Source organism: Tasmannia lanceolata, unplaced genomic scaffold, assembly GCF_043159265.1.
Source record: "Tasmannia lanceolata isolate RefF3 unplaced genomic scaffold, GAP_Taslan_0.1 ptg000048l, whole genome shotgun sequence".
In the NCBI taxonomy this organism is placed as follows: Eukaryota; Viridiplantae; Streptophyta; class Magnoliopsida; order Canellales; family Winteraceae; genus Tasmannia; species Tasmannia lanceolata.
The window spans coordinates 3,053,562-3,125,650 of NW_027518725.1; the positions used below are offsets into that span (position 1 = coordinate 3,053,562).

The 72,089-nt window shown below is 38.0% G+C and overlaps 3 protein-coding genes across 4 annotated transcripts; 2 read left to right on the plus strand and 1 right to left on the minus strand.

The window, feature by feature from the left end:
• Positions 1-7,428: 7,428 nt before the first annotated feature.
• On the minus strand, positions 7,429-13,122 carry LOC143864213 (uncharacterized). 2 transcript variants are annotated; one of them, XM_077375102.1, is made up of 3 exons: positions 12,687-13,122; positions 12,034-12,210; positions 7,429-7,529 (listed from the first exon to the last, which is right to left on the minus strand). In XM_077375102.1, the coding sequence occupies exons 1-3, from the start codon at positions 12,831-12,833 to the stop codon at positions 7,524-7,526; spliced, it is 330 nt and encodes a 109-aa protein (XP_077231217.1). In that variant the 5' UTR covers positions 12,834-13,122; the 3' UTR covers positions 7,429-7,523. The 2 variants fall into 2 exon arrangements, with proteins under 2 accessions (XP_077231217.1, XP_077231216.1); XM_077375101.1 differs by lacking the exon at positions 7,429-7,529 and adding an exon at positions 10,297-11,143.
• Positions 13,123-30,900: 17,778 nt separating this feature from the next.
• Positions 30,901-49,438, plus strand: LOC143864291 (serine/threonine-protein kinase STY46-like). The gene is made up of 17 exons (XM_077375205.1): positions 30,901-30,942; positions 31,540-31,694; positions 32,615-32,729; positions 33,187-33,290; positions 33,440-33,559; positions 38,868-38,922; positions 39,269-39,379; positions 40,390-40,440; positions 40,735-40,910; positions 41,378-41,485; positions 41,830-41,903; positions 42,049-42,224; positions 43,886-43,981; positions 44,738-44,818; positions 44,963-45,016; positions 49,041-49,175; positions 49,267-49,438. The coding sequence occupies exons 1-17, from the start codon at positions 30,901-30,903 to the stop codon at positions 49,342-49,344; spliced, it is 1,731 nt and encodes a 576-aa protein (XP_077231320.1). The 3' UTR covers positions 49,345-49,438.
• A 15,727-nt stretch (positions 49,439-65,165) lies between these two features.
• On the plus strand, positions 65,166-71,987 carry LOC143864334 (thiol-disulfide oxidoreductase LTO1-like). Its single transcript, XM_077375256.1, has 7 exons — positions 65,166-65,370; positions 65,443-65,680; positions 66,285-66,541; positions 66,630-66,742; positions 68,948-69,095; positions 70,771-70,908; positions 71,574-71,987. The coding sequence occupies exons 1-7, from the start codon at positions 65,275-65,277 to the stop codon at positions 71,649-71,651; spliced, it is 1,068 nt and encodes a 355-aa protein (XP_077231371.1). The 5' UTR covers positions 65,166-65,274; the 3' UTR covers positions 71,652-71,987.
• Positions 71,988-72,089: the final 102 nt, after the last annotated feature.

Below are 72,089 nucleotides of genomic sequence, written 5' to 3' on the forward strand. Positions count from 1 at the left end.
TAGAGAAAATTTAACACTTATGAGACGATTCTAAGTTCTAACCCTCCAATTTGTGGCCGCTAAATGGACGGTGAGAAAATAATAAAGCAAATTCCGTATTTATCAGGAAAACCTCTACAAATTAAAGGGTTAGAGTCCTCCTCCAATGAAGTGAATTTTGCTGAATTTTGAAACTCTCAAAGCGAGAAAAAAAGAAATAAGAAAAATGTCTCTATGGTAAGAAAAAAGTTGAAAATTGAAAATAAGTATATATGGATTTGAAAAATGGAAAATGAATATTCACCATGCCTTGAAGGACTAAACAAAATTGTAGAGACATGCCATTTCACGATGAAATCAGTTATTTTATTAATTGGACGATATTTCCATAAGGGTGAATGATATTTACTAACGGGGGTGAAAGATATTTCCTAGAGAGAGAAAGAGAGGCTATTAATGATGTGGCCTGTCTTTCTGGTTTGGTAGTCGAGAGTTATAAATGTAGTTGCAGACCTCAACCTTCTTAAATTCAAGCAAAAGACATTCTCCCTGCCCATTCCCCCCCTCTCTCTCTCTCTTGTAGCATTTGTGTTTCCCACCTTCTCCTTCTATTTTAACTGTCATTCTCTTCTCCTAAATCGCTTTGTTTCATCTCATTTTTCTCTTGTATATAACCATGATGGGTCTTTCCTATTATGCACTGACCTTCATCTTCTGATAAATCACAAAATTTCCTTCGTGGGTCTTTTTGGAGCTCTAACCATGAAGTTTGGAAAGAAGAAAGAAAAGATTATCCTCCTATTGAAATAGTCGCTGTGATGTTGGCCCGATTCATTCAGAGCACACTTACATAGAAAAAAAAGCAGAAGAAAAAGGAGTGTATTTTGATTGAGCCGTGCCAATATCTTAGTACTATTTCATTCCTCATCTGTATCTCATTCCCATGCACAAACACCAGGTTTGTGTTTTTCATTCCCATTAAAGAATGCAGGTATGAACTATCAAAATGTATAGGGGAAATAATATCAGCACAACCATGTTTCAATAATTGCACAAACCTAGCTTGTATTTTCTTTTTTAATTGGCTTGTGAGAGGTTTTTGGGAACTGTTATAACATTGCACAGCTCTTTAAATACCAAAAAAAAAAAATGAATTAGTGAAAATATCAAACCATGGTAGTGCTGATATCATTTTCCAATGTGTATTAATGCTTTATTACATCTACTTATATAGCATTTCCATCCTTCTTACATGTCTTATTCTTAGTTTCTTTCTTTAATAGATTTCACTCTACATTTTGATAATGATACGTATTCCATAATTCCTTTTGAGGGAAATGACTTTTGATAATTGTACTAACTCATCTCGTCTTTTATTATTTAATGAGCTGCAAAAAAGATATTATGGTTCACAAAAAGTGCTAACTAAGTAACCAATAGCAAAGGAAAAGACACGCTGAGTTTGTACAACTATTAAAAGATGGCAGTTACCAGCAGCCTTTATTGGTTTTCTTTCTTTATTTCCTCGCTTTCTCCGCCTGATTCGATCAAAGCTCAAAGATTTAAAAATGTTTTCAATGAGAGACCTTTTTTTTTTTTTTCCTTGGATTTCTGTTTGATTGGTTGGTGGGCTGAATGAATGTGGGAAATGGGAGGGTGGTTTTAATTTTTAATGAGACAAGAAATAATCGTTGGGCGTAGTAAAAACCAAAAGGAATAGAAACTGTAGCCATTTATTAAAGTAGATACTAGATAAATGGCCTTGAAGGGTACCACTGCGGCTATTAAATTTGTAGTCAGACAAAGATTGGTTCATTTAAATATGGGTTTTGCTAACAGTGCCGTTAAGGTGAGATGGCAACCCCTCTTTTCTCACGTTCATTAAATGCCCGCTACTTTTGTCAACTTCAAGAAAAGATTGAAGCTTTAGAGGGTGTCTATATCAAAAACAGCTTTCTATTATTAGCATAGTTAAATAGTAAGAATAGTTGCTTTGATATTGACACTCCTCAAAAGCCTCTCTTTTCTAACCCCTGCCTATTAAAGAGAGGAGTGCCCATATCAAAACAAAAGTAGGTCTCCCATATATATAGCTGGATCATATTCTACAGGAGTTTTCTACCGGAGTGAAAGGTGAGTCCAGGGACGGAGCCAGGGACGGAGCCAGGGGGGTCGAGTGGAGGGGGGCACTTGACCCCCCCTCCCCCTCGATTTTTGCCGAAATTTTTTCTGCATTTAGGGTTTGGATAGGTCCAATTTAGGAAGCTGGATTTTTGTTCCCTTTTTCCTGAATGAAAAGTTAGCGGCTTAGTGGGAGGGCTTTTGGTCCCAATAGACCTGGCAAACGGGTGGGTCGGGTCAGGTCATGCGGGTGCGGGTCATGCGGGTCAAAATGACCCGCATTCCTACGGTTCAGCAACCAGGTGACCCATACCCAGTGCGGGTGGGTCGGGTCGCCCCGCGGATTACCTGCATGTGTTTTCTAAACAGAGTTTTTATTGGGCAGTGATAAATTCACCCCCTTCTATGTATGAATTCACCCCCTAATTTTCAAAATGGAAGGTACAGCCTACACCATAGGATGATCCAAACCGTCCATTGATGGGCCACAACGTATATAGATCGTGCCCCAAAAATATTGCCATAGGATGATCTCAATCGTTCGATCTATAGAAGTTTCCATATTTTCAGTCCCTCTTTAGATCAGAGGGTTAGAATCATCCTATCCTAATGATTTTTTGGGCACAACCTATTTACATTATGGCCCATCAAATGCACGGTTTGGATCATCCTATTGTGTGGGCTGTACCTTCCAATCATTCATTTTGAAAAATAGGGAGTGCATTCATGCATAGTAGATTAGTAATGCTCATGAGTTGTTGGAAGTTGGGAGTCCTCAAAAAGTGAGATGCTGTTAGAAGGGCTGATTTGCAAATACAAGTGCACTATTCCAGCTCAAAAAGTGAGATGATCTTAGCCCTTGATCTCATTTTCTATTTTAAAATAAGAAATGTTAAAAAAATCCAAAAAATTGCGGGTGCCCGTGGGTTGACCCGACCCGACCCGTGTTTTTGCGGGTTGGGTCACCCGCGGATCGGTTTTGGCGGGTCACTAAAACCCCGACCCGTGCCCGCAAATTTGCGGGTGGGTTGGGTCGACCCGTGGGCACAGGTCGCGTTTGCTAGTTCTAGGTCCCAATGTCCCATTCGTTCTACAAAATAAGAGGATGAGGTTTTTGTGCCTAAACAAGAAGTTTCCAGTTTCAAATACAGGGGATGACATATTCAACCCTTTTATTACTTGGGACAACCCACTTTAGTGTAAACGATGAGTCATAAATGCACTGGACGGGGCTGTAAAAAGTAAAAAAATGGTCCAAAAATCTATCGTCATTATTTTCCATTTTTTCTAGTTGTGATGGGCTGATGGGTGGCAGTACAAACTCGTAATTTTCAAAATGTACGATGCGGCCCACTCCATAGGATGATCCAAACCGTTCATTTATTGGGCCACAACGTAAATAGGTTGCGCCCCAAAAATCATTTCTGTAGGATGATCATATCCCTCCGATCCATAGCAAACTTCAATAGATTGAAGGTTCAGGATCATCCTATGGATCGGAGGGTTATGATCAGCCTATGGACATGATTTTTGGGGCACAACCTATTTACATTGTGGCCCAACAAATGGATGGTTTGGAACATCCTATTGAATGGGCCAAACCCTACATTTAGAAAAATACGGGTGTGTATAGCCACCCATCACATGATTTCTCTTCCACCCCTTTCCCTGAATTTCCACCCTTTTGTTTGTCTTTTCCTAAACTAACTTTATTATAGGTAGGCGTAAGAAAAGAGAGGCTTTTGAGGAGTGTCGATATCAAAGCAACTATTCTTACTATTTAACTATGCTAATAATAGAAAGCTGTTTTTGGTAGAGACACCCCTCTGAAGCTTCAATCTTTTCTTGATGTTGACAAAAGTAGCGGGCATTTAATGAAACGTGAGAAAAGAGGGGCTGGCATCCAAAAACGAGTAAAAAAAGAGCTTTTAAGCCTCCGAGTGCCCTAAAAACCCTTATTATTTTTCTCTCTTGAAAACAGCTATACGAACTCGCTCTGACTAGCTGACTCGGTTAGGCACACTTGGTTGTCCAATTTTTACCCCATTTTATTTTCCGGAATCAGGATTGCCGGAATGAGAAATCAGAATGGGCATCATATTCCGATTCCTAGATCTTTCGTACAATGAAGGAGGGAGAGATTCCCAGGTAAAAATGGATTACTTGACTGCCCATGAAATAAATATACTGTAGCGTTTTTATTATATGAAGTTATGTCCATAAGGATTAAACAAAGATAAATTTTTTCTTAGTTATCAATGTATATTCCATACCTCATCTGACATGCCGTCCAATCCGAACCGTTGAATCCAACCTAACAGGAGTCGTCTGATGGTTAAGATTACTTGATTGAAAATTTTCAGGTTAAAACCATCAAAGATGCACATTTTTAGTGGTGCAATATGGGAAATTTCCTCATGAAAGATGTGGGTATCTTGGTATTAAATTAGGGGTCTCAGAAGCATCTGTGACATTGAATACGAGTGCTGAGATTCTGATTTTAGTCATTAATGGCTGAGATTCTATAGTCTTAAACGAGGTGGGAAATTAAATTAAATTAGACTGTCATTGGGGAGTTAATGGTAAGGTGAAGGCAAAGGAATATCCGGCAAGAGAGAGAGAGAGAGAGAGAGAGAGAGCTTTTTTATTTGACAATTACACTAACTCATCTTGTCTTCTATGATTTAAACAGCTGTCAAAGGCTAATACAGTTCTCAAAAAGCTATTAGAAGCCAATTTAAAAAGAAAAGACAAGCTGAGATCGTGTAATTATTAAAACATGGCAGTGCATTGCCTATCCTTTTCTTTTCTTTTTTGCATTTCAAAAAACTATGTACATTGTTATTAATAGAAGCCATTTATTAAAGCCCTGTTCTCTCAATGAGCTATGAAAGAACACTATTTTTGTAGTTCCTAAGATGCCCTCAGAGCTTATTTTCGGTGTCAAATTAGTTTTTTTTTTTAGAAATAAACATTAGTTTAGATAATTAAACATTTTTTTACATCCAATATTAGATTCACATTCGAGGGAGATTTCAAGGTGGGTTTTGAAAGTCATTATTTTCCTTGATTTCAAGAATTTCATCAACTAAAAGTACTCAAATTAAGAAGGGGAAGCTAAAAAGGAAAAGAGCAAAAAGAAAAGGAGAAAACAAACTCGAAGTAGAGACAATCTCTCTCTAAAGAATGAATTAAACATAGTTTTTCTATTTCAATACATGGAAATAAATATGGGAAAGGTGTGCGTACTCGGTCGAGTAGATAAGCTTATCTACTCGGTCGGGTTAAAAACAGTGGGGGCCCACATTTTTGGGGTGATCCAAACCATTCATTTGAAAGGCCCTTACCTAGATAGGGTGTCCACAAAAAATCAGCCCCATAGGATCATCCTAACCCATGCAACAGTGGAGGAAAAAATGGGGAAAAATGGACAAACACAGCTTGTCCACAAATCTGCCCATTTTTTCCTCCACTGTTAGATGGGTTAGGATGATCCTATGTGGCTGATTTTTTGTGGACACCCTATCTAGGTAAGGGCCTGTAATTATGAAAAAATTGTTATAAGTTTCTCATATTAGTGGCCTTGCATTGGGTAATTCTTAGATTGGCAAGTACACACTATCTCATATTAGTGGCCTATGGTGTGGGTTGTACAGTAACATTAAGTCCCAAATGTAGGCCCCACCTATATTTTTCAAAATGAAGCGTATGGTTCACAACATAGGATAATCCAAACTGTCCATTTGATGGGCCACAACGTAAATAGGTTATGCCCCCAAAATCATTTTCCATATTGATGATAAGATAACAAAACATAGCTAAGATACAATCACTTCAAATCAACAAGATTCAGTCCTTACAAAGAAGATATCTCCCCATCACCAGGAAACAATAGTCCGATCATTTGTACAAGGCATCGATTTTGCTTGGAAACTTGTGTCTGTGTGCCCATAGTGAGATGACAATGTCACAACCCCTGCATCCCAATTTCCATAAAATAACCATACTGTCATTTGAACATGACACCAGAATGTCACCATCTTCATTGAAGCACACGGAGTACACAAATCCTGTTTGTATGTCTAGCTTCTTGTAGATGTGAAGTCGTCGCACAAGATCCTGAACCATAAAAGGATAATCAAAATTGAAGGGCAGAACATTAGACAATCCTAGTAGGGCTGTTAAAGTGTGAGGATGGATTTAAAATTAGGTTTAGGCATTGGACATGCTGAAACAGAAATTTTGGCCGAAATTGGGTAATAAATAAAAACAAATTTCATTATTGTATCAAAATTTTGTAAACAAACTTAAAAAATCACATTTTCCCGAAATTTCAGCTGAAGTTTGGTACTCTGGCAGAAATTTCGGGTTACGGTGATTTCGGTTTTGGTCCAAACCGAAATCCAAAATTTCAGCCGAAATTTTGTAAATTTCATTATTGTACTGAAATGTTGGCCGGAATTTTGTAAACAAACTTATAAATCACATCGTTCCGAAATTTCGCCGAAATTTGGTACTCTGGCCGGAATTTCAGGTTTGAGTGATTTTGGTTTCAGTCCCAACCAAAATCCGAAATTTCAGTATTTCAGCCGAAATTTAAAACCATGAGTGTAAGGCAAACAACTCAATTGGCTCATGCCTCAAAGAGGAGCAGAACTTTTACTAATCAGAACATTTAGCAGCAAATGTATCATGCTGGAAGGCAACAATTTATTATAACTGTATACATGATACAACATTCGGGGACAAGGCGTTCCACAGGTGTTTTATTGATCTTACTTGGCAGTTTCTTAAAGTAAGAAAGCCAGACAATCCCTAAATACAATAGAGTACATCTCTTCCATGATGTCTAGGGAAGTGCTACTCATACCACATCGGCATCTCTGATACAATTAGGGTAAACACTATGTACCGTTAGTGTGCTGAGAACCACTAAAAGTGTAATCTTTAAAGGCTTAGGCAAGGAGTTCATTAATGAGACATCTCCAAAAGAAAACAAAATAATATACACACACTAGATGTTGCTTTTTTTAGTTGGGATATCATATCAGCACAACGATGTTTTGATATTTGCACTAACCCAACTTGTCTTTTTATTATTTAAAGAGCTTCTATCAAAACATGTAACGACCCGATTTTCGTGACCGGATCGCTACGAGCAAACACCTGTCAAAATACTTATAATTTTTTTTTTCTAAACCATATCGGAAAATTAAACAACCATCATTCTTATTCCATTACCAAAATGTTTCCTTACAATAACTTAGACCTTACAATAAATTATTCAGCCAAATAAAGTCCAAACTAGTCCATCTAAAATAAAACCAAGACATCGAAGAAGGTATCGTCATCTCAATTATTTTCCCCCATCGCTCTACGCTCCTACACGTCCTCATGCGCAAACGCACTCTCGTTAGCATCCTCTAGTCCTGGAGAGAAAAATAGGGTCAGCGGAATAATAGAAACTAAACAAACATGAAGATCCAAATCGAATAATGGATCAAGATCAATATTTATAAAACAGCTAAAATAAGTTGACCAATTAAACAAAATGATGTTTTACAAGAACTTATATAACATAATAAGAGAAACTATTTTAAATCACAACATGTACTTACAACAAAAATGAAAAAATCAACTACAATATAAGAGAGCACAAACCCATTCATTCTTCTCATTATAAAATTTTATTTAACCCAGGTCACTCCGGCTCCCATTTAGCCTGTTGCCCATGCCGATACGGCCGATTCCGCGTGGACTTATTAAGGTAGATCGTACCGCCTAGGGACTCTTGGTCTTCGTAGGATTCTGACATCAACAAGGGGTTGCACGGTTCTCCCAAGTTGTATAATATATCAGGGATGACTCAATGGTCTCACATGACCCTCCCCTATTCTTCTTTAAATATTTTTCTTTTATATTACTATATGTCTTTCCACTACCTTCATACGATTGAAAACAAGAATAAATAACTTACAGCCTTAAATTTACAAATTCAATTTTTATTCTAAACATCAGCGATAAGAAATCATAACTCATTTGACAAGATAAAATTTAGAAAGATAGCACAATTAAAATACATCACCGTTTCCATTGCAAGATTTGAAGGATCATATAAGTATAGTTTAGCTATCACCTGCCTTTGTAAACCTGGAGTATGAGAATTCAAAAGATCTTTAAATGGTAATGAGGAGTAGAAGTCCTGTAACCAAGAAGTCATTCACTTGCTAAGTATTTTGTTTATTACTCCATTCTTTTTTTTTATACCATCCATCCGATCATTGTAATCTTTTTCGGATCCACTATTAAGAGCTGTAGAAAGAGAGAAAATTTGTTCGGGTGAAGCATCATTCTGAGAGGATAAGAGGATCTTTACGATTTTCAGGACAGAGGTATTTCTCTTATAATTTTGATTTATTTATCTTGAGTTTTGAGCTAGTTTACCTGTTTGATGTAATTTCGTTGAGAAAGTTTATTTTGTACTGATTTGTTTGATTCTCCTCTATGATTTTTTTTTTGAGGATTATCTGATTCAAATATTTACAAGAAGATACGTAATACCTTTTTTGTTCTTATTGATAGCATTATGTGTATTTTTTGGGCCCAGTGTGTTTTTGGTAGTGTTTGGATTCGGGTATGGTCCCACATTGTTTGGATGATCCAAAGCGCTCATTTGATTGGCCCACATTGTTTGGATGATCCAAAGCGTTCATTTGATGGGCCCTGACATAGATAGGGTGTGCCCAAAAAATCAACTCCATCAGATCATCCTAACCCTTCAATCTGTGGACGAACCCTCAACTGAGGGGGCCTTCCTTATACAAATTGAAACCACAGGGAGGGGGGGTCTACTTGTAACTTTTAAAACATTAGAGGTTAAGTTGAATGTGTCAGAAACCACAGGGGGTCTAAGTGTATTTTTCCCTTTATTTAATTCTGAATATTTAAAGAAAAGGTCTGGATTTAGAATTAGGTTCATTTGTTCATGTGATTTGTTCGAATGTTCAAGTTTTATTTTTTCATTTGATCTACTGTTTTGAACATTTTGATTATGCAAATTATTTGATTAGTATAACTGAGGTAATGTAAATAAAGGTTTGAGTTATATAGTTTTTGCTAATAGGTTCTAGTCCTTTTTTTTTTAAAACACACACACACACACGAGAAATACAATTTATATGAATTGTGTTCATTTCATGAGTAGATACATTTCAAATGGTTGGGGTGTTTATTGAAAATTTTATCATGATTATGAAGTGTTGAAACCTGAACATGCAGCTTAAGTCAATGTTTATCTAGGATTTTTTCCAATCAAGTTCATACAGATTTTATAGCAGATGAATTTCAGGTTGTATAAAGTTTTAGTTTTAGTTTTTTTTTTTTTTTTTTTCTAGATCAAAGAATTTTAAGAAGTAGCCGTTTACTGTCATAATTCTGTTTAGTCTTAGGACTGTTATTTTACATCTGGAGTCTGTAAAGAGTTTTGTAGTACTAGAAACAGGAATAAAACATGGTGAAAATCGTATCAGCTAGATGTTTTAATATCTCATTACAGTAGGTGTTTAGGTTCTAGGCTGCGTTGTTGGTTATCCATTTATTAGTTTGAATGATAAGGATAGGGTAAGCAAATTTCACCACTGACCACAGGCATGTAGAAATTTTACAAATGTATAATAATGCCAAACATCACCAAGGCTTATTTTTCTCATTAAATATCCTTTTTGGGGATTGAGCATAGTAGATTTAGGGAAGGAATATCTGTTGATCCTTTGATTAAGTATAATAAGGATTTATATCATATTTCCAATCATCTTAGGTGAAATTATATGGAACTATCTGATAAGGATAGGGTAAGACCAACCCACTTAATTCAAGAGGGCGATTGTACCGCATTCGTGTGATGATAAAATGATGCGAGATGACTACTAGACCGTTTGTTTGATAGGTGTAACTATATGCCACTTGTTTATAGATGCGCCATACCTTTTACTTTTCTTTCCATAGGGCATTGTTTTTGGAATTCTTTCATATCTTTCTGAAACTACATAAGGTTCTTCATTAAGTTCATTCTCTTATGAAATCCAATTTCAATTTTGAAACTTGTGCTCTTGCGAATCAATTTCACAAGCAAATTTGGAAGATGAATTCAATGGTGTTGGAGGATCTTCTGCCTTTTCTACACTGAGTCACCAAGAATCAAAATTCAGTTTCCTAAGAGATGTATGCATTCAAAAGTAAGTATGTGCTACACCTCTAGCTCTTGCTATAGGGGAATACTTGGTTCTTAACAAAAATACTCTTCATACATAGGAACTTGATAAAGGTAGAAAAATATGTTCAAACACCCTCCCAGCTTCCTGTTTTGTTTCTCCTTAGGCAGCATCTATGTCCAGCTACACCTCTAGCTCTTGCTATAGGGGAATACTTGGTTCTTAACAAAAATACTCTTCATACATAGGAACTTGATAAAGGTAGAAAAATATGTTCAAATACCCTCCCAGCTTCCTGTTTTGTTTCTCCTTAGGCAGCATCTATGTCCAGTTGCGTTTGAAGATTGTCAATATGTCTTTGATATTCCAGCCTTTTGTCTTGTAGTTTGGCGTGGCAGGGATATCAGCGGCCTTATTTCCCTTCCGTGGTATCCATCTGATTTTCCTCTTTTTAAACTTGTTCAACAAATCATATATGAGATTGACGTATTTAATAACCACTGGATTCTTTGATTTCTGTTCTGTTATCTAATCAATTGCTGCTTGAGAGTCTGTCTGTATTTCTATTGCTTCAACTCTTTCTTCGAGAGCTAGTTTAAGACCGTGGTATATAGCACGTAGCTCTAATATAGCGATGTTCTTTTCGTCTTTAGTAATCGTCGTGTCGTTTTTATACCATTTTGTCACGCTGCCTTGAATTTACCCTCGTGGTCTCGTAACAGACCTCAAAGTGATCCGTATCTGTTTTTGTCCCCCAAAGAAGCATCTGTATTCAATGTTACCATATCCCAGTCAGGCTTTTGCCATTTACTTCTTCTGTACCATATGTCTTTCTGCAGCACAAATAGAAGAAAAAACTTAGTATAAATAACAAGAACATCACCAGTAAGAAATTCAAAACCCACTAATCATTAACTACTTAAACAAAACATATAAATTCAATACTACCATTTTCAGATATGTTCCCAAATCATGCAATCCCACGTATGTGGTAACACAGTATATAGGTTTACTTATGTTTCTAGTTTTAATATCACATGATTCTAGTATATATATATATATATATATATAGCAGAAGAGAAAAGAAGCGAATTTTTTAATTTTTTTGAAAATTCTATGAGAATTACACATCATTTTTTTGACTTTTTTTTTAACAAATGCACCCATTCAACCCACAGATTTTCAATCCTACCCCCTCCTTTATGCTTTTTAACAAAGGCACCCACTAAAGCCACATAATTTCAATCTTACCCCCCACCTTTATAGTTTTTTAATAAAAAATCTATATGGTGATCTTAACCATCCGATTTAAGAGGAATTATGGAAACCTCTATAGAATGGAGGGCTAGGATCAGCCTAGGATCAAAATATACCGCATGATGCATGAATTTAGGCTGCCTTCTATCACTGATTCAATGCACCCCAAAAGGACACTAGATAAAAACTTTCCCTGCAAATTCACTAAATCCTCTAAGTGTGGCAACTGATCAAATATAATATCCCATATCCTAGGAAGAGTTCGATCTTCATAGGGGTATAAAGCATTGGAATAAGAGACAATATCCTTGTAAAATATATTTTTCTCAAAGACCCTCACAGTATCAATAATTAGTGAGTGGATCATGTCAATACAACTTATCGCATAGCAAATATAATGGAACAATTATTTGTAAGGCAAAAAACATATAAAGTAAATTAATATAAAGCAAAGACAGATAATTACCTTATTTGCAGGATGCATCTTCTTAGTTACATGAGAGGGTAAGTCATTATAGCAGAATGAGATGCCAAAAGCAAGAATTCCATCAAATTTTTGTCTATGTAAGATCCCTTCAGTAGCCTTGTGACTAGTACTTGATTTAGGAAACGACACCTTACATGGCGTTCTGTTGTCAGGAAACTGTAAAGAAAATTAAAAAAAAATAAATTTAATTAAGGAGTTAATTAAAGAAGTCAAGTACTACAAATATCAACATCATGGTAAGTGGGTGTAAAATGATCATCCAATAAACAAAGGAAACAAATTACTACAAATATCAAACTGATCATCATGTAAACAAGAGATGATGCATTCAAAGTAAGACAAGCAATGAGGCCTTCCTTCAAACTGAGTGGCTGATCCGTATTCAAAGTAAGTGAATTTGTAGTGAAGAAAATCATTACCATTAACACAAACATCATCAAGAACTTGAAGGCATGTTCTAACAAATTGAAAGTAGGAAAACAGGATTCCAGTGAACTCAACTTGATAATAGAAATCAAAACCGATTCATGACAGAACACCGATCATGAAGAAAACAAACCCCCGCCCCCCCGAATCATAAGTTACACAGATTAAGGCAAAAATATAATCAAAAGAGGTACAAAGGAGATTACCTGAGTTCCGGCAAAATTGGATGATGGAGGTGGCTCGGATCTGACGGAATACGGTGGTGAAGATGCCAGGCCCAAAATGGAGGTGGCGAATGGCCGGATCTGATGACCAAAGAACAGATCTACTGGTTGGAGATGCTGACGCCGCATGTTAAAGATGAATGCCGGAGAAGAGGGTTTTGTGTAGGGAAACGAATGGTGGATGTAGGAATGGTAGTAAGGATGGAGGGTGAAATCCGAATGGGGTAATGGGGGTCTTGGGTTTTGGTGGTGGAGTTTAGAGATTAGAAGAAGAAGATGATAGTCATGAAGCTTGAGAACCGATCGGAGCACCGGTAAACTCGCAGGAGAAGAAAATCAGCCTCCCTCTCTATTCTCTTGTTCTCTCTATTCTATCCTTCAACTAACAGAAAACCCTAACTCTCTAAAACCCTAAAAATAAGAGCCTTCACCCTAATCGCATCTTCTTTCATATAAGAGGAGTGTGCTGATATCAGTACCCCTAGCTTTGGTAATTGCACCCCTATTTTTAATCATAACTTGCTTCGCAAGCAACGCGTACCCCGCCCCCCGGTCTAGTCTAATTCACCCCCTTTTTGGCTTGGATAAAGAAAATGAAAAAAGCTAGGGGCCTAGAATTTTGTGTATATAGACCAACAAGTGAGTGGTCTAGATCTTTTAATTAAGTGGGCCTCACTCTACTTTTTTCATATTTATCCTCTATAAAATATAGACTAAGAGCGATTTTTTTTCATTTCCATGGAATTTTTTCCATTGAAAAGTTAATTTAACAGCTCATTTTCCATAGTAAAACAAATTCCCCCTTTTCAAGGAAATTTGCAAATCTATTATTAGACTTTGAGATTTTTGTATGGAATATTATTTTTCATGGAAAATTTTAAACCTCCTGCATTAGTGAGCCCCACCATTTTACACCTCTTTGTTTTGATGGCATGTTGCCCATCATTTTACACCAATTCATAGCATGGTTGGGGCCTACCATTTTACACTCGTGTGGAGCTCATCATCTCCATTGAAAACCGTACATTAATTAAGGTGGGGTCCACCATCTACACGGTATTAATTCGAAGGCAGCTGACCTTAATGGGACCACAACCTAAATGACATAGGATGCAGATTCCGATTCCTTATTCCAACAATCCAAACGCCCCTTAAAATTCCCGATTCCGACTCCTGATTCCAACAATCCAGAGTTATTCTGTCATTTCCCCTTATACGAAAAAGGCCGACTTCAGTGTCCCTCATTGGCAAAGTGCCAAACTCAGATAACAGCTTCCTTCTATTATTATTATTATTATTATTATTTTATTTTTTTATGACGCAGGGTGTCTCCACCCCCTCAGGAGTTGGACTATTCCCATACGGATGCACGCAGCGGCCCACAAACCACGTGCATCAGGGTGAGCCCGGGTGGGATTCGAACACTCATCTCTGGGGAGCAAACCCGTGACTTATGCCTAAGAGCCAGATCTGGAAATAAATAAATGAGCTTTACCATAAATTCGGGTCACGTTCGGGCTGATTCCAATTCATTTCGTAACAAATGCTCGACCCAAATTGTACCCCTAAATAGGACAATCACATCGATACAATCTCGCGCACTAGATTTGATGATCCAACAGTCCCATATAATACAATGCAAATGAGGTGATGGTTGACAAATATGGCCTTACCAACTTTCCTAATTTTTCGTACTTCTTCAAGGCCATGTTTGGCAACAATGAAAAAAAATATATTCCATGGAATATTTGTGGGACCAATTGTGAGAGATAGGAGGGAGACCGGAGAGACTTAAGATGGTGGGAGTGAGGGGAGCATGCAAAGCTCCTTAAAATCAGGAAAGCAAAAACCACTCCTAAAGACGCATCTTCTATTCCCTACTTCCTAAGGATATTTGATGCCATATTGCCATCTCTCCTCCCGCCCACTCAATTCTCTCCCTCTCCTTCCATCAAAGCCCCTCGCACACAGTTCAACTCACGAATATTCCAAAGGGATGATCTGTCATGGTTGCCAAGCATGGCCTAAAGTAAATTTGGCCAAACGCCTAAATGGCGTATGATTATGGAACTAACAAGGAATCGGAGCTCTGGATGAGTGTGCTCAACCATCTCACACAGATTAATAGCAACTTACATTCCCAAATTGAAATAGGTAGCACATAATAATCAAGACAACTAGAATTTTCATCAACTAGAATTTTCATAATGATCAAAACGTTTAAAATTAATTCATCAATAGAATTCAAATTATTAAATTAAAAATTCCAACAATCGGTTTTAATCAAATGCAAATCAACTAACAACACAAGGAAATCAAAACTCAATAAAAATCTATCAAACAAATCATATATATCTAATAATTAACATCTCACTACAATCCAATAAGTGTTTAACACGATATAAGGTTCACGAGGTTGATAGGTTTGGGGTATGAAGCTGGGGAATAAGATTTGAAAGATTAGGGTTAAGGTTGACGGGAAAAGTCAAGAGAAATATGGGAGGCTAACAAGAATATAAATAATGGATTTGTATCAGGGATGACGTGCTGGGCCTGGGGTGCCGCCGTCTTGCTGCAGGTGGTCTCCAAGAGGGGAAGAGGGATGGCTAAAATATAGAAGCGACTGATCTGTGTGTGTGAGAGAGAGAGAGAGAGAGAGAGAGAGAGAGAGAGAGAGAGAGAGAGAGAGAAGGACCGAGATCAATAAAAAGGAAAGACACGAGTAGAAAGGGGAACGGTTCATGAACCGAATTGAGAGGGAAGCAGTTTAAGAATACAACCAAGAGGGAAGGGGTTTATGAACCTAACCAGAGGGGGGAAGGGGTTTATGAACCCAACCCGAGGGGGGAGCAATTTATAAACCCAACCGAGGTGTGAAAATAAAAGTACAGGGAGAAAAGGAGAAAAGAGAGAAATGTTGTTCCAAAGAAAGAGGGGAGTGTCAGAAAATAATGTAAGGGAGGAAGATGGTGATGTGGGTAGTGGAAGGTGAGGGGAGAACGAGAGAAATAGGAAAAGATATAGCGAGCTGGGAGTGACAGAGAAGAAAGAAGGGTGGAAAGGAAATATATTAGAGGGAGGAAATATGGAGATAGATTGGGTGTAAGGAGAGGGAGAGAAGGGAATCAATTGGTGGGGGAAAGAGAGGGGAGGGTTCTCTTTCCCATTTTCAGATTGGGGCTTTGGTGAGGGTTCATGGATATTTATATGGAGGGCTCAGTTATTTAAGTGGTGCTCCCCCCCTTCTCTCTTTCGCCACAAGAAAAAGCCACCACCACCAAATACTTAACCAATAGGTTAAAAGAAAATGTATTAAAAAAGCTTTAGGTGGATTTTAGGGGTTTCGCCAATAGGAGACAAGAAATAACTGGGACGGTGCAAAACGTATATAAAATATCGGTTTAAAAGGAAGTGGGCAATGGAAAAGGAGATAAGGCCGTAGGTCATAGGCTGATGTAGACATCCCCCATATCTAGGCTAAATAAAATGCAAATAAAAAATTTATAGTGCACGAGGCTCCCGCCATTGCAGGGTCTGGGAAGAGCTAGATGCACGCAGCCTTACCCTTGCTTTCACAGAGAGGCTGTTTCCGTTTGTCAAACATGTCAAAGAAAGTTATTCGCATCCATCTATCACAAATCCAAAGACCAATTAAATGGAAATGCAAACTCAAAATTTATATAATGTGTCATAGCAAATGGTGATAATAACTTGTATGGAGCCGTCAAGGTATGCATAAGTGATTCATTGTAATATGCTAAAAATTAGAAAGATAAATATTACTCAAAAAGTTCAAAAGATCATTTAATCGTACCTTTACGACTAGTCCAAACATTTGAAGCACATCCACGATAATATCTGACATTTTCTCCCCTAGAAAAGAAAATTTTAAAAATTAAAAGAGTACGAGGGAACTCATTCTTAATCTGAAAGTGAGGTAACACACCACCTATCCTCTTTCAAGAAAATTAAATACCACTAAAAAGTGAAATATATAGCATACCCTGCATGACCATGACTCGAGAAACTTCTTCCATGTTCAACCCTTGCTCACCAGCATTATGAATGGCAGTGTGAACAGTCTTGAAGAGCTCAGGATAGAAGGAAACCTCTTGTTACCGACCGGAAAGTGTTGAGGACAAGATTTCACCATAACTAGTAATAGCTTCCCATAGGGAAGCATTCGAGGCCCTTCCGACTAAAATACTACCAACATTATGACATCTGTTCAAATTGTTAGGAAAAGATGGACTAACACTGGTTGCCATGTTCAAATTGTTCGGAAGAGATGGACTAGCATCGGTTAGCATGTCAGTACCAAAGCTATATTGATCAGACTTATCATACAAACAAGAACTCAAATCTTTCTCTTTATTTGTAAACAATTCCACAGCCTCAACTCTCGACATTGTTGCACTACTTATTGATACCATAATACCAGGAAAACCTTTCTCTCGACGAGAACAAAACCCACCATCACTTGCCCAATTAGGTTTGGGCTTCTTAACCTTCTCGACACCAAATGATTTCACTTTATCAGCCTTACGCTTTAAATTACTCTCTACAGTCTCTCCGACACCTTCATTTGGCAAGCATGGTGAAATAAAAAGTTCTCGAGAAGAAACTAGAGCAAACAGATGCAAAATTTCACCACATTGTAAATCTACACTCAGATTAATCCCATCCTCCATTAGATCTTTTTCCCTTTTACGAAGCCAATTTGCAAAGCTAGCAGCCCTCTTCCCAGTGTTAATCGGAAAGGGAGAAGACGAAACACTATGCCAGAATTGTTGAGAAAGCACAAAAGGTTGACTGCCATACCCGGTAACCTGCACATTGTAGAAGTGTTATATATACCAAAAAAAATAGAGAAAAATATCATAGACTAGCATGAGAAGAGATTAGGGATTTCATAGGCAAGACACATGTATCTCACCCAATACAAGTCAGCAGTGCTCAATCCAGACAGAAATGCACATATGTAGCCATGCATTCACACATCGACAAGGATAGAGTAATTAAATAATTTAAATATGATGAAGTCAAGCTGATGCATATGATTAAGTCAAGCTGAGACAGATTGGACCTTTCTGAGTGAAACGCAGTGATAAAAACTTGAATCAAGGGTGAGACTATACCATGAATTTCTTCTCCTTGAGATGGTTAAAAGCTGCACGCAGATCATGCTCAGAATAGCGGCGTAGAGTTTCTGCGAGCAACGTTGACACCTCAGGTGAGGTACTGAAGAGCACCACCTTCAGGAGCTCCACAGCACTGGAAGCTGCTACCGACTCAAATACTTTCCGATCAACATGGGTGTCTTCATTATCTAGAAGCTTGAAAAACTTTCCACGAAAGCGATGAGAACTTGACCTCCTTCCACCGGAGCCTTTATGCCGCCTTTCAACATGGTTATGCATTCCTTCAATGGGATTGGATGTTGAAACTAGTCCAGTTCCTTCTTAGGGACTCTGAAAGTGAGAAGATTTGTGATGTAGGCCGGGGATAGGCAATTGAAATAAAATTCCATGGAAAATAAATAAATGCCCTAATTCTAAATAACATGGAAAATAAAATCCCTAAAACTAAATAACATGCAAATAAAATGCCTAAAAACTAAATAACATGGAAATAAATCCCTAGAAATCCTAATAGGCAAATATGTCACTTATTAGCCCTACAATCCGCATCAATTTGTTTTCAGCTACGGAAAAAGAGAGTTTAACATCATAAGCAAAATTTATAACTTACACATGATTGTGCATCCAAATTTCTCCCATCATATTGGGGAAGATCTGGCCACTCTTTTTCCTGTCTTGATACAACTCTCTTAGAAGTCTCTAACCTAGCCATCCTTTTACATCGAAACACCTCATCCACAGCCAGCTTAACATTTTCATTTTCAAAATCATCCCAACGATATTCCTCAGAATCTGGCTCTATACTATTTTCAAGAACATCGAAACTTTTGGCAAGCTTTTCCTCAAGAGACAACTCTTGAACAATTGGACCAACAATATCACAACTCATTTGTTTCTTCTTCTGTACATTATCCAGGTTCTTAGCATATCGTTCACCAAGGAAGTTACAAAGTTTCAGTACTGCTCTTCTAACATTTAAAATACGATTCAATATAGCCATTCTTTTCTTGCAAGTTTCTAGAGGTGCAGGAAGGTGAGGAACTGAGGCCCAATCAGCATGGTTATATTTTGCCCCAAGGGCTGTACGGTGTCTTGCATATTGGATAACCAACTGTCCTCATCGATGTTCTAGTTAGTTTAATGTTATTTCCTTCTTTTATTGAACCAATAGATGGTAAAAGCTCTATCTGTTTGTGGGAATGGAATTTAGGTCAAGTTATATTAATATCTGTATTATTTCAAGTAATGTTGGTGTGCTGTGCAGGAAGCCCTGTATAATGTAGCCCGGGCATATCATCATGTTGGCCTTGTTACTCTGGCAGTTTTATATTATGAAAAGGTCCTTGCAGTTCGTGAGAAGGATTATCCCATCCCAAAGCTTCCTAATGAAGATTCAAGTGTTCCAGAAAGTCAGAACCCAGGATACTGCAGCCTTCACAGGGAGGCTGCATACAATCTACACTTAATCTACAAAAAGAGCGGAGCTATTGATCTTGCTAGGCAGATCTTGAAAGATTACTGCAATCCTTGAGGATACCCAGTTTTAGCAATTAAAGTTATGTTCCAAACATATGAATGACTTAGTTCTATGCTTTTGTTTCCCGTGATAAAATTATGGAAGTATCTTATTGTTGGTGAGACCAACAGAAATATAGAGCTGCTCTTTAACAAACCCTAAATTTGGGAATCTACTTGAAACTTTCCTTTTTTTACCAGGCAGATTCATTCATTCCATAGCATCACATTGAATAAGAAAAACCTGTAAAAAGCCCAAGTGATCAAGCCTTGATGCCTAGGGGATTAACAGTAGGTAGGGGAAGCACAAATTGGACATGACAGTGTGAAAGTAAGGCACATGGAACAGAAGTCATCAATTAGCTATGACATATGGTGGACTTAAATCTCTGCGTCTTGCAACGTAAAATACCTAAGTTGCATCAGTACGGGTACGAGTCTTTGAATCCAACATGGGTCTCAGGTGTCGAATTCGGCAAACCTCAAGAAGAACTATTCGTGGATTCACCAAATTTTTTTTTAAAAAAATGGCTGGATTCACCAAATTACTTAAATCAATTTTCAGATTCTAACTTTTTTACATAATAATATGGTTATAACCGTCTAATATATTGAAAATTTTATAAGTTAACTTGATATAATATTGTATTTGCATTAAGAAACTGACTATTAGGATGGGTAAAACTCTAAACATTCGATTTAAAGTTGTGGTAGTGGTATACTGAAAATTATATAAAAAAAGTTCTAGATGTGTCTCAGAGAATTATGAAGTATTGGAATCGGAGATGGTAATTGATGTGAAGGCCGGCCTTGCTGCCTTGCCTTGCCCCAGAGATGTGAATGTGATAATTCATGTCTTAGAGAATCATGAAGGACATGGTGTCTTGCCTCAACCCCCAAAGAAAAAAAATTAAAAAAATCAACTGAATCGAATACGGAGAACGTCCAACGAATCGCATATCATAGCTCCCCTAGCACATCTTGGAGATCCTTCCATGTCCAAAACGTATTTTTTTCGTCTCAAAACCATGGTTTTAAATATCGTCCAAAACTGACATGAAAAGACCGAAAATATTTCTGTTTCCATCCCCACCGAAACCGAAACGACCGAAATGCATAACTAAATTCATGTGTAATGGTGGTATGCTATATTAGTATGTATTACATAATATTTATATGAATTGCATGCAAAATGTGGTGCATGTATTATTTATAAATATCCATATGAATTACATGTGAAATTTGGTGTGAATATACCTGATGACTTAACTTTAGAGATTTTTGCTATGAATATTTGTTGTTTTCTACAATCTTTGAAATCAGTCACTATTTTAAGCTAAACCATAAAAACCTGACCCGAGCCGAATTGACCTGAGAAACTATGTCAGGTAGGGTCGGGTTTATGAATCTCGAGGTTTCTCATAAGAAGCTCGACCTGACCTGACCCGAGATAATTCCTCTGGTGGGGTAGGGTTCTAGAAAACCTGACCTGCTCGACCCAAGTTACAACCCTATAATGCTAGAAATGTCTTTTGAGAATCATGAAGTATTGGAATCGAAGATGTGTCTGACGCTGGTGCTGTCTGTTTAGAAGGATCCATATAACATGGTAAAATAATACATATAGCTGTGACACAAAACATTCAATATTTTCTCTATATATTATGTCGCATCAGTACATTTTGAGTGGGTCCTCTACCATTGGGAGGATCAAAACTTAAAATGACCTTGAGGAACCATGATCCCTCCACAACTGAATGATCAGCTTCTCTTGTGATAATCTGGTTGGTAATAACGAAAAAAGTTTTGTAGGAAATACGTAGATGAATCTATTCTACCCTTGGGGCATATTTACATTATATAAAGTGCCCATGAGAAGTTACCCAAATACAAAAACAAAATATTTGGTAAAAACAGGGCCATAGCTATTGGTTTTCTTTAACACTTCCCCTCAAAACTGGTGCTGAAGAAATCCTTGGACATCAAGGGAAATTAATGTTGTCTTGTCATTGTGTTGGTGAAAAAACTGCTAAACTGTGTTCTCAGAATGGAGATGGTAGGGGTCGATTATGAGATCACACTTTTGGAAATATTGAGTTTCTACATAGTCTTGCCTTAAGTGGGTTACCTTAAAGTTAAGCTGTTCCTTTATAATCCCAAAATCTGTATTCCCTGTTTGGATTACTGGAAAGCATTTCTTGAGGTAATTTTTTTTCCTAGGAAAATTTTTATTTTCATAATTTAGGGGAAAATGATAAATTTTGGGTACATCATTATAAGTTGAAGGTCCCTGTAAATAAAACTTGAACTGCGGTGGTTCAAGTTCCTTTTTCATGTGTAACCAAACAATGGAAAACCATGCAATTTTGGAAAAAAAAAAAAATCTTCTCCAATCCCTCGATCCAAATGCTCCTGAGTTTTATTTAAAAATTCTTAACAAAGTGAGAATGCTCCCAACCATTGGATTGAAAGATATCAAACAAAATGAAGAGAAACCAGAAGCCCAGATTACTGCATTGGTAGAATCCCCTTCAACAATTAGAGGTCGTTGATTATTGTCAAAGTCCCACCGCAATCTGAATAGAAGAGCTCTGATTTCCACTTCATTAACATCACAAATACCAGCTGGTCCAGAAAAAGTGACAACCATCGAAGAACTAGAATTTTTGTTAATGCCCTCTATATCAGCTTTCCCTGGATTACCAAGGAGCACCCGTCAAAGTTAAGAGCCACCCCAGTGGAGGTGGGGCCCATTTTGGTTTGAGTTTGGTTCTGATTGCTCTGTTCCAAATGACTGACCACCAATTCCTTACAAGATCATCGATCCCATAGGTGATTTGTTTCTTAGCTTTTGTCCAAGAAACTAGTTCAATTTTAATGTCCGAGGCCAGGCAACAAGAAGTATTTGTGACAGAGCAATATCTTATAATACTCTATGCTCTGCCTATTAAACACCTTATAGATATACGTTTTCTTTAACTAGTAAATATCCTATAAATTTAATTTTCTTAGCAATATATGCACATTCTTTTGCATGAATAATACTCATAAATTGGGATATGCCGTTTACTTGTTCATTTATAGTTAACGTTGCATACTTGCATGAACTTACCATTGTAAGTAGAAACTAAATGAGATCATTAAAATGCTTAAGAGCTCTGAAAGTATTCGACAATTGTCCATAAAAATCACTAAGAGAGCTCTATAAAAACCAGACAGCATTCAAAGACATCATTCAATTTACAGGACAAGGGTCTTGTTGAGACTAATTAGAATTACAGGGTGGGAGCTCGCTCGCTTGCCCGAAATGACAGTGAGCAAATTGTTTCCTAAGGAGTCACTGAGATGCTTCGCAAGGTTTTCTACCGGAACTTCGCCTGTAACATAAGCCTGGATGAAGAAACCCAGCATGGAGAACATAGCTAGTCTTTCATTCTTAATCTCCTTCACTTTCAGCAATGCTGCCTGATCTGGGTCGTTCGCCAGTCCCAACGGATCGAAGGGCCCACTTGGATGAAGCTTGTTTTCCAAATTCTACCTAAAAAAAAAAAAAACCACACAATCAAAGCTTTGTAACTGCCATTGATATTGTTATTGTTGCTGCTACTGTTATTTTATTTGTAATTATATAATTGATTTATGTTGAATTCGTGTTGAGCTTTTACCATATAATTGGATCGGGTTCGAGTTCATTCCCGCACATTTTTTTAGCAAAAGCTCAACCGAACCTGACAAAAGTTGCACCCTATGTTCTGTGATTGCATTTGTTTTTTGTCAAATATCTCTGTTTAGTTTTCCTATTTCAATCGAACCCTAGATCTTCAGTTTTCACAATAATTTGGGTGAGTACCCAGTTGTATTTTGGGTACAAAACGTTTGTAAATTGAGGCTTTTCATAATTCAGTTTATACACAAATTGCACCAAAGTAGCAAGTGGGTTTGATATATGAACTGATCATGCTTCACAAACATGTTCAAATGCATCAACCCAAGGTTTTAAATCAGAAATATTCTCAACTAACAATTATTGCGTGTTTTGTCGGCCGATATGATCAATAATTTCGGGATGTATCAGCTGATGTAACTAATAAATTAGTGATCTAAACCGTAGATCTAGTGGATCCTATTCTAGAGATGTAATAGGCAAAATATCCTAGTATTATTATCAATATTAAAAAGAAAAAAAGGAAAATGTGGAAAGATGCATTCCAATCACAGTAAAACTGCTGCAAAATTCCATGAAAAAATAAACATTAGTTGTAATGGGTAAAACTCTAAATTCTCCGGGAAGTCTACTTGTATGGCAATTAAACTGGTGGGCTAGTATCATCTTTTCTTGAATATTTTAGAGCTCTGAGCTAGCTATCCACGATGATTGGGGTACCACTAAAAGAACTGTCTAGATCGTGCTTATGTTTGGTCTCTTCTATTGCATTTCTCAAAGTAGTCGAGTTTTACATGGGCCTTGGGATTAGGAAAGTCAAAAGCGTATAATTGCCATTTAGTCCTCTTCCAGCCCTCAGTGGTAGTGAAGTGACAATCTTGGCCCATACGGTTCTCTACCTCGAAGACTCCCATCATCATCTATGAAGTTGTAAGCTTCAATCCATACTAGCCCCTGAATTTTTTTTCCATGTAAATTTTTTTTTCCAATAGATTCAGATGGCCCGTAGGTGGAAGGTTAGCATTTTTCTCTAAACTTGTTGCAGACCCGTGCGATGCAAGGGGCGACAAAAGAAATAAAGTACCATTGCAAATTGATGGTTAGTTAAAAGGAGGATTCAAACCTCCGTTCTAAAGCTGCCGCTTAGGCGCTGGGCGCAGAAAAAACTCACCGTCTAGGCCCTGGGCATTTAAAAAAGCGGTCTTACCGCCTGGGCGTTATTAGGCTGCCGCCCAGGCCCTGGGCATTTTTTACTTTTTGTTATTATTTAATGTTTAGTGCTTATGTATAAAATGGTTTCGATTGTTATGTATTTAAGTATTTGTATTTTATATAAAAAAATGCAAGATATTATGAAAATATATTAATATCTAAAAAAAAACTGAAAAACACCTTAAAACGCCTAGGAGCCGCATGGGCGGCCTGGACGCTGGGAGGTCAGTCAGCCGCCCAGCTCCGCCCAGCGCTTTTTAGAACATTGATTCAAACTATTGAAAATAGAGAAATTAATCACTCTAAATAAAGTTGAATAGGGTTGGTTAAAGTTTTGTCTTTTCAAGAGTTAAAAAATGTAGGGAATTTTAAAAATATTTTTCCTTTCCTAACTTTTACAAAAAATCTTGCAATCCAAACATGGGCGAAAGGAAACTTACCGTCCATGAACCATCCTCCATCAGAGGATATATAAACTTCGGTTATAATGAGATTCAAATCTAAAAATAAATAAAAATGAACAACTTCTAAACGGATTCCAATTTTATTGGCACTATCAACCTGTGTTAGAAAATGGAAAACAAAATAGAAATCAGTGTTAATTCAAAAAGAAAGAGATGGCAGTAAAAACAAAAAATCCGATGAAAAGGGGGATAGAAAAAGGAATCAAACAGAGCATACCCTTATGATTGTTGCATTCTTGGATGCTTCATTATCAATGAAAAACAGAAAAGATAGAAAGGGAAAAAGATGAGATTCTTGTTTTCTTTAAGAGAGTTTATGATAGATCAATACCGAAAATTACACCATACCTTGGGGGATTCATCCTTCTAATAAACTTTTCATAATCATCATCCATATCCCAAACTTCACAAATCTGTCCATTTTTGCTTCCACAGTTTGAAGGGTTGGAATGATCCAATGGAGCTGATTTTTTGGGCACACCCTATCTAGCGTAGCCGAAAGCGCGAAGAACGAGTCGAGGTTGATCAATGTCAACACCGATAAGAATAAACCTTCGAATCCACGAAGGGCGCTAGTCGAATCTACGAAGAGCTATTCTTCGAATTCACGAAGAACAAGATAAATATAACTTCTCTACCAAGAAAGAAGAATTTCTTTATTTCATAAAACAAACATGAACTGTGCAACAACCCTTGCACATAGGTTTTCTTAAAACACTAACTTCTTCTCCAAGTAAAACTCTACTTTCTAAATCAACTGCTACCACCTGAAGTCCTAAAAAACAATAAATAACTAAGTTTCTTAATTTAACCAGACTCAAATAGAAATTGCTTTGAATTAAAAATATGCTGCTTCCTTTCTTTTCCCAATTTTAGAAAGAGATGTTAGATACTTTTGGGAGATTTGGAAGTTTTCAAAACTCCTTGCCTTGCAACCCACGTCATTCCCCCCACTTGAGGAGAACTTGACCTCGAGTTCATGTTCATTGGCAATGCCGTCATAGCATCTCCAACTTCTAAGACCTTACAACGCCGATGCTTTTCTTTTTTAACATTGTACTTAGCTGTAGGCGGAGTAGGGCTCTTTTGTTTCCTTTTGGTGCCATCACGAATCACTTTCTTCTTGGATTTGGCAAAGGATTCTTTTATTGTCAAACATGATTGCCCCTCCACTTGAGAAGCCTTGGTGTCCTTCGTATCCGCCAATGGTTGAAGTGCATAACTCTTGTTGTTTTGACGAACAACAAAAACATTATCTCTCCCCGTATGAATTGAAGCCCTGTCAAATTGCCAAGGCCTCCCCAACAAAAGATGACATGTATCCATATTGATAACATCACATAAAATTTCATCCTTGTAAGCACCAATTTCAAAAGGAATACAACAACGTTCAGTTACCTTCTTTTCGTTACCCTTTGAAATCCAACCGAGCTTGTAGGGAATATGGTGGTTTTCTGTCTTTAACTTCAGTTTCTTCACCATGACCTTTGATGCGTAATTCTCCATGCTACCTCCATCAATGATGACGTTGCAAATCCTTTCTTTGACCATACACTTCCATCTGAAGAGGTTGTTGTGTTGTGTAAATTCCTCTACTTTCGAGGTGCACATAACACGATTCATCACCAAGAATCGTCCTGGAGCACAAGTAGTAGGAATGGGATCTTCTGTATTTTGTTCCTCTTTATGCTCTTCTTCATCTTCTTCATGTCCGTCACCAACGACTAGATTTGTAGTATGCTGACCACGTTTGGGACACTCGTTGGATTTATGACCCACTTGGTTGCACTTGTAGCATATGATCCGCTGTTCGAATTGTGACTCGTACGGATCCCGTCGTAAATTTTAGGTCGTTGTCGAAGTAATATGAACATCTCCGCATCCTCTTCCTCGTGTCGGGAATGCTTGGGTAGACTTGTTTATCCCAATAGGAAGATCTAAAACCGCCTTCTCTTTCGCCATCGGAATCGTCATTTGTGATGTCTCTACAACGGTTTGACTCTCATATAAATCCATACGGGCCGAACGGTTAAGCATAGTCTCAACTTGTTCTGCCATCTTTACTGCCTCAGACAGTTCCAAATTAGGTGGAGGGCGATTTGATCATAGATTGCCTGATGAAGACCTCCTTTGTAGCGTGCCACTCGTTGTGTCTCAGTCTCCAAAATATCGTTTCTAGACGATAGCCGGTAGAACTCTTCCGTATAATCTCGAACCAATCTACCACCTTGATGACAATTCTGGTACTGTTGAAAGAGCACCTGATCATAATCAATGGGAAGAAATCTCTCACGAAGGATTTGACGCATCCGTGCCCACGTCCGGATTGGTCGCTTTCCCATCCTCGTACAAGAGAGTTGAAGTTACTCCCACCATAACGAAGCACCTCCCTTAAGCTTGATCGCCACAAACTTTGTTTTCTTTTCCTCGGGAATTTCCATATAGTAAAAAAATCTTTCGACCGCAGCGAGCCAGTCAAGAAAATCTTCGATGTGTAGCTGGCCGTTAAACTCAGGCAAATCCACCTTAATACGATATTTGTGATCACGAGCCGTAGCTTGCGGAACACGACCACGAGCATGTCTTGAATGGATGATTTCTTTGAATTCCTCCTCGCTAGAATAATCGTCGTCTTGAAAATACGTATCTCTAGGCCCGGAGCAGGGAACTTGTGGTAGAGCTTGAGCGTGTCGTCGCCGATCACCGTCGTCGATTTGGGGTTGCTCGCGCTTAACAGGATTTAACCGTGTCAATTGCTCCGCTATTTGATTAATGGTAGCTTGTAGAGAATTGAACATTTCTACCGTCACAGTTTCTTGATTTTCTTGTTCTCCGTGGGAAGCATAGAAAGTAGCGTGGCTTTGATACTACCTGACATAGCTGGAAGCACAAAGAACGAGTCAAGGTTGATCAATGTCAACACCAATCAGAATAAACCTTCGAATCCACGAATGACGCTCGTCGAATCCACGAAGAGCTATTATTCGAATCCACGAAGAACAAGTTAAATAACTTCTCTACCAAGAAAGAAGAATTTCTTTATTTCATAAAACAAACATGAACTGTGCAACAACCCTTGCACATAGGTTTTTATAAAACACTAACTTCTTCTCCAAGTAAAACTCTACTTTCTAAATCAACTACTACCACCTAAAGTCCTAAAAAGCAATAAATAACTAAGTTCCTTAATTTAACCAGACTCAAATAGAAATTGCTTTGAATTAAAAATATGCTGCTTCCTTTCTTTTCCCAATTTTAGAAAGAGACGTTAGATACTTTTGGGAGATTTGGAAGTTTCCCAAACTCCTTGCCTTGCAACCCACGTCACTATCTATGTGCGGGTCCATCAAATATCTATGTGCGGGTCCATCAAATGATTGGTTTGATCACCCAAACAATGTGGGCCCACTGTATTTTAAGCCGATGGAGTAGCTAAGTTAGCTACTCGTACGTGTAGCTACACTTTTCTCATGAAATTTACCTGTTTTAATGGAAATATCATCCCTTATGAAGTTCGAGTCTCGAATGATGCCAGAAAAAAGTACAAATATTAACACCCCTATTGAAGAGAGGGTTGTGAATATCAAAGAGAGGGTTGCGATTTTCATTAAAGTTAATAATGCAAAGGGTCTCCGGATAAGATTTTTTATAGATTTTCAAATAATATTCGTGCATGGGTTATTCCGATTCTAGGCTACTAGCGGCGACTTTTCACCACATACAACGTATCCTAGCTGACAATCGCATCGCTCAATGCACACCCACTCTTCGGCCTCTCGAAGAGCCGTTTTTCCCACGTAGGACGCCTCTGACTACGTGGCATACTAACCGATCTCCACGTCACCATTTAGCCCTTAATTTAATCTTGAGTAAGGGATATATCCGATTGTGATCCGAATCTTCTTCTTAAAATGCGCAAAATGGGATATATCCGATTATGATCCGAATCTTCTACTTAAAATGCGTTTACTATGGCGAACTGCCCTCCAAAATCAGCGCCAAAAGATGACTGGCCGTTTTTTTAAGAAGGATGATAAATTCGCACCTCTTTAGGATATTCGCACCCTTTAAAACAGTGAGGTCTGACAATTAACGTGGAGAATATCTTTTTTCCGTCTTAAAAAAGATATTTTCATATAACCTTTTTCATAGGAAATTGATATTTCCGCTCCCTTTTAGACAAATCCACTCCAAATATCAACTCCCCTATGCTTTGGATATTTCCTCTCCACTTTTAGACCAATCCACTCCAACTTGGAGTGGATTAGTCTAAAAGTGGAGCAGAAATATCAGCTCCCTTTTTATATGGTGTAAGCCCTTATATTATGGTTTACCATTCGAAAAGTATTTTAAGGACCAGACCATAGGATGATCCAAACCGTCCGTGTGATTGAACGCGACGTAAATAGTTTGTCCACCAAAAACCATTTCTGTAGGATGATCCTATCCCAACCCTCCGAGGAAATGATTTTTTGGGGGACAACCTATTTATGCTGGGGGCCCATCACATGGACGGTTTGGATCGTCCTATAGTGTGGTCTGTACAATATTTTTCGAAAAAGACAGTACTACATAAAAACTCATATATCAAATTACACTAGAGTGGGCCACACTTTGCCATCACCGTCCAATAGGAAAGGTCGATGTTCATCTGCGAACCGCATTGGATGGTGTTGCAAAGTGGGGTCCTACTATGTCTGATCAATGTGATTAGAGGCTGATGGGGAGATGATCCAAAGTCCCATAAGCTAAACTAATAACATCAGCTTGGTGGTTTCCATGAATTTCCTTTTCAAAATTCTCATGAAAATTTGATCGGTTGTACCCTCAAACAGTAATCACATGTTTCAACTGATTCTCAACCATAAGGGGTTGCATCAATGAAAAAGCACATTCTTCTCATGAACTTTGACCTGCCCATGTAGACATATGACCCTCTCTTTGTATTTTCAAAAGAGGGTGGAAATATCATTTATAGGTCATGCGAATCACAATCACCGACCGCAAATCCACAATTGACAAAGACCGAGACCACGTCCATAGAAGGATAAAGCAAGTGGGGCCCACTTAAATTTTCCATTGAACCGTTAATTTTACTTAGGTCTTGACAACAAGTGGGACCCACTTGATTTCACATGGAGACATCCATGTTTTAAGATCAAAGCAAGTGGGACCCACTCATTTGCGTGTTCCTAAGTGGGACCCACTTAGATCTAACTCCTCCATTCCACCCAAAAAAATCATAGCAAGTGGGGCCTTCTAGAGGTGTCAAACATTGAATCGGATCCACCAATGTCTTGGTCACGATCCGTTCGGATTTATTTCAAGGTACTTACAAAATACCCCTAATGAATAGAGATAAATGTACACAATTTTAAAGGTATTTTCGTCCGTTGGCAAACCTAGGAAAGAACGAAAATAATTTTGGACCTTAGGATATGGATCTAATGGACATAATTTGGATCCGATTGTTGTGCCCAGATTCTGTAGGATAACGTTCGGATCCAGCCATAGAGAGTGCTTGTATTTTGGGTAAGCCTATTTTTCAAAAGGTACTGTACGGCCACACCATAGGATGATCCAAACCGTCCATTTGTTGGGCTACCACGTAATAGGATGTGGCCAAAAAATCACTCCCTTAGAAAGATCCTAGCCTTCCGATCTACAAAGGAACTGCATTTTAAGGAAATCTCTATAGATGGGGGTTGGGATGATCCTATAGAAATAATTTTTGGGGAACAACCTATCTACTTTATGGCCCATCAAATGGACGGATTGGATCATCCTATGGTGTGGGCCGTGCAGTGGGATGTAAGGAGCTTAGACTGATAACTCGTAATATTCTTCTAACAGCCCTTTAAATACTAGGAGACAAAAAATGGAGCCCAGAAATCATTTCCCAAATCTCGTATTTGGTAAAATCCACGTCGGAGAGAGGAACTGGTGGCTTCTATTTTGATATCTACACACCCTGTTTTCTATTTTCATTCTTTATTATTTCCTCCCTTTCTCATGCAAAAGTAAACAATAGAAAGAGGAGTTCTTATCAGGCATAGAAGAACACAAGAAAATAGAGAATTCTTGATTCCCATTTCATCTTCGTCTTTGGTTTTGTCGCTGGTTACTATAGTTTCGGATCCGACACAAAACCCTTTTTTTTTTGTTCTGGTTTGAAGGCTTTTGTTGTTTTTTTTACGGTAATGGCAATGGAGGATAACGAGAGTAGTAGTAGCAGAGCGGTGGTGAGATGATTAATATTTAATTAATAGAATTTATTTAGATTAGTTATGCTCTGTTTATTGCACGATCATTTTGATGCCTTACATATTTACGGTCGTGCACATAAATGTGTGGCGCAGTTATGTACCTGGACCGAATCTCGGGTTGGTGCGTGACAGGCCGTCCAGTATTTTTTGAAAAAATACTGGACTATAAGAGCTTTAGACCGTATAAAAACTCGTATAGGGTAAAATGACTAAAATCCACGTCGGAGAGGGGAACTGGTGGCTTCTATTTTGATATGTACACCACCTGGTTTCTATTTTCATTCCTTTTTATATCCTCCATTTCTCATGCAAAAGAAAGCAATAGAAAGAGGAGTTCTTATAGAGTTATAGAGGGGTAGAAGAAGAAGAAAATAGAGAATTCTTGGGTTTCACGTGAGTCGTGAGGGATTCTCGTCTCTTATTCTTCGTGCTTCGGATCCGAGACAAAACCCTTTTTATTGTTTCTGGTTTGAAGGTTTTTGTTGTTTTTTTTGTACGGTAATGGCGATGAAGAATAACGAGAGTAGTAGTAGCAGAGTGGTGGATTCTTCTACGAAGAATCCACATAGTCAGAGGGATTCCTCTCCGACGAATCCATGTCAGCAGAGGCAAAAGCTCGAGGTCTATAACGAGGTTCTTCTTCGTCTCAGAGAAAATGGCAATGAAGAGGCCAATCTTCCCGGATTCGATGATGAGCTTTGGGCCAATTTTAATCGGCTCCCTACCAGGTCTACAAACCCTTCTCTCTCTCTCTCTCTCTCTCTCTCTCTCTCTCTCTCTCTCATTCTTCTTCTTTTTATTCGTGTTTTATTTCTGCCATTTTTATAGTTTGATTTGTGGATTGATCAATATGGGTTGATTATGGGATGGATGATTTGAATTAGTACTTTGTTTCATTCTTTTTCCTTTTTTTTTTCTGTTTGATTCTCTCGCTGTCTCTACATTTTTTCTAGACTGAAAGTTGATGGTAGCATGGATAGACTATGGAGGATTTTTCTGTTAGGTACCTAACCAATACGCCCAAAGCTCTAGAGACCTGTTGGAACACGTTAGGCCCTTGAAACCTGACCCATAGAAGGCTGGGTTAGTCCCATACCTAGTCCCATACCAATAGGCCAAAAAGCTCTATCATAGTTTTCACTCTGGCCTTTTTTTACCACCACAAGTCCTTACGCGGCGGCCCACTCCGTGGCAACCTCATTCTGGTGGCATTCTTTCTGGCTTTTTACCAACTAGTCCTTTCCACAAGTCACCTTTTCTGTAACTTGAACACGAGATTTTGTGGCCGCTCTGATACCAAATGTTAGGTACCTAACCAATACACCAAAAACTTCATAGCTGTTGAACTTGAAACGCATTAGGCTGGGCCTTTTAAACCTGTCCCATACCAGGCTGGGTCCTACCTAGTCCCATACCTAGGCAGGCCCCCACTCAGGACCATAGCAATTTTCTTTTGGATGCTGTTTACTCATTTAATGTGTTTATATGCTTGCATTTGTTCTTTTAATTACATGGCAAAAATCCCCCCATGTTTCTGCTTGTATAATTTTGTTTTTTTTTCAATGTAGCATGTGTTTGTGTAGAAAGACCCTCTTTTTTGGGTAATATTTAGTGGTTTGTTTTAGTCTTCGGTTGTTGGTCTCTGTAGATATGCATTGGATGTGAATGTGGAGAGGGCGGAAGAGGTTCTCACGCACAAGAGATTACTTCAACTGGCTTATGACCCAGCAAAAAGACCAGCATTTGACGTTCATGTAGTTCAGGTGATTGATTTATAGCGAATTCATATATACTTTTTAATGAATTGTTGTGTCATTCGATGATTTAACATTTCGTTGGTTGTACAGTGACTGAGGAACTGTGTTTTTGGTTGATTATTTTGATTTCTTTTGGGTTATTGGAATGGAAATTGCGTGATTGTGGTTTCGGAAATGTACTGTGTCTAATTCGCCTGATAATTAATGGTGCTGTTTATTTATTGTTCATTACATCTGCAAGCTTGGTGATTTCTAAATGTATGACTTGGTGTTTATATGATATCAATCGGATACCAAGCTTGTTAGTGGCTTTCAGATTCTTTATCATTTTCACACATTGTGTAATGCCAAATTCCTTACATTGGTATATTGTAGGATATTAAGTTAGATGAATAGCCTATTTGATCCTTGAAAACTATTTTCTTTTGTTAAGTGAAAGGAGCCGGCAAATTCTTTTATGCAGGTTTCTCCAGTCAGTGATGTAAATCAACTTGATTCTTCTCCATCAGACTCTCCAAGAAAAGAAAATGGTCAAAATTCTTCAAGTTACCTTAGCAAACAGAGGTAGTTAGTTTTATTTGACTTCTATTTGTATAATGGCCTTTCCCGTACAAATTATTCATTAGTTACATTTCTGTGATTTGTGATATTGTTTTAGTACTGCCCTAAATTTCATTAATTATGCTTTTTCTTTTATGTTATCATTTGTTCTTCAGCATCCTCCCTTCCACCGCCTTTGGTTCATCTCCTAATCTGGAAGCCCTTGCTCTTGAAGACAACAAACCACATGTTCAGGATGGAGAGAGTGGTGTAAATGGCAATCCATTCTTTGCTAGGTAATTTCTGCAAGAAATTGACATGGTTGCAAGTGGAAAGGATTGAGTGGTTGTTTAGGTTAATTGTTTTTGTAACAAGAGGAGCATTAAGTGGAACACGCAGATTCCTAATCAAATGTCACTAATCTGCATGGTATACCTCATGTTTTCTGCAAACACGGTTTTTATTGTCATTATATATATGAGGAATTATAGATGCAAGGGTGCCCTTGCATAAAGAGCCGGAAAAAGGGCCCTTGATTGGATCCACGTCATTTTCGGTTCCTTTTTAAAATAGGTTGAAAAGGTAAATTTGGTTGCACTTAATGACATGGATCCAATCAAGGGCCCTTTTCCAGCTCTTTATGCAAGGGCGCCCTTGCATCTCTCTCTCTCTCTCTCTCTCTCTCTCTCTCTCTCTCTCTCTCTCTGATTATAAATACATATATGTACGCACATATATACACATGCTCATAGTTCTAAATGTAGGTCAAAACTGTTATGAAATGTTTGCCATATTCTGTTTCCTTCCCCAATCGAAACAAATTCCTTCAGTTGACATGTATAGAATTTTCGTCATGCTAACCAAAACACTACCATCTTAGTATGTAAATTACAAAACTTCGGTGCGCATGCCAAAATTTCGACTAAAATGCACGGAAAAGCTCAAATTTTCACATTTTTGCTTTGTAAGTGCTCATTTTATTTTATTTTTGCTTGTTTCTTCAATCATGATGCAAATGCATCAACTAATTATTGATTTGATATTTTGATGCATTTGTACATGAATTATTGCATGAATTTTCATTTTTCATGGATTTATGGTCTTGAAAATTGGAAAAAAATATATTTTTGAATAAAGACTGATCATATATGCATGTTAGCTTCTAATTTTATTATATGTGAGTTCTTGTCCGATCTACCGATTGATGGAGTCATATTTTTTTTGTTTAAAAACTTATTTATTTATTATTATAAAATCTTTTTAAAATAGGAAGAACTATGTGTTGATGTTTTCTCTTTGGAACCTGTTCTGAGATGGAGCGTGAGGACAAGAAAAATTTCTCTTTAATTCTAAGGGAATGGAAAACCACTCGAAATGCCGTGGAGGTGTAATCTCTTCCCTCATTGCTTCAGTGTTTAATGTGAGTGGAGAAAACTGTTGATTCTTCTTTCCAATCTCTTTCTGTGATGAGAAATGTGAAACTAACCTTGGGTAAAGAATTCAACATGAAAAGATCTCGGTGTTGTTAACACCATTCTTGGTACGAAAGTAAGTTTTTGAAAGGCAAGGAATCGCCCTTGGCCTAGCCCATTATATGAAAAAAAAAATACTTTCCTTATGGGGATGCAGTGAGTGCAAACCGATTGAGACACCATTTTGATTATACCAAGAAGCTAATCTCTAAGGCAAAGACAGTGTGTGGATCAGTTAGATTATTCTAAACTGATTGGTAGTATCATGTTTGTTATGTGTTGCACTGGACCAGACATAGCCTTTATAGTTGGCATGCTGAGTCATTTGACTAGCACTCCTGGCCATGAGCATAGAAATGCCCTTATGAGGCTGATGAGATACCTTTCGTGTACTCAAGAGTATGCTCTGAACTATGGTGGCCATCTACTTATTGTGGAAGTTTATTCTGATGTATCATGGTGCTCAAAATCAGATGACAGCAAATTTATTGTTATTGTGTTGAAGTCGAATTGGAACTTTATGCCCTAACTTCAGCTATAGATGAAAGCTAAGGGATAAAGAATCTGATTATGGTTATGGCATTCCACTGACCCGATTAAAGATTAGTTATTTAGTGGGTTAAGGATTAGTTCCTTATGTGTGTTATGTGATAATCAAGCTACAACAATGGTTGTGAAGAACTTACTCTTTAATGGTAAGAGGAGACATCTTAGGCTGCGACAGGCCATATGCTGAATTATCTCAAGAACACGGGATTATCACTTTGATTGATACGAAATCGAAGGATAATAGGCCGAAGCTCTCACAACAGGGATTGACCAAAGATCGAATATTCAAAATTGTGGGGGAGATGGGGTTAAAGACCGTGTAGACATGTCTTAACCTACATCCATGTTATTTTAAAATTTTCAAATCTCTCTCTGTTTTGGCTAAGATAGGCACTTGATATGTTTCGATTATGTTTACAGTTGTTGTATGTCATTCCACATTTGATGACATGTCATTTTTTGGGAAATGTTGTACATTCCAAACTTGATGATACAGCTTAACTCAAATATGGATAAGATGACTGTAACATTCCAAAAAAGAAACATGAAATGGTTCTTTGCAAAAGAAACTATTTGGTTTTGTTCTTTATTGAAACTTGACAATTAGGAATGGTTATTTGCAAAAGAAGCTGTTTAGGTCTTGTTCTTTATTGAAACTTGGCAATGATGCTTATGGTGAGAGTGATACTGATACTTTTTCAGTCATTTTGGAATTGTACTAAGTTCTTCTTCAGGTAGAACTAGATACTTTCTTGAATTATGGAATTGTACTAAGTTCCTCTTCAGGTAGAACTAGATACTTTAGTGTTTTACACAAATGATTGGATTCATTTTTATGAAATCCATATTTGGTAATTCACAGGGATTGGCGAAAAAGGAAGAGCTTGTCTTGATTTGGACTTTGATGAAGATGACTTACTTAAATCTTCTAAAGTCATAAAGACTATGCTTTTATTTCAGTATGTATAGAGTTCACTTTTTTGTGGAACTTTATTTTGGATCTCGATGAGAATCATACCCCATGAATGAATTCCTCTAAGATCAGTGGGGTTCACTTATATGTGAAACTACCTTTTGGTTGAGTTTAGCTTGTTGTATATCTAAAACTCTTGGTTTGTCATAAAAGGATTCGTGTTTTCAGTTGGATTACAGATCTTTTATGATATAGACCATATGGTGATGTGGATGATTCAATATTTTGTTGTGAACATTACACTATACATCTATTGGATTGTGCTACATGTAGAACATAGGAGAAGATTGTTGGATATATAATATAACCCATGTATGTTCTAATATAAGCCCAATAAGATAATGGACCGGTGTAGTGGGCCTATTTGGGCTAGAGCCCACTAACCTATTAAAAACTTAGTGTATCTAATATATATAGGGGCTAGAGGCAACAAACTTGGTATTCCAAATTAGATACCCTGGGTGTAATGCTTCAAGCAACCTCTTGCTTGACCTAATTACTCTAACAAAAACAACAGACTTATGTTTGAGAAAGAAAATCTATGAAAGCGAGTAAAATCATCTATAACGATAACATAGAAATGATGGCCAGAGAGAAGCAGGAGGGTGAGGCTCCTCACATCCAAATGAATTGATTTGAAGGAAAAATTACTCTTCATTTGATTATGTGATGAAAATGACAATTCGTGGTGCCTCCCAAGTTGACGACTATGACAGGGTGTCTTCTTGGATTTCTTATTACATAAAGAAATTAAAGGCTGAGACAATAAAGACTAAGGGGCCGTTTGGATACGCGGATTTAGAATCCAGGTTTTTAGTTTGAAAACAGTGTAAAAGAGGGTCAGAGACAAGAGAAGCAGCGTAAAAGAGGGTTTGAGTTCTCTCCCTTCTTTCCATCAGCAAGAGAGTAGCAGATCCTCCCATATTTCCAGGTTTTAGAAATCATAGGATGTAGGAGAGATTTTTAAAACCTGATTTTCTTGCTTAAAATCCAAGAAACACTGCTAGGACAGCATCTAGCAGCTTGATTCATACCCTCTTTTACACTGCTTTCAAACTAATAACCTGTATTCTAAAATCCGCGTATCCAAACGGCCCCTGAATGACTCGATCATGACTGTAGGCGGGGTCATTATGCCACACTGTTCGAGGGAGAGATGAGGCTGGTGCAAAGAGAACTTCATTGCTATACTTTGAAGGAGATGTCACAATTCTTGGTACTATACGATATAGAGATTACCTTGATGAATCTTTTAGCGAGGAGTTTTCCTGAACGCAGATTGCTCACAAAGACAAAGGAGTAAAAATAAAGTAACATTGGAGTTTAGTAGAGAATTGAGAAAATAGATAAGGATTTATGTTGAATGCTTGGGGCAACATAGACATCAGGAATAGTAAAGAAACCATTGGAAGACGAATCGACATGTGCGATGGGTAAAGGGGACTCATAATCCATGAAAATTCGAGAGGACACAAAATACATAACTAAGGATGACAAATTTCTTGAATCACCAAAATCATTACTTGTATCCAACACCCATGAATCTTTAAGCGTCGACAGTGAGGGATCCCTCAACTTATGGCTGAGGGTCTTGGGAGAGTCCCCTGCCGGTACTGAGCATTAAAATGATAATGGCACTTCATCGCAGTAAAATTCTTGCGCCCACAAATTTGACATCTTGCCGAGTAATTAGGTGACCGTGAAGAACGGCAATGACTCTTAGGCTTTGAGGATAAGACAAGCCCTATTGCGGGTATGAGGGCAGATATGGTGTGAGCAACAAACCATGGGAAGGCTTCCTTTAAGGAGGTCGACCTTGAAATGTCCCAGACATTGAACAGGTTGTCAATTTGGATGGTACCCACCCAGGTGTCTTAGATTAGGGGTATGACCTTCTTGCTAACTTATTAGTTGCGTCAATCATGACCATGTCCATGGCCACAACCAGAGGAACTAACCAACAAGATAGAGAGTCTCAAAGGAGTCCTGAGAGTTCAAGAGTGGTGTGGAATGTTTTGAAGATCTCTTACTGACAGTTATAAGACCCTCGTGTTGAAGGACCCATAGCTCAACAAATGTGGGTGGCCTTTTTCGCAAGTGAGGACTGCAGCGTTAAACATCACATGCTTGTCTTCGAGAGTGGAGAGGGTGTGGCAGATTATGATATGAAGCAACATATAGATGGAGGCAAATTGTTTAAAAGAACTTTTTATTCTGAAACACGACAATGGAAAGGTTTCCTTTGATTATTAAGTAAACATTATTAAGCATGAAAAATATGAAGCTTTACTTCATTGATTCCATTAAATATTTCTACTAGTTTGTTAAAATATTTAAAGAAACTTGGCATTTTAAAGTAAACATTATTATATATATGAAGCTTTACTTCATTGGTTTCATAAAATATTTACTCTAGAGATTGTGATTTGGTATTTGTTTCATTATGCTATTGTTAATCCACCAGTAGTTGGCTTCTATAATTTCTGTCATGACGATTCATTCTGCATTTCCTATGGTTCACTTTGTTAATCAAATATGTGAAACCTTGATTGGGGAGGATTTCCTATTAATTTTTTGTTAAATAATTTCTGTTTTCTGATGATCATGCAGGCCCATGCATGAAATCACTTTTTCAACAGATGACAGGCCAAAACTTCTAAGTCAGGTAATGGACTTTTTTTTTTCTTGTAAGCATATCTCTTTTCTATGAGGAATGATAGAATGAAGGGAGGGTGCCCTTGCAAAAATCAGCTTCAAGGGCGCCCCTATTGGTTGATTTCAGTAGAGTGCATTTATTGATTGCGCCGAAAAAAGTGGAAACGGCTTTGACTTTGCTGAAATCAACCAGTAGGGCGCCCTTGAAGTTGATTTTTGCAAGGGCGCCCTATTTTTCTATCGTTTCTCCTTTTCTATGCTTCAAAGTCATGAAAAGATTGTTTTTCTCCTTTTATCTTCATATCTTTTTCTTCAGTTGATTTAATTTGTGAATTTCATCTTTATTATGATTATAGTTAACTTCCTTGCTTGCTGAGATTGGTCTGAACATCCAAGAGGCACATGCTTTTTCTACAGTGGATGGCTACTCATTAGATGTCTTTGTTGTTGATGGTTGGCCATATGAGGTATTTTTCACATGTTTGTCATTTAATTTTGATACTTTTATAGTCCGAATAGTCTTGGGAAATTTTTTTGCTATGATTTTGTGGCAAGCCTCCTACTATTATTTTATTGATTCCCATCAATAAGGAATAGGGCGACCATTTGCATTTTTGAGGTGGCTGAATGATATCACAGATATCATCAAAAAGCAGGTTCATCTTCCTTGTGGCAAATGATTGGAGATAGTTGTCATGACCTTTCTGTAAATTAGGCAGAAAAAGAATTTTGATGTTTGTTGGTATAGTTAAATGTTCACATAGGGAATGACTCTGCCAGTCTTTCCTGTAAATCATGATAATTATGGAAACCAAAGAATGTTTCCCCTGAAATAATTACATGGTTTTAAGAAATTTGAAGAGATTGAGATGTCCATATATTTCAGCACCATGATGGCCATATGTTTTAGTCTTGGACAGCGTAGCTTTTCTGGATCAGTCTGTGATATGTAATGCAATCTTGTATTGTGACTACACTGATACTGAAAATTAATCTCACTGTTTTTTATTACAAATATCTGTGTTTTTTTTTTTGAAAGGTCAAATATCTGTGTTTTTATTTTTGAAAAAAATGAGAAAGTCTAGTTTCTTTTGTAATTTTCACCAAATGTTTTTTTTTTTTTTTTTTTTTTGAAATAGCGATTTGTATTGATTTGTATTAAATGACAAGGGAGCACCCGAGAACAGGCAACCCAGAGAACAAAAACAAGAAAGAAGAAACAGGGAAGAAGAAGAAAAGATACAACAGAAATAACAAAATTGTATTACGGGGGAAGATGATCGAACTAGAGAATACTCTCCCTCCCAACTCCCTGCTTGGCTAACACATCCTCAATTTCATCAAATAATGCCAATTTTGATCAAATGTTAATATCGTCAAAGAAGTCAGTTTAATTTGGAGCACTGTAGACCTTTGTTTATTTTCCCATCTGAATTCACAACAAACTACCTAAGGAACTTCTTTTTGGAATTTTCAGGAGACTGAGGAGCTTAGACGCGCACTGAAAAAGGAAATTTTTAAGATTGAGGTGAATTTTATTTTCTGTACTTTCTAGTTATTGGTAAAATAACAATTCATGAATTAAGCATGATCAAGTAGGATAAGTTATGCTATTAGTATACTGTTAGTTATAAACCTTTGTCATTTATCATTGTCCTAGTGTCGAATTTGTGTCTCTTCTTTGAACAAAACCTGTATTGGAATAGTATTTCAAAATATCATTTGGACTAAGGATGCTATTTTTACTATCTCATATTGCGGCTCTTCTAGTTAAGCATTATCAAAAGACAAGTTGTGAATCACCTTTTGAATTGCACTGCAGAAACAAGCTCGGTTGAAGCCTGATTCCTTTCCGTCTATCACGGTGAATCTGCCAGCTGGCATGGAATCTGTTCATGAACATGTAAAAATTCCTACTGACGGGACTGATGTCTGGGAAATTGACACAAGGCTGTTGAAATTCGAAAATAAAGTGGCATCTGGTTCCTATGGTGATCTGTATGTTTTCCATTTATATCTTGATGTTTTCCATCTATATATGAGTTTTTATATGTTGCAAGCCCGTGTAGTCCAGTATTTTTTTTTAAAGTACTGTACGGCTTACACCATAGGATGATCCAAATTAACCATCCATTTGATGGGCCAAGTCGTAAATAGGTTGTGCCCCACAAATCATTATTATAGGATGATCCCAACCCTCCGATCAATAGAGGTTTCCATAAAATGCAGTTCCTCTATAGATCAGAGGGCCGCAATCATCCTATGGAAACGATTTTTCGGGCACAACCTTCTTACGTTGTGGCCCATCTAGACGGTTTGGATCATCCTATGGTGAAAGCCGGACTGTACCTTTTGAAAATACTGGACTGTAAAGACTTGCACCATATAAATTCTATATTATGAACTTCCATTTTCTGAGAGGAATAGTATGGGTCCTTTCTTATTTGATCTTTTCAACAATTCAGCTACAGAGGGAGTTATTGTAGTCAGGATGTAGCAATTAAAGTTCTCAAGCCTGAGCGTGTAAATGTGGATATGCAGCGAGAGTTTGCACAAGAAATCTATATTATGAGGTTTGTTAAATAGTATGAATACCATTTGTCAATGATACCAGATTCCTTGACTAGATTTAACTTTAGAAAAAGGATTTAATAGGACATTGATCATAGTATACATCTATAAGCATGATGGTTAATTTGCCTATAGTTCCACATGTTTTAAGCATGGTAGTTAATTCGTGTAGAATCCCATACCAGAATCAGCATCATTCATTGTGAGAAGCAGCACCTTGGGCCTATATAAGCCTCTTGGATCACAAATTACAATTTACAGTATCATAGAACAGGTGCCAACTTTTGCACATGTGTGGACCCACGAATCTCGACCCCTAATTCAATTCCCTCTTTTGTTGCTGCAGGAAAGTTAGGCACAAGAATATCGTACAATTCATCGGTGCATGCACCAAGCCTCCAAGCTTGTGCATTATCATAGGTATAACAACAGAATGTTTTCTTTGGATCTGGTCTCATGTTCCTTGATAGTTTTTTTCATTTATGTAAATCTGAGTTCAGAATTTTATCATGGATACTTTTTTATGGTGGTTATTCTCAGTTTTTATGTTTTTTTCCCCCTTCAGAATACATGTCTGGTGGAAGTGTGTACGATTTCCTACATAAACAGAAAGGTGTCTTTAAACTCCCATCCTTACTCAAAGTAGCAATTGATGTTTCTAAAGGAATGAACTACTTGCACCAAAATAATATAATTCACAGGGACCTGAAGGCTGCCAATCTACTAATGGATGAAAATGAGGTAAGAAATATGAAATATGCTCTTAGATTATTAATTCCTTCCAGTATTTATCGTTTGCCTTTGTGTTAACTTGAAATGAATTTTATAAAGCAGTATTTGTAACTCCAATTTGTGTAGTGTCTCTAAGAATTAAAAGAGTATTTGAGGTTAATAAGTCCTTAAAAGGTTTGCTTTTTTGAAGAATTCATCATAAACAGCCCTAACCAAAGTTAATAAGCTCCATAAACTTAGTTTCCTGTGGTTATAGTTCTCGGGAATTTCTCGGCAAGGGAAAATCTCAGGATATATTTTTTTTTTTCGAGTTTATATTGGGGAAAAAACTATAAAAATAAAATTATTTAAAAATATATATAAATACATAAAATTTAAAAAAATATAAAATAAAAATATTTTAAAAATATCAGAATAATATTGTGATATTATTGCTATATTTTATGATAAAAATGAAAATATTGCTCTATTTTTTAAATCTTGGGATTATTTCGGGATTTTGTAGTTTTATCAAAACGTCTCTATAAAAACATGATATTTTGAAAATATCAGAGATATTTGTGACATAGCTCTTTACAGCTCCACATGCATGTGAAAGAAATAAAATAAATAAATTGCACGAAATTAAGAAATAAATCACACAAAATCCAATAGGAGTCTTCCTAAATCTAAAGAGGTAAATAAATTAAAAGAGAGCAAAATCTTCAGTTAAAAAGGAGGTGTTGTGGAAATCCCATGACTAAAGTTGAAAAAGACTTTCTAAATTCAAAGACCTGGTAAATAAAAAAAGATAGTTAAAAACCTTTGGAAAAAAGGTGTTTTGCAAAACCCTTGGCCACGACCAAACTTGAAAAGGCTTCTTAAATTCAATGAAGTAGTAAATAAAAAATAAAAAAACTTTTAGCACAGAAAAGAAGTGGTGAAAGAGAACTTCAGTAATGAAGAATTAGTTAAGTAGAGTAATCTCGCTCCAAAAGAGAAAAGCTATATAACTTCCCACAAGGAGGAAAATTTGGGTACGAAACACAAAACAAGGGACATGGTGTTAGTTCCTAACTCCCTAAAACTCTTCTATAAATATGAATAGTAGCCAAAGAGTAAGGAATCAAATATTTTTTGGGTGAAGACCACCTAAGGAGAAGGGGTGAAGAAGAAAAAGGTTTAAAAAAAGGAGGAAAAGGAGGATACGAAACACAAAACAAGGGACATGGTGTTAGTTCCTAACTACCCTAAAACTCTTCTATAATTCGTTAGTACCTGAAACTAGCTGTGAAAGCTTAGTGAATAGGTTCATAGCTTGCTGTATGATTTGGATGTTGCCAACCCAACCTCTTTGTTTGTTGTTCCTTTTCAAAATTCATTTGTATCCCCCACTTCCTTCTATTCAAAAGGCGAGCAGCCCTCAAACTAATAGGCTATGTTCGCTTTATATTATACATTAGCCCTAAAGTCAAGTAGGTAGCCCCGAAAGCCTCACTCATAAGTTGCCGGGGTTGACAATTGAAAAGGCACTATGTACTTCTCTTTGTTTTATGTATCATTTCTTGTTATGTTTTTCTATTGCTTTGTTAAACTTTGAAGTTTGTGTTGAGAGATAATTTGTAGCCTTTTACTACGTTTATGATACTTCTGCTTTCACTTGGTTGAAGTACTCTAAGCACTGACTGCAGGTTGTCAAGGTTGCCGATTTTGGAGTTGCTAGGGTGCAATCTCAATCTGGAGTCATGACTGCCGAAACTGGAACATATCGTTGGATGGCTCCTGAGGTGAAACTTCATGGACATTCTATTTTGATTTTTTAACATGTTCAGTGAATTGCTAATCTTGAAATTTAACATTTCACTTTTTTGTACATTGACTTTTGGCATTTAAATTTGTTCAATTTTTTTTGTTTGAATGGAAATTTGTTCAAATGTTCCTCAAGCTTATCAAAATGTGATTGTTCAGTGCTTTACAAATCTTTTTCGTTTGCAGTTTCTGGAACATAGTCATATTTTACATCAATGATGTTTCCTTTGTTAAAGCATAAGAGATTAAATAATGCCTTCTCCAACAGCTTAAGCTTTTGGAGTGAGTGGTTGTTTCACATGGTTCAAAACTCATTATGTTAAAATCCACATGTAATGGCCAACCCAAAAGTGGGGCCACATGTGCGCCATGTGTAGGCTAACCCTAAAAAGAGGGACCACACGTGAGGGGGAGTGTTAAAGTATAAAAGATTAAATAGCACCTTCTCCAACAGCTTAAGTTTTTGGAGTAACTGGTTGTTTCATATCCTTTGTGTTTCTTCATAGTGTTATGTGTTCCACTTGCTCATTACTAACATGCTATTCATGTATGTGTTTCTTTTTGGAATATTTTTGTGAGTTCTTAATGTGTTACAATTGCCCTTTATTAACGTACTCTTTATGTATGAGTTTCTTGTTAGGAATACTTCTGTGATTTCTCTTTCTCAATTCTAGTCTTTTCTTTCTTCATCTTTTCCATCAACCATTTCCTTATAACCATGGTTAACATTGAAGGTCATTGAACACAAACCCTATGATCACAAGGCGGATGTTTTCAGTTTTGGAATCGTGCTATGGGAGCTTCTCACAGGGAAGGTGATAACTTGTAACATTGTCTTGGAACTTAAGCTAAATCTTCAGTTTGATATTCGGCATTCACTTTTCATTTTTGTTAGATTGTGAGGCAATGATTCTTCTGTAAGTCTGACCAGCTTTATGTTATGATTGTTACTTTATCAGCTTCCTTATAAGTATTTAACCCCATTACAAGCAGCTGTAGGCGTGGTTCAGAAGGTATGCATCATTTCCCTAATTGTCTTGTAAATTGTTCAAAATGCATCTGTTCCTTGTAATCATTTTGTGAGTTTAATTTTACTTTTAGCTTTATATGTGATATAGCTGAGATTTTTTTTTTCAAAAGAAAAAGTGAGTGTAATAAATGCATCTACAACAACTACCAAGCATATAGATCCAGCACTCAACTCTGCTGTTTTCTAGATCACTATTAGCCTTGGGCTGGATCTAGGGGTGTAAATGGATATTCGGAAATTCGATAACCGTCCGCATCCGAATCCGTTTAAAGCGAATATTATCCGAATCCGTCTCAAGCGGATATTATCCGAATCCGTTTATGAGATATCCGGCTCTTAGCGGATGCGAATCTGGTAAATGGTATATCCAGTCCGTTTAACATCTGAATTCGAGAAGTAAATCTTTTTTATTTATTATTAATAATATCATTAATATTTATTTTTAGTAATGACACACTATCTTTTGTTTCTAAAAGAAAAGTGAATTTTCTTTTTAGAAAAAAAAACAAAAACAAAAATGGCCCAAACCCATTCCATCAAAATAGCCCAAACCCATTCCATCATATACAAAAAAAAAAAAAAGGAAAAACCCAAAAACCACTACACCAACACCATCATCCATCCCCACCGCCTCCCTCTCTCTCTCTCTGCCTTTGTTTTAAAAGGAAGAAGAGGATCTCATATATTTTAGGGTTTGAGAGTTAATTTTGTGAAGAGAATGTAGAGGTCTAGTTTTAGGGTTTGGAAAATTCATTCGAGTAAGAAGGAGAAAAAAGATAAAGTGCCGCAATAAAATGTTCGAATTTACCGAATAAACGGATACGGATAATATCCGAATTCGAACAATATCCGGCGGATACGAATTCGGTAATAGATATTAAATATCCGTCAAATCCGAATCCGAATCCGAATTCAGATAGGGTATACTGTAATCGAATTCGGATATAGCCATATCCACTCCGAATTCGATCCGTTTACACCCCTAGCTGGATCCATTCCTGCCATGATATGAAAATTTTCATTGAAAGCCGTGAAAAAACTCCAAATCAGGATGCTACACTAATTAGCTCAAGGGAGATATGGAAGGGACTCCTATTCGACCATGAAGTGATGGCCTTCAAATCGAAGTGGACAAGATGAAATGAATACATATAGAGCTTCCATCTTCGCCATTGTCAAGATTTTCTTTCTAACATTTTGGCATATTTTTGTAGCATCTTGTGAAAACAATTTCAGAAAGTACCTCAAGCCCTTTACCCTTGGAGGTTTTTTCCTTTTTATTTAACGTTAAAAGGAAAACCGTGTATAATAATTTGAAACAAGAAAAACTACAAGGAGATGACTGAGATGGTCATAAGGGGAAGGACCAATGACTTCAAAGAACACAAGAATTAGGAAGGCTCAAAAGGTAAATCTAAATAACAATCCCCTTATCAGTAGGCAGAAACATGTTTTGATGGAGTAAAAAGAGGTAGGGGCAGACTGAAAACAACTTGGGTAGGAACTGTGAGGAAAGACTTGAGGGCTAGGAATATAATAGAGAACATGACCTTGAATAGGATAGAATGGAAGAAATAGATCCATGTAGACGAACCTAACTAGTGTCAGGATTAGACTTCGTCAATTTGAGACGGGTAGATCCTTTCACCTTCTTCATAAAAAATTTCTATAGGATTCATTAGCCGACCCCAACTAGTTTGGGACAAAGGCTTAGTTGAGTTGAGTTGTCTACATCACGAAAACATTCAAGGAGAAGTTGCAAAATGGCGACGGATAGATAGACGGTCCACATATTCCTCCATGGCACAACATAGAGAACGCCATTTAGGAATATGCCATTTACAGTAGACATGATGGTCAACTATTGATATCTTCTCTCAACATGTACTCTGAGGAAGGGTGATGACACTTGCATTCTCGGAGGACCATAACCTATTTGGAGGAACCACTGCCTCATCTCTATCAGCTAAATTCAAATAGAACGATCTAATTGAGAATGACCCATTAGGGTACCACTTCTTCAAATCTTCATCTTGTTTCCTTTTCTTGAAGTGCACTTACATAGCTGCATCAAAGCGTGGTATTGAATTGAGTTGCGGTCGAAACTGTTCTTGTGAAGCGAGGATTTCCATAGCAGCTCCCGCCTCTCTCACATAGCAACCCTTCAGCCCAGCCTCCTTGTCTTTAGCAACTCTTAAAATAGGCAACGGGAAACCTAATGTGGGGTGTCATTACAGCATGAATCCAACCAAAATCTGATTCTATCACCAGAGCCAGCCCTGAAGCAAATTACCTTGGTAAAGAATCAGCCGCGCAACAAATTGCTTTCCAAGCACCCAAACCAGTAGACCTGTTTTCACTACCTGGGGACCAATCTCCCCATTACGCTCCGTACTTTTTCAGAAATGACCACCCTTCCCAAGGCTATTTGTCTCTTCCCCAAATACCCTAAGCTAAGAGAGTCTGATTCATTTATCTTAAGCTTTTTAGTCCCACCCCTCCCTCATCGGTTTACACACTTCTTCACACCATACCAAGTGGCATTTCCTTCTATCTTCTCTATTATTCTGAAGAAAAATTCTTTCGAAAGCTTTCCAGCCATTCTCATTTTGGGGAGGTGCTAAACTATGACATATAAAAGACTGGGAGATTAATAAGCGCTAATTTGATTACCACCATTCCTCCTGCAGGAGATGGAAAACATGTTTCCCATGTTCAAATTTTCTTCGAACTTTCTCCACCACAAGTGGTCCAGTATGTTATATATTATAAATTATATTATATGCAACTATACGTGGGAAATTACTATCTTAAAGATAGCTTCCTGAAAGTGCCTTGCCCAATAAATTCTACTGTTCTATTTTCTACATTATGTTCTGTTATTATCTACAACACCATAAGGCTAAAGATGGCTACCATTGCAAAGAGGAATTCCCAAATAAGAGCAACGAAGCTTAGAACTGCTGCAACCCAAGATATTTGCAAACTCCATTACTGTATTCTTTCTTTAGAGGCCTGTACCAAGACAATGACCTAAGAGGTGTTTAATTCTTGTAGCAACCAGCAACTAGTCAGTAAAGAAGAGGAACCAAGTTTGGACGGCCCTTCGGAACTGTTAGTCGAGTTATGTGGTCTTTCTCGTTGCTGGATTTGTCTAGCCTTCTTAGAGATATAAGCTATATTGGACTTCAAATAGTCATCCATTGTACTCTCCATCCAATAAGGTAGGAGACTTCGTATGTCTTTTTTTCTCCATAAAGGGTGTAATTCCAATAAAACTTGTGAATCTATATTTGAGTTGTCACTTTCTTTTCTCAGTACTGGTATTGGACAATTGGTCTTAACATAGGCAAGAAACAGATTGATTTGAGGGATCAAGAACCTCCGATCAATGCCTTTATTTTGCATCCTAACTTGAGAGCATGAATCTCTGAATTCAATTTCACATGTGTTAAATTATTTTCCTCCTTGGGATAATAGTTTATGCAAAGTGATTGTTATTCAAAAATGCAATATTCGAAAGAGAATCGGGTGAATCAATGGGCTTTGCAAATGGGTATGCACATCTAGTTCTTGGTATGAATGAAAATGTCAGACCTAGTCTATGACTCTATGCCCAGCAGAACTAGGCTGAGTCCTAGTTGGGGTTTGATGTATTATGTGTTATTGATTTTGATTCAGTTTCAAGTTCATACGGACATAAAAAGTCCAGACCATGTCTAAAGTCAACTTGGACTCCGGACTTAATCGAGTACAAATTGGATCTTCTTTTACCCTTGTTGTGCAATTTGGTTGCCTTCTCAATGGACAACGGATTGATTTTTCTTTTTATCTCCCCATTCTCTATTGCTTGATTTTGAGGTTTTGAACCTTAGCATGCAATTTGGTCACCTTCTCAATGATCAAAGGATTGATTTTTCTTTTTTTCTCCTTTTTCTCTATTGCATCATGTTGAATTTCAAGATGGCTCCATGCATTTATGATCAACAAATTACAACCATTTTCAGGGTCTAAGACCTACAATTCCTATGCATACCCATCCAAAACTTGAAGAACTTCTTGAAAGATGCTGGCAGCATGATCCAACTTCAAGGCCTGACTTCTCAGAAATTATAGTGATCCTGCGGCAAATCTCTAAGGAGGTATGGCTTATGGACTGTATAATTTTGACCCCTCTGCCCACCTCAATAGGAATAGGCTAGATGTTCATTTTCTGATATATTCTTCTAACAGGTTGGAGATGAGGGAGTTGACAAGCACAAGGAAAAGTCATTGCGTGGGTTCCTTTCAGTCCTCACACGCAACCACTGAAATATGATGGATACTGTTCATACTGTGTATGTCTGTTCTTATCAGTGGGCCATTTTCCCATCCTAGGCACACATTGTATCTGCACTGTACATTATTTTGTTCCGATAACTTAGTCTTATTTTTTATGTTTAATTTTTTCCTTTCTTCTTTTCTTTGTGAGCTTCTCTATCTGCCAATGCTTTGGTGTATGCGATGGACAAGTGATGTAAAAGTGGGTATGGTGCCAAAATTTGTTAATCAATCTAGATCAATGTGGTGTTCCTTGAAATTCTGGGATGAACACAGTAATAATTGTGTAGAGATTTTTGTAAGCTACATTGTTAAAAAGCTTAGTACAAAATATCTGCATTAGTTTATGCTGTAACCGGAGATCTTGCCCAGGATCTTGAAGATACATATTACCAAAAGCTCCCGAAACGCCAAGTTCGGAAACCAGCCCGTTTTCGTGATTAAGTTGGAATGTGCCTTGAAACATGCACTATTGGAAGCTGCAATATCACATGCTTTGTCTTATTTGGAAGGACCAAGATTTGGCAACGTTGCTGCTTCCCATAAAGACCTTTAAATTGCTCTTTGTAGGTTGCTATCTTACCTTTTCATATCATATTAGCTATTTTGTTTTTTTTTGGGCATCTTTAGTAAATGTAATAAGAGAATAGGAAAGTGAGTATTTTGTAGAGAGAAGTGGAATAAAAGTTACTCTCACGGTTCACAGAGGGTTACGTGAGATTTTATAAACACAAAAGTGTTCTTGTTTTGTCTGCTTGCTCTTTACTTAGCCTTGGTTTGTTGATCTTGGTGTTGGGCTACATCAGATTGGTATCAGAGTGGCTTTGTTCCTGCGGTTGGTTATAGATCAATCATGCCACCGAAAAGAAGAGGAGCTCGCACCGTTCCGATGGCGGAGGTTGAGACACGAGATGAACTAGCCACGCTTCGAAGACAAGTCGAAGACTTGATAGCCCGGATTCTTCACTTGGAGGCATCGGGACAAGAAGAAGAATCCGAAGAGGAAGATGAATCCCGCTTGAACCCTTTCCATGACGGGGTGCGAATGGAGGCTCCAATGAACCTGCGTGAAAGAGACAACCGTGGTTGGGAATCCGGATTGAAAATAGAGATGCCCGAGTTCCATGGTGGATTGTCTGCAGAAGAGTTCTCGGATTGGCTATGCACGGTGGAAAGAATATTCGAGTTTAAAGGGGTTCCAAACCACAAGCAAGTCCAACTTGTGGCTTTGAAGCTGAGGGGACGAGCCTCGGCATGGTGGACGCAACTGGAACTGACACGATCCCGTCGTGGAAAGTCCAAAATTAATACCTGGGAGAAGATGAAGAAGAAAATGCGGGAAGCTTTCCTCCCGTTTAATTACCTCCAAGATTTTTACCAACGGCTACAAGATTTGAGGCAGGGCAACAGATCAGTGGACGAATACACTAATGAATTCTATGAGCTCGTCGCCCGTAACGAATGGGCAGAAAGTGAAGAGCAAATGGTGGCGAAATATATCGGCGGATTGAAACCCCAAATGCGAGATGTTCTAAATCTACATAACTTTTGGTCAGTATCTGAAGTACACCAGAAGGCATTGGTTCATGAAAGGCAGCAAGGGCGAAACACTGTGAAGAGTACTCTCAATCCACGCCCTAATCCAATTGCACCGGTGCCTATGGAACGAACCCAATCAGAGTGGAAGCCACGCGAAGGGGTTGAACATGCTAAAACTCGATCAGGTTCCTCTACGTCAATTTGATGCTTCAAGTGTGGGGAATCCGGTCATAAGGCATCAGACTGTCGAAAAGGAGGTCGAGAGGGAAAGCAGTTACTTATCGACGCAAATGAAGAAGACCAAGATGATCCCATCTATGATGAGTACGAGGATGAGGAGGAAGTTGTAGAACTACAAGGCGATGTTGGAGAAGCCTTGGTTATTCGGAAGGCCATGATTTCACCTCGAGACAATTCTGATGACTGGCTCAGAAACAATATTTTCCATATTACTTGTACGATGGCAGGGAAAATTTGCTCGTTGGTAATAGATAGTGGGAGTTGTGAGAACATCCTATCGGAGTCCGCGGCGGCCAAGTTACAAATCGACGTCACAGACCATCAAATCCCTACAAGCTCTCATGGTTGAAACGAGGAAGCGAGGTAAATGTTTCAAAACGCTGCCTTGTGAATTTTTCAATTGGTAAACGCTATTGTGATAGCGTGTGGTGTGACGTGGTACGTGGTACGTATGTATATATGCCATATCTTATTGGGTCGTCCGTGGCAATACGATCGAAGTGTTGTGCATGATGGGCGTAAAAACACTTACACCCTTTGGAAAGATGATTTAAAGATCGTGCTTATTCCAACAGGTGAAGTCAGCCTCCTATCCATGTCGCAGTTTACCAGTGAAATGAAAGAGTCAGGAGTTGTGTATGTTTTATTTGGCAAAGAGGATCCAGGGGGTGCTCCTATTCCTGATCAAATGAAGCCCGTATTGGAAGAGTTTAGCTATGTATTTCCTGACGATCTACCGTTAGAATTACCACCCCTTCGAGAGATACAACACCAGATCGATTTGGTACCTGGTGATAGTTTGCCTAACAAGGCTCACTATCGGATGAGTCCGAGAGAACATGAGGAACTCATGAGGCAAGTCCAAGAGTTGAGCGAGAAGGGATACATCCAAGAAAGCATGAGTCCTTGCGCCGTTCCTGCCTTACTCGTTCCAGAAAAGGATGGAAGGTGGCTAATGTGTATAGACAGTCGGGCTATTAATAAGATCACAGTTAAATATTGTTTTCCTATACCCTGACTAGATGATCTTCTTGACCAGTTAGCGGGTGCTAGATTGAGTGTTCTCTAAAATTGATCTCAAAAGCGGGTATCATCAAATACGAATCCGACCAGGTGATGAATGGAAAACGGCATTCAAGACAAGGGAAGGGTTGTACGAATGAACCCAATCACTGATTGCATGAAACGGCGTGGTTCTTTTATTTGGACACTTGGAGCCGAACAAAGGTTCCAAGTGATCAAGGCCAAACTTTCGATAGCTCCTCTACTTGCATTACCCGACTTTGAGCAATTGTTTGAAGTAGAATGTGATGCGTCAAAAGTGGGCATCGGTGCTGTGTTGAGCCAAGGAAAGCAGCCAGTAGCCTACTTTAGTGAGAAACTAAATGGTGCTAAATGTAATTATTCTACTTACGATGTTGAATTCTATGCAGTAGTGCAGGCTCTCCGGCAATGGCGCCACTACCTTATTCAGCACGAGTTCCTATTAGTCATTCTCAGAAAAGTGCACTTACTGTGCCGTGTGCTTCTCTGTTCTATTCTTTGCATGCATACCTTGTCTTATGCCTGCTTTCTCTCTTGCATTGCACTTCACTTGTCTCACTGGCTCTCACCTACCCTCTTTCCTTTTGTTCCACCTTTTTGGTGATGACAAAAGGGGGAGAATATTTGAGCTCCCAATGCATATATTAAGGGGGAGCAAAGCTCTATACTTATAATTTTGCAATCAAATTTCAATCATTAAAAGTAATGCCTTACATGTTCAATTGAATCAAACTCTTAGGGGGAGCCCAAATTGTTTTATTCATCCCTAAAGGGGGAGCTCCTACCCTAAAACAAATTATGTTTGTCATCATCGAAAATGGGGAGATTGTTAGTCCAAGGGTTCAACAAGTACTCCCATTGAAATGTTTTGATGATTAACAAACTAAATTTGCTATAAAATAAAGGCTTTATACACTAATGATTTCCATTGGCAAAGTTATAATGTTCACAGCATAGCATCTTCAAGAGTGCATGACAAATGGCAATTCATTTAAGCTCGAAGTGATATCAAAGGCATCACCATCTCAAAGGTAGTCAAAGACAAGGTTGAACTCAAGCCTAACAAGAATTGTAATCATCTCAAATGTTCAAGCTTGGCTCAAGCATCAGTGGAGTTGAGTGAAGAGATGTCAAGGCCTCTACAAGGTGCCAACAAGATTGAAGACCAAGTCAATTTAGAATGTAAATGGTCCTTCATGTTTAATCTAGGTCTATGGCACAAAGGAGATTTAAAATCAATCTAATTAGAACTTAATAGGTTTGTGAATGATCATAGTGGTGTCCCAACATTGTTGGACCCTCATGTCATTCTAATTATCTTGATAAATCCAAGTTCCAAAAGCCCAAACGAAAACAGCCAAAATATAAGAAAAAATATGTTGTCATAGGCTTCTCGGAGCTCCGAGAATATTCTCGGAGCTCCGAGAATTGTTCCAGATTCAAAAATAATAGCGCTCGGAGCTCCGAGCCCGGAGTCCGAGAAGACCGTTGGGGAGCTTAAAAATTGTGTATTTTTTGCTCCTCTATAAATAGGAACCATGGGACTCTTGGAACATTCACCTAAGGAGTTTACAAAGATTTCAAGAGAACTAAAAGGCACTTATTCTCCTTCTCTTGAAGATCTTCACTCTCCATCTCTCTCTTGTGCCATTTACCTTAGATTATTCTTGAGAGACTTTAGGACCTTCATTTGTTCATCTTGTTCTTGTGAGAGTGAGTGAGCTTTACTTTAAAATAGCCTATCTAGAGGCAAGCAAGCTTTTTCATTTCATCTTCTTTGTATTTGGCACGAAGGGCGCCGTAGAAGACCCTTGGAGCGTGAAGCTCGATTTGTACAAGGCGGAAGGAACGCCGTATTTAAGTTCCTTGGAGAAGATAGTGGAATCCTCAGAGTAACTTGAGAAGAGTGGAGTAGGTTTTGAGCTAAGACCGAACCACTATAAAAATCTTTGTGTCAAAGCTTCCTTGTCTCTTCACCTCTTCTCTTATGGTAAGCTTTTCACTATTGCTTTAAATACTACTTTTGATTTCCTATTCAATCTAAAACTAGTGCAATCTAAATTTTTCAAAATCCTTAAAATTTGAAAAGAAACCCAATTCACCCCCTCTTGGGTTGCTAAGTGGAATTTCAGAGGGACTCTTTTCACTCGGTCCACTCTCTTCATTGATATGATAAATATAGGACATTGAAGGACTCTTTTCACTCCAGGTCCACTCTCTTCATTGATATGATAAATATAGGACATTGAGGGACTCTTCACTCCAGGTCCACTCTCTTCATTGATGTGAATCTGTAATCTCTTATTTATCTTTATTAAAAATAAAAAAGCACTCCAAGAAATGTTAAAAACAAGAGAAATGATAAACTGAAGGATGCCCTTGCAAAACACCATCTACAATGGCACTCCTATTAGTCATTCTCAGAAAAGTGCACTTATTGTGCCTTTAGGCCATGTTTGGCAACCTTGGTGTTTTTTTTTCATTGAATTTCATATTTATGCGAAAGGGCATACATAAAAGTGCATACAATCAGCCAAAGGACATAGCATCCACTACACATCATAACAGTGACAGAATTTTATAACCTAAATACATCCCAAAAAGATCCAACTGACTTTGAGAAACATCTAGCTAAAGAGGATCCATACAACCAACTTATAATACAAGGACGAGGCAAATAGAAACATATAGAGAAGCCTAAAACAGAGCAAAATGGGATCCATCATCAGAGAACGAGAGTCATCTACTGCTGCGGAGGAGGCGGTGGCTGATGAGAAGAACTGCCCGGCGCCTGCCCCCACTGCTCACCGAAGAGGTAGCGATAATAGGCGGCCCACTGGTCATCAACATGGGTAGTCAGGGTCTGGAAGCGAGCAGAAATCTCAGAGTCGACATGGGTAGACAGCTGCGCGAACTGTGAGGCCATGGATCGCTCAATAGCCTCCTGCATGTGAGCCAAATCCTGGCGAGTGCAGAACTGAGAGGTATCCTGTGATGGCTGGGGTGCTGGTGCTGGTGCAGCCTGGGCCTCGGCTTCGTAGCCGCCTCCATCGTCAGAATCAACGCCAATTGCTGCTTGATCCAGAGCCATGCGGTTAAAGGTTTGATCGTCAAACGGGGCAGTCGGAGTCATGGTCAGTTCTCCATCCAAGGTGATGCCAAAGTGAAGGAAGACACGGGTGAGGACCATGCCATAGGGCAACGAAGAGCGGTAGCGGCCAGGGGTCTGAAACATGTAGCGAAACATAATGTACGGCAGACAAAGCTGGCGGCCCTCTAGGATGCTGTAGATAAGATAGGCCTCTAAGGGTCTGAGGGCTTCACGCATCCCAACACGAGGGATGAAGATGTGGTACATGAAGTTGTGAAGCATGAGCGCTACCGGAATGAGGTCGGCGGATTGGACGGGCATATTTGAGCGGTAGCGCCACATAATCCGACCATAGACCGTGTCATGATCGATATCATCAAGTGAATATGTCCCATCTTCCGGCCAGAAATAGTGTGAGAGGCCATCAGAGCTAATCCCAAGAAGAGTGGCAAAGGTGTGATAGTTGAGTTTGATGACTATTTTCTTGATTTTGGATTCAATTTTGAAGAAGGAAGGGGAAATTGTGAGATTGGCGTAGAAGAGACGCACCAATCGAGGGTATACTGGTTCACTGAGGTGAAGGATGGGTGTCCAATGAAGGGCATCAAATTTGGCCTGTAAATCAAAATGTTGAAGGATAGGGGGATCAATGTACCTGCCGGTGAGGATGCCCCTAGTGCCGACGTCGGCCCAGAGTTTCTTGGCCTTATCCCCAGTGAAAAATGAGTTGGGCATAACCTCGGCCGCCACAACCTTCGCCTTCGCCTTCTTCCGAGAAGGCCCTTCTTCCTCGGGAACTTCTTCAGGAACGTATTCGGGATCTACAGCGTGGGAGGAACCTCCAATGTTGAGATTTTTGGTTTTATGAGGCATGGTGAGAGAAAGATGTGGGTGGAGAGAAAAATAAAGAAGAGAAGAGAGCCCTAATATGAAGGAAATTTGGAGAAATAGAGAGAAATAAAGAGAATTAGAGATGGATAATGGTGTAAAAAGAGATAATAGCCCTAGAATGGAGGAAATTAGGAGAAATGGATAAAGGAAGAAGGAAATAACGAAAAATGGGTGAAATTCTAGGGTTTGAAGAAAAAAAAAGGGTTTTCCGGAAGAAGAGAGGGATTTTGAAGGGAGAAGAGAGTTGTGGAGGAGGGTGCAGGGAGAAAAGGAAGAAAAAACAACGAAAATGGAGGTAGGGTTTTAGGATAAATGGAAGGAAGAGGGAAAGAAGAGAGAAAAATAAGTAAAAATGAACCGGGTCCACGGGTTTTAACGCTCCTGGCCCGATTCTCGGAGCTCCGAGAAAAATCTCGGAGTTCCGAGAACACGCGCATTTTTTTTTAATTTTCTACTGGACCAAATCTCGGAGTTCTGAGAAAATTTCTCGGAGCTCCGAGAACACCTGGACGAACTCTCGGAGTTCCGAGACATTTTTTCGGAGTTTCGAGAAACTTTGCAGGAGCCCTCTGTCCCTTTTCTCGGAGTTCCGAGATAAAATCTCAGAGTTCCGAGAGATTTTTTTTTTTTTTTAAATGAATGGATGGATGACAAGATTGCATGATTCAATACATGTAAGTTACACATATGACTTATCGATGGTTTAGATGATGGCACATGGCCAAAGTTTTAGGTATCTTGATTAAGGGTGATGGTACCGACTCCCCCTTGACATGAAGTGGGCTATGGGTACCAATTGAGTGAGTTTTAGAGTTAGGGTTGGATCATCTAAAACAATGTAATCACTAAAAAAAATACATATGTAGATAAATACATGGAGAATTGTGTCTTCTATTCATGCTCCATGTGCAAACTCTTTGACTTGATTCAAGCTCCAAATGTTGAGTCCACTCCTAAGATCACAAAATCGATCCTCATTAAGTGGTTTTGTGAAGATATCCGCCAATTGTTCATTGGTGTGGATGTACTTAATTTCAATATCCCCTTTTTGAGAATGATCTCTTACGAAATGATGTCTTACCTCTATGTGCTTAGTTCTAGAATGTTGAATTGGATTTTTTGTCAAGTTGATGGCACTTGTATTATCACAATGGATTTGAACATTACAAAATGCAAGATTGTAGTCCATGAGAGTGTTCTTCATGCATAGGATTTGTGCACAACAAGCACCGGCCGCAATGTATTCTGCTTCAGTTGTAGACAAGGCTACCGAGTTTTATTTTTTGCTAAACCAAGACACTAGAGACCTTCCTAGAAATTGACAAGTGCCACTTGTGCTTTTTCTATCAATTCTACAACCGGCAAAGTCGGCATCCGAAAATCCTACTAGTTTGAATTCATTCGATCGTTCATACTATAAACCTAAAGAAGGAGTTCCTTTGAGATATTTGAATATCCTCTTAACGGCACTCAAATGAGACTCTTTAGGAGCCGATTGAAACCTAGCACAATTACATACGCAAAACATTATATCCGGCCGACTAGCGGTCAAATATAATAAACTACCTATCATTCCTCGAAACTTTTTCTCATCAACCGGTTTGCCAATTTCATCCTTTTCTAATTTGGTGGAAGTACTCATAGGAGTTGGCTTGATTTGTGAACTATCCATGCCAAATTTCTTAAGGAGTTCCTTAGTATACTTCTCTTGGTTGATGAAAATTCCATTTTTACATTGTTTGATTTGAAGTCCTAGGAAATAGGTAAGCTCTCCCATCATACTCATCTCAAACTCTTTTTGCATGGATTGTGCGAATTCTTCACACATCTTATCATTGGTAGCACCAAATATTGTGTCATCTACATAGACTTGAACAATAACATATCTTTTCCTTTTCTTTTAATGAACAAGGTTTTGTCAACCGTGCCCATTTGAAAGCCACTCTCTAATAGGAAGGAGCTGAGCCTCTCATACCAAGCTCTAGGAGCTTGCTTTAGACCATACAAGGCTTTGTCCAACCTATACACGTGATTAGGGTATTTGAAATCCTCAAAACCGGGAGGTTGTTCAACATAAACTTCCTCCATAATATACCCATTTAGGAATGCACTCTTCACATCCATTTGATACAACTTAAAGTTTTTATGGGATGCAAATGCAAGTAGCATCCTTATGGCTTCCAATCTAGCAGCCGGAGCAAAGGTCTCATCATAATCGATACCTTCCTCTTAGTTGTAACCTTGGGCTACTAATCTAGCTTTATTCCTTTGAATATCTCCATGCTCATCGAGTTTGTTTCTAAACACCCATTTAGTCCTAATAATCGGGTGATCACTAAGCCTAGGAACTAACCTCCATACTTGGTTTCTCTCAAATTGGTTTAGTTCCTCATTCATAACAATCATCCAAAATTCATCCTTTTCAGCTTCTTTTATGGACTTGGGTTCTATTTGGGAGATAAAGGCCATGTTGGCACAAACATTCTTATAGTGAGATCTTGTCTTAACTCCTTGTGAGGTTTCACCTATGATTTGAGTAGAAGGGTGACTAGACATGATTCTACTATGTTTAGGAAGACTTTCTACTTCAAGTTCTTCTATATAATGACTTTCTAAATCAAGATTTTCTAAGGGTTGAACAATGGACTCTACTTGGCTATGAGGCTCTAGAAGATTGACACCGTCATCATCTTCATTAATGACTTTAGGATGTTCAACTGACTCATCAAATTTGACATGCACGGATTCTTCCACAATTTGAGTTCTTTTGTTATAGACTCTATAAGCTTTACTATGGGTTGAATAGCCTAAGAAGATACCTTCATCGGATTTTGAATCAAACTTATGCAAGGTGTCTTTCATGTTTAATATAAAATATTTACAACCAAAAACTTTGAAATAGCTAACTTTGGGGGGTGTTCCACTCAATAGTTCATAAGGTGTTTTGTTAAGGTGGGGTCTAATGAGCACTCTATTTAAAATATAGCAAGCCGTGTGAACGGCTTCCGCCCAAAAGTTTCTTGGAACATTGTGCTCATTTAACATGGTTCTAGCCATTTCAATAAGTGATCTATTTTTCCTTTCAACTACCCCATTTTGTTGGAGAGTTCTTGGAGCCGAGAAATTGTGCTTGATTCCATTTTCATTACAAAAGGTATCAAACTCAATGTTCTCAAACTCGGTTCCATGATCACTTCTAATTTCATTTATGAAAACCCCTTGCTCATTTTGAATTCGCTTGCACAAGTTGAAAAATTTCTTGAAGGTTTCATCTTTACTAGTTAAAAACAACACCCAAGTGAACCTAGAGTAGTCATCAACAATCACATATACATATCTACTGCCTCCTCTACTACTAGTCTTCATGGGACCAAATAGGTCCATGTGAATGAGTTGTAGTGGACAAGAGGTAGATAATACACTTATGGGTTTAAACGAGTCTTTAGCATGTTTTCCATGAATGCAATAATTACAAACTTTATCTCTAATGTATTTGAGTTTAGGTAACTCTCTCACAAGATTCTTAGAAGATAATCTTGAAATCAAATCCATATGAGCATGACCAAGTCTCCTATGCCATAACCAAGGGTTATCATGGCGGAGAGACATTGGACGTTTTGATTTTCAAGGTCTTCTAATGCTAATGAATACATATTGCCATCTCTATATGCAACAAATTCAATTTCATTATTCTTAGCATTCAAAATCTTACAACTATCTTTTTCAAAAAGAACTTTGTGACCAAGATCACATAGTTGACTAATGCTTATTAAATTAAATGAAAGACTGTCGACGAGCAAAACATGTTCAACCTTAATATCCTTAATTTTAATGGTACCTTCACCGATGATTTTGCTTCTTGTATCATCTCCAAATGTGACATTTCCTTGATGACTCATGGTGACAAAGGCGAACTTGGTTACATCTCCCGTCATGTGCCTTGAGCAATCGCTATCCAAGAACCACTTGTCCTTTGAGGGTTTTCCTTTCAAGCACACCTATAAGAAACAAAGCTCATGTTGAAGTTTTAGGTACCCACTTTTTCTTGGGTCCTTCAAGGTTAGCAACATTATAAAGCTCATCCTTTTTAACCCACGTAAATTTAGATGCTTTTGATTTCTTAACATTGCATGCAAACCTTAAGTGTCCTATTCTACAACAATAGTGACAAGTAGGAATAAAGGCACTAGAGTTAGCATGGATGTGGGAGGAATTTAGTATAAACTTATTTTTAAATGAAGCTTTTCCTTTAGAAAACGGTTGGTAACCAAGACCATATTTTTCTAAAGAGACAAGCTTATTTTCAAGAATTTCATCTAGTTTGTTTTTGCCACATGAGAATTTTCTAAACGTTAAATCAAGTTCTTTGCATTTCAAAACAAGTGTCTCATTTTCCTCTTTCAAGCTTTTGTTTTCAAGGATTAATTTTAAAGCTTTATTTTCCAAAATCAATTTTTCACTTGTATTGGTTTGCAAATCGAATTCCTTTTTCAACATCCTAAATTCCCTAGTGATATCTTGTAAGGATTTTTTCATTGTTTTATTTTTTGCAAGTTGTAAATCCAAATTTTCATGAAGTTTTTCACAAGCAAATATTAGTTCATCATTAGAGAATTCATGAGACATATCATCAACATCATTTACCTCGGATATGGAGATCTCTTGTGTCACATCGGCGAGTCCCATGAAGCAAAGGTCATCTTCATCCTTTCCGTTGGATTCATTTCCGGATGAAGCACTCCCTTCATCCCAAGCCGCCGCACACAAGACCTTTTTGCCATTTCTTCTATTCTTCCTATCCTTGTCATTATTGTTGATGAGTGGGCAATTTGGTCGTATATGACCAACCTTGTTGCATTTATAGCATCTCATCTCCTCTTTGCTTGAAGGCCTATTTCTTCCTTGGCTAGAATTGCCTCCTTTCTTGAACTTGAGAAATTTCTTGAATCTCTTGGTGAAGAGAGCAAGATCATCTTGTGTGTCTTCTTCACTCTCTTCCTCTTCACTTTCAACTCTTGCTTTGAAAGCTATTCATTTCCTTTTTGTATCTTCCTTTTGTTTGTTTAAGGTTTCTCTTCCTTTTAAAACCATTTCAAAAGTTATTAAGGAACCTATTAAGTCTTCTAAGCCCATTTTTGATACGTCTTTTGCTTCTTCAATGGCGGTGACCTTGGGATCCCAGTCTTTAGGTAATGACCTAAGTATTTTAGTAACTAAGTCCTTGCTAGACAATTGCTTACCTAATGATCTCAACCCATTTGTTATGTTTGTGAACCTAGTATGCATTTTGGCAATGGTTTCATTAGGGTCCATCATGAATGGTTCATACTCTCTAAAGAGAAGATTCATCTTGGACTCTTTCACTTGATTTGTCCCTTCATAAGCTATCTCTAACATATCCTAAATCTCCTTAGCGGTTTCAAGAGTAGAAACTCGATTGAACTCCTCGGGAGATAAGGCATAAATCAGGGCATTCATTGCTTTTGCATTGATAGTGGATTCTTTTCTTTCATTTTCATCCCATTGTTCCATATCAATACTAGGTTCATTATATCCATTTTGGATACTTCTCCAAACATCAAAATCTAAAGATTTTAAAAACACTCTCATTCTAGCTTTCCAATATGGATAGTTTAAGCCATTGAAGAAGGAAGGTCTAGTAGTGGATTGCCCCTCATTGCTATGAGAAAAGGTTGCCATTTAGATCTTTCCCTTGTAGGTTTTCAAAGAGAAATCCTATGTAAGAGCCTAAGCTCTGATACCAAGTAAAATTCCACTTAGCAACCCAAGAGGGCGTGAATTGGGTTTCTTTTCAAATTTTAAGGATTTTGAAAATTTTAGATTGCACTAGTTTTAGATTGAATAGGAAATCAAAAGTGGTATTTAAAGCAATAGTGAAAAGCTTACCATAAGAGAAGAGCTGAAGAGACAAGGAAGCTTTGATACAAAGATTTTTATAGTGGTTCGGTCTTAGCTCAAGACCTACTCCACTCTTCTCAAGTTACTCTCCTTGAGGATTCCACTATCTTCTCCAAGGAACTTAAATACGGCGTTCCTTCCGCCTTGTACAAATCGAGCTTCACGCTCCAAGGGTCTTCTACGGCACCCTTCGTGCCAAATACAAAGAAGATGAAATGAAAAGGCTTGCTTGCCTCTAGATAGGCTATTTTAAAGTAAAGCTCACTCACTCTCACAAGAACAAGATGAACAAATGAAGGTCCTAAAGTCTCTCAAGAATAATCTAAGGTAAATGGCACAAGAGAGAGATGGAGAGTGAAGATCTTCAAGAGAAGGAGAATAAGTGCCTTTTAGTTCTCTTGAAATCTTTGTAAACTCCTTAGGTGAATGTTCCAAGAGTCCCATGGTTCCTATTTATAGAGGAGCAAAAAATACACAATTTTTAAGCTCCTCAACGGTCTTCTCGGACTGCGGGCTCGGAGCTCCGAGCGCTATTATTTTTGAACCTGGAACAATTCTCGGAGCTCCGAGAAGCCTACGACAGCAGATTTTTTCTTATATTTTGGCTGTTTTCGTTTGGGCTTTTGGAACTTGGATTTATCAAGATAATTAGAATGACATGAGGGTCCAACATGTTGGGACACCACTATGATCATTCACAAACCTATTAAGTTCTAATTAGATTGATTTTAAATCTCCTTTGTGCCATAGACCTAGATTAAACATGAAGGACCATTTACATTCTAAATTGACTTGGTCTTCAATCTTGTTGGCACCTTGTAGAGGCCTTGATATCTCTTCACTCAACTCCACTGATGCTTGAGCCAAGCTTGAACATTTGAGATGATTACCATTCTTGTTAGGCTTGAGTTCAACCTTGTCTTTGACTACCTTTGAGATGGTGATGCCTTTGATATCACTTCGAGCTTGAATGAATTGCCATTTGTCATGCACTCTTGAAGATGCTATGCTGTGAACATTATAACTTTGCCAATGGTAATCATTAGTGTATAAAGCCTTTATTTTATAACAAATTTAGTTTGTTAATCATCAAAACATTTCAATGGGAGTACTTGTTGAACCCTTGGGCTAACACCCTCAATGTCCTATATTTTTCATTGGCACTCCTGCGGATGTGAACAAATGAAAGTAAACTATCATTAATCATAGAACTAAAGAATGTAAAGAAAAAGGGTGTAATTTATCATGGGTAGGGTCTTTTCTCAATCATCAATCACCCCCCCAAAATAAGCAGCCAAACAGAGTTAACGTCATTCCTTAGATTATAAAGGCAAAGAAAAATGTTACAGGGGGTGAATTTATCATCAAGCAGTGAACCACTCTCCTAGAAACCGTTAAAGGGGGGGATTTTATCTGTTTAGGGGGGGGGGGAGATATCAGCGCCCTTTATCATTTCCCCTTTTATGGGATATCATATCAACATAACCATGTTTTCACAATTGCACTAACACATCTTTTTCTTTTATTATTTAAATAGCTGTCAAAGGTTATTACAATTCCCAAAAAGCTCGCACTGGCCAATTAAAAAAGAAAAGACAAGTTGTATTTGTGCAATTATTAAAGGGATTTGTTAGCCAGCCGATTTCGTAGAAAGCCATTTCGTGCCTGGCTTTTGCATGTGAGAACAGCCACACAAGTTGACTTTTTAGCATATTTTGTCTTACTCATTTAATTCATCTGAGGTGGCTGTTCTCACAGGCAAAAGCCAGCCGCAAAATGGCTTTCCCCTAAATTGGTAGTGGCAATATCAGTGGAATTTTCTTAACAAAGTCATTGACTGTTTCAAAAAGTTTTGGGTGATGATAAATTCGCACCACCTGTAGGATAATTCACACCCCAGTAAAGGACTTTTAAGTGGGGCTGCAACTTGGCCCGGGTTTTACCTGACCTGCATAGGCCCGACTTGAAAATAACATGGGTCGGGTTTAGAAATCATGGGTCTTGAGCAGAATTGGGTTTTCCAATGAGTAGCGTCGGGTTTTAAATTGGAAAACCTGACTCAATCTTGGGTAGGGACGGCTTTAAAAAAAAACCGAAACCTGAAACCCGACTCATATGGGTGTACTATCAGAGGCGATGCCACATGAGAGAAAAGGGGGGCAATTGCCCCCCTTAATTTTTTGGAAAAAAATATATACCTTTATGTTTTAATATTTTTTTGTCTTTACCCCTTTTTTAAAAAAATATGCCCCCCTTTCCAATCATCCCTAAGATAGAAAATAAGTTTTAAATTTTAATTTTACCATTTTTATCTCCCTTTTTTTGCAAAATTTACTATAATTTTTGCCCCCTTGTGCAAAATTTCAGATAGAAATTTTTTCTATCTTAATTTTAAGATACATAAAAAAATTACTATAATTTTTGCCCCCCTTGTGCAAAATTTCTGGCATCGCCCCTGTGTACTATGACTTTCTCAAATATCTCTTGAATAAATAGCAAATTATTTTCCAATAAACTGGTACAATTGTTTTCATTGACGTGACCATGTCTGTTGTGCGAAAATACAGTGTCCTTAAAGTTATGCACTTGATGACATAAAATTAGAGATTTTTGGTGTGAAGAATTGTTTTTTTTGCTAAAATAAAAATTAGTCACTATCCTATGCTAAAAAAATGAAAACCCAACCCGGCCCGACCAGAGAAACTATCTTGGGTAGGGTTGGGTTTACAAATCTCAGGTTTTCCTATAAAAAATTAGACCTTACCTAACCCAACCTGAGAAACTATCTTGGGTAGGGTTGGGTTTACAAATCTCGGTTTTTCCGTAAAAAATTAGAGCCGACCCGAGATAATTCCCGGGTAGCGTAGGGTTTTGGAGAACCCGACCAGCAAAATCCTAATTCTCGGGTTGGGTAGTGTTTTGGAAAACTTGACCCGCGCGATCCGAGTTCCACCCCTACTTTTAACACTTAGCGCTAATTCACGTTAAAGGGGTGCGAATTTCACTGTCCAAAGTTTTTTTCCTCATCCATAGTGGGGCCCACTAGATGAATGGCAGGGAAATTAGATGGCCCCACGTCTTTCTCTTGTTTGACCCATCTCTCCCGGGCTCACCTTTCACCAGCTACATCTCTTTGCCATTGGTTGCACCTCCTCTGTAAAACCAGTAGAGAGAGAGAGAGAGAGAGAGAGAGAGAGATGGCCAAAGTCATCAACATCTCTTCTACCCCACTTTTCTCTCGCTCTCCAAATCTCGCCACTACCCGTACTCTTTATTCTACAACCCATTTCAAGGTATACTCTAACTCTCTATCTCTTTCTTTGAGGTTTTGATTGATTAAAATCAAAAGAGATTCTTTGTTGCAGAGGGTGGAGATGCCTTCTATCAGATGCTGTTCGTCTCCGATAGGCGACCAAGAACCTGAGCCATCATCTACTCTCAGCAGCATTTCAACATACACTTGGTGTGCTGGACTTGGAGCCTTAGGGTTTGTAGAAACTGGATATCTGACCTACCTCAAGCTCACTAATTCCACTGCTTTCTGCCCTATTGGGGGAGGCTCTTGCAGCGATGTTCTCAACAGCGATTACGCCATTGTTTTCGGTATGTTTTTTTATGGCTCCTTTTACTGTGATTTATATTTGGTTTCGAATTCGTTTGGAACTGCAATTTGGGCCTTTTTAGATTTCATACTGCAACCTGAAAGGGCACAAAAATTGCGTCCATATTAAAACTTGGTGCACACCAGAACGTATCAGGGCTAGAATTTTCTTTGGCCACATGTTGACCCACATCTGCATTTTAAAACACTGAGTAATTCTAATAGTATTGTTAACTCAATTTGTTTGGAGGTGACTGTTGAAGCATAAATGATTAAATAACACAAACTCTAACAGCTTAAACTTTTGGAGTAATTAGTTGTTTCACATGGTATCAAAGCTATTGCCCCACACAGGTCCTAAGTTCAACACCCAACTAAATCCCTGATATTAAAAATCCATGTGTACGGCCAACCCAAATGAGGGGCCACATGTGCCACGTGTATGGCCAATCCAAGAGGGGCGCACACTTGAGGGAGTGTTAAAGTATAAATGATTAAATAACACCAACTCTAAATCTCTAATAGCTTAAGCTTTTGGAGTAATTGGTTGTTTCACAGTGACTGTTTGAAAGTGGATTTCATGATTGCTCATTTTGCATTTTGCAGGTGTTCCTCTTCCATTAATTGGTATGGTTGCATATGGATTAGTTGCATCCCTTGGTCTGCATCTGGCTGGGAAGAATATGCTTTTTGGACTAGGTGAAACTAATGGCCGCTTGGTTTTACTTGGGAGCACTACCTCAATGGCAGCAGCTAGTGCTTATTTTCTTTACCTTCTAAACACAAAGTTGGCTGGAGCGTCATGTTTGTATTGTTTGGTTTCGGTTATTCTGTCTTTCAGTTTGTTCTTCATCACTCTGAAGGTTCGGCTTTTAAATTTTAGTCTAATGGAAAATTCTTTTCAATGGAACCAGCATTTATTGACCAGTTAATTCGTTTCTCTCTATGTAGGATTTCGGGTTGGGAGAGATACAAAAAAATGTTGGTCTGCAATTATCTATAGCTGCCATAGTGATTGCTGCTTTAAGCACTTCATATAGTTCTTCTCGACCTGAGGTGACGAGGTGAGTCCTTTAAGCTGAACATTATCCCCTCAAATTAAATTGCTTAACCAAATTTATTTCAATCAGAATGCCCATCGAGAAGCATTGACATTATGTCAACTGATATCATTGTTTTGGGTCTTACTCAAAGCCATTTTATGTGAAAGATCTATATTGAGAATTAGAACCTCCTCCCTCTCTTGCCCTCGAAACTTAATTTTGATGATAATTGACAATCCAGGCTTAGCAGGTGTTGATTTTTTATTGGTGACAATGGGGGTGCTTTGGTGGTAGTTTTCAAATCCTATCAGCATCAAATATTCCAACAATGTCAAGGTGTTGATGATGGTGTGTGGCGTAATTAACCTGTTGATGATAAAAATTGCTGTACTCAATGCTTCTTCAACACCTGTTAGTAAAGCCTAATAAGTAAGGGGGAACTTTGCTTTCAGAAAGGTGATTGAAACACTGGAAACAGGGACCACCCAAGCTAATGATAGTGGCAAATACACTTTCCGGACAGGTCCCATTGATTGATCATATCAATATCGTGGAAATGCCGCACTCAAACTAGTTCCTATCACCTGTGTCTACTCTAATATGCTTGCCGCTGGTGCACCTGTCCTAACATTTGCCCATTTAAGTATGGCTGATTCCATTTCTCTGGGTTTCGATTCTTCCGAACAAGAGAGGTTTGATGCTTCTGAATCCATTGTAAAAAAATTCACTTCCTTTCATGGATTGACCACCGCTATGGATCAATCACCCTACGCCCAATTCCTTTCTCTTTTGACTGCCCATCCAATGAACGGAAATGTTCAGGAATTACCAAACCCATGTAATGCAGAAGAATGTTGGATTCTCGTGAAACAGCTGATGATAAGGAGTTATGTGCTGTAGCCTCTATTAGTAATCTTAATGGGTTTTTTTTCAGAGATTCACATTTTCTTAAATGCTCTTATAGGAGGCAGATGATCTAGATAACAGTTGATGGTCCTGGAGATGAATGACACTTGGGGATGGCATTGTTCTACAGAGTACCTATCAGAGTTGCCAAATGGACAGGGAGTGTCGTTTGTGACTTCTTATGGAATGAATTTGAGAAGAATTGGGTGTGTTCAGGATTTGTACTGGAGTTCTGTAAGCCTATGTGTGCTCGGTGGTTCGTATCAGATAGGTTTCAAATTGTTGTTGTGCTTTTCTAAGGCTTGATCATGCTCATGTTTTATGGAACAGTCCGGCAATCAAGACATGCAGGTTTGGTATCCGTTGATGCTTTTTTTCTGTGTGTGTGTGTGCGTGTGTGTGGGTGTTGGGTGGGTGGGGGGGGGCTACTCTCTGCTGTTGGTCCATCAGATGAATCATCAGTGCTGACAGGGCTTTTGACTATCTGCATCGTCTGCCTCTGGGTTGGTGGTTAATGATTGATGATTGAGAAAAGACTCGCTCAATGTCTTGGTGGTTTAGTTGGTGGTTGATGATTGATGATTGAGAAAAGACTCGCTCAATGTCTTGGTGGTTTTGTGCGGATATTTTATAGAGGCCTGTTAGGGTCTTGGACGAGATTCTCAAGAGGCTTCCTAGGGCTTTTGACAATGTTCTTGTTATCCTTTATGGGGCGTTAAGTAATTGTAGAGTTCTGAAGATATCAACTTGTTTGATTAGATGTCTAACTCTAGTTTTGAGCTTCCATTGCTTTGTGTGTTCATTTATCTGGTTGTTGTTCTTTCCTTAATTGATCATATTGTTATGCTTTGGATCTTGTTCTGATATTGTTTCTTCTTTATCTTTTCGTGTTGAGTTATATGAACCAAACTAAAAGAAGAGAAGAAACATGGTAAATATATGAAGGAAATAATGATAGAAAATGTTTGTTATTTTCTTTGATAAAGTGGTAACAATGATACCAGTTACCACTGAGAAAAGGAAAAATAAACGAGGTGGTTATCTGAATAAAGAAGAAATGGGAGTGAGCTGTGCTCTTTCATTTGTTTCAATGCTTCAAAAACTTGATTTTGTCATTCTCTACCTGCTAATTAATATCTGCCTCTCTACGTAGTGCCTTTAGACATCTTTCTTTAAACCAGTCACATTAAATTGCTGAGGTGAAAATTGCTGAATTGTTGGCTGTTGTAGTAGCAATTTATATATTGTCTTCAAATGCTAAAGTAAGTATGCACCGTTTATGTTCATTTTGAAAACATTTATCTGTTGGATTCTGAACAGCATCGCTGAGATTGACCTACAACCTTTTCAAACTGAGATAACAACGCAATCAAGTCCATTGGCACTTTCTCTGGCAAAACATCTGCACTCAATAGGAGCCAAGATGTATGGAGCTTTCTGGTGTTCTCATTGTATAGAACAAAAACAGGTATTTTCTCGTCTATACATCCCTTGACAAAATTTATGTTGCAACTATAAGCCATTTAGTGTGATAGGAAAGTAGAACTAAGAAGCTCGTTGAGTAAGTTGTTCTATGTCAACTGTCCCATCACAAGTGATAGGGTTTCTTTGCAAATGTTCTGAACTAGAATTGTCTGATTGTCGAATTAAAACTTAAAACAGTAATCAAACCTCAGAATACACATTTTCCAATGTACTGTTACATAACATATAGATCTATGTTTTAAGATTTTTGTGTACTTGTTTTATTGGTTCTCCAGAGTAAAGTGCTGTATGAGAGAATTAACCAAGTCATAAGTGAATTTTGGCATGCTGTTTGCTTTTTAGATTATTTGCTCAGTTGTGCTCTTATTCATGGAGATTTGATGCAGCCACTATGGAAAAAGTACGATTCCAAAGGAAATACAGCTGAAAGTATAAGAAATGATAGAGATAAACTGTACAAATTACTGTTCTACAAGAAAAGAAATTTCAGGGCTAAGCTAAAAACATGTGTTCTGACGGAACCCACATCACCAACACCCGCCCCCCACCCATTCTAACACTACCATCAAGGAGGAGCCTTATGTAAGATGAAAATCTATCTTTCACACACCCACACGCACGCATTATGATGGTCTGTGATACACTTACATGGGATCTTATGGGTTGAAGATGACTCGTCCAATGTATCTCTTGGTCTATGCATTGGAGTCTGAACCCATCATGTGTAAGTGAGTGATGGCATTTCTTTCTTTCTTTTTTACCGAGAAGCTAATGTTATCGTGAATCTTTTAGTAGAAGTGGTTACTGTTAGAGAGCTGCTAGTGGTGGCGCAATCCTTGCCCCTGCTATAAATTCCTTCTTCTTAATAAAATCTGTTATCATTTACAACAAAAAGAAACAACAATCATCGCAAAAAAAGTTTTATATATCGTGTCCCTGATGTTGAATTTTTATGTGATTGAACTATCGAAGGATCTAAAGACTTGACGGACTGCACCCTGCAAGGGATGCCAAAATGGAATGAGAATTCAGAATCAGCCAACAACATTAACAAATAAAACTTGGAATTTAAGTGAATGTGCTGTCCAAATAGGAAACATGTCTAGTTTTTCAAGAATTGTAGGTGAACCAGACTCCAAAATTTTAGCTGACTGTGTAGAGCTATAATATTACCTTTATGACTGGAGGAATGCTAGATTGAAGGGAGCCCTTGCAAAAAAGAGAACAATTATTGTGGATAAATGCAGTTTTTTCTTGTTAGGGAATTTGGGCAAATAATGATATGTTAATAATTACTTCCAATTATCATCATAACTAAGAATGTTGAAATACAAATCATGTACCATACCAGATAATTGCATAATCACATTTGCCTTTCTCAGTTCATTTTAAGAAAGCTGGACTAATATCTACTGAGTGTTTACTAAATATTTGGTTCCTGTAATGAGAACTGTAATGATTGATGCCACTTGAGTCCAACAAATGCAACATGATCTACTGATAAAGTTCGAAAGCCTAATTACATCACAGCTATATAAATATAGGAATTGAACTGAATGAGGTTGCCACTTGTTTGTAAATTACATCTTTCCCCAATGATTTGCTTTCCATTCAAATACACCATTCATTAGCTTTACTAGTAATTTTCATCCATGCAGATGTTTGGTCATGAAGCAGCAGAGAATTTGGACTACATTGAGTGCTTCCCCGATGGAGTCGGAAAAGGAAGAAAAATGGCCAAGGAATGCAAGGATGCTGGAATTGAGGGTTTCCCAACCTGGGTTATTAAGGGAAAGGTACACAAAAAAATCTTTATGATTTTCGTGATCCCTATGAGGCTGTTTGGATACACGGATTTTACAATCTAGGATTATAAAATCAGATTTTAGCTTGAAATTTGTGTTTGTATAGCTAAAACCTAGAATTTTATAATCTACAAACCGTTAGAAAACCAGGTTGTGAAAATGTCTCTCACAACCCGAGATTTCTTAATCCGGAATTCGAAAAGACTATGGCTGGTCTCCTCCTCCTCCTCCTCCTCCTCCTCCTCTCTCTCTCTCTCTCTCTCTCTCTCTCTCTCTCTCTCTCTCTCTCTCTCTCTAAAAACCATGGAAATTACGGTCTATTATCCAAACAGCCTATTTAAAAATCCTAGATTGAATAATCAAGCTTTCTTCTATCCAAAATTTTAAAATGACGGTATCCAAACGGCCCCTATATGTGGGCCAGTTTCCAATCTTCCCAGTTCCATGGGTCAGAGATGGTATTAACAGATGTTTGCTCTAAGAGATGGTGTCGTCTGTGCTTTATTTTGTATTTTGTTGGGCATGATTCCCCTGTTAATTTATCCGATATAAGTACCAATTCTACTTATCTGTATGTCAGGTCCATAGTAAGATTAGTCCGTATGCTTTTCTTGAAAGATTTTTGTTCTTTCTAATTGAAAGTCTATTCCTTGTAGGTTTTGAGTGGAGATCAAAAATTTTCAGAGCTCATTGAAGCATCCGGTTTCGCTCTCGAAGATATCCATCCTACATAAGACTAGTGCATGGCTCTCAAATAGATGTCTTATGTTTTGACAAGGGTAGTCCATTCTTCACTGTATCAGTTCTTATGGATAAAATTTCGTTACCATTTCTAAAATTTAAAAAAAAAGGGTGGGTCGAGGTTGGGGATTCCATCATTTCACCTAAATTTTGGGGACATTTACTTTAGGACAGGTAGCGATTTTACTCCATTCCCAGCAGCTCTTTTTTTTACTACATGTTTGTTTTGCAGTTTCAGTACTGTATATTAATGTATAGCACTCAACTTACCAGATTATGATTAGCTTTGAATGTTACTTCAGCTAGAAGAGGAGCTTTTAATGTTTTAATATGCACAGTTAAAGGCCTTGACTGGGTATGTGAACAATGGTTTCACTCTATCTATTAAATCTGTGGAAAATGTAAAAGTGATCAAACACTGTAGGATGTGT

Coding starts and splice junctions, on each gene's coding strand:
- LOC143864213 (XM_077375101.1), bottom strand. CDS start 12,833: ATGCGGCGTCAGCATCTCCAACCAGTAGATCTGTTCTTTGGTCATCAG. Junction 12,211..12,686: donor CCAATTTTGCCGGAACTCAG/GTAATCTCCTTT, acceptor TTTTCTTTACAG/TTTCCTGACAACAGAACGCC. Junction 11,144..12,033: donor AGATGCATCCTGCAAATAAG/GTAATTATCTGT, acceptor TTTGTGCTGCAG/AAAGACATATGGTACAGAAG.
- LOC143864334 (XM_077375256.1), top strand. CDS start 65,275: ATGGCCAAAGTCATCAACATCTCTTCTACCCCACTTTTCTCTCGCTCT. Junction 65,371..65,442: donor ATTCTACAACCCATTTCAAG/GTATACTCTAAC, acceptor TCTTTGTTGCAG/AGGGTGGAGATGCCTTCTAT. Junction 66,743..68,947: donor TCTCGACCTGAGGTGACGAG/GTGAGTCCTTTA, acceptor GATTCTGAACAG/CATCGCTGAGATTGACCTAC.
- LOC143864291 (XM_077375205.1), top strand. CDS start 30,901: ATGGCAATGGAGGATAACGAGAGTAGTAGTAGCAGAGCGGTG. Junction 30,943..31,539: donor GTAGTAGTAGCAGAGCGGTG/GTGAGATGATTA, acceptor CCACATAGTCAG/AGGGATTCCTCTCCGACGAA. Junction 45,017..49,040: donor CTGTAGGCGTGGTTCAGAAG/GTATGCATCATT, acceptor AACCATTTTCAG/GGTCTAAGACCTACAATTCC.